Source organism: Engystomops pustulosus, chromosome 4 (genome assembly GCF_040894005.1).
Source record: "Engystomops pustulosus chromosome 4, aEngPut4.maternal, whole genome shotgun sequence".
NCBI lineage: Eukaryota > Metazoa > Chordata > Amphibia > Anura > Leptodactylidae > Engystomops > Engystomops pustulosus.
In genome coordinates this window covers 31,605,156-31,677,244 of record NC_092414.1, presented here as the reverse complement: position 1 = coordinate 31,677,244, position 72,089 = coordinate 31,605,156, and positions in this window count along the sequence as shown.

The window sequence follows — 72,089 nt, the reverse complement described above, 5'->3', positions numbered from 1 at the left end:
ACCGAAATCGGCACTCCTCCAGCTCCTGCACCTCAGCCTCCTCCCCCCCAGTCTGCCCCCTCCCAGGAAAATTTGGCATTTGAACCGGCATACTCTGAGGAACTGTTTTCTGGACCCTTCCCACAGTCACAAACCACTTGTCCGGTTGCTGCTGAGCAATTTTCCGATGCCCAGGTTTTCCACCAGTCGCAGTCTGTGGGTGATGATGACCTTCTTGACGTAGTGGAAGAAGTGTGTAAAGAGGTGTCCGACGATGAGGAGACACGGTTGTCAGACAGTGGGGAAGTTGTTGTCAGGGCAGGAAGTCCGAGGGGGGAGTAGACTGAGGAATCGGAGGATGATGAGGTGACAGACCCAAGCGGGGTTGATAGGCCGGGTGAACACAGTGCTTCTGAGACGGAGGAGAGTCCTCGACCAGAACAGGTTGGAAGAGGCAGTGGTGGGGCCAGACGGAGAGGCAGGGCCAGAGCTGGTGCATCAGCGCCAAATGTGTCACGTAGTGAAGCTCCCGTGGCGAGGGCTCCCGCGGCGAGGGCTAGATTTTCAGAAGTCTGGAGGTTCTTTAAGGAAACACCGGATGACCGACGGACTGTGGTGTGCAACCTTTGCCAAACCAGGATCAGCAGGGGTTCCACCACTACTAGCTTAACTACCACCAGTATGCGCAGGCATATGAATGCTAAACACCCCACTCAGTGGCACCAAGCCCGTTCACCTCCGGCCGTGCACACCACTGCTCCTTCCCCTGTTTCAGCTGATAGTCAGCCCCCTGCCCAGGACCCTGGCACAAAAACCCCATCGTCGCCTCCACGATCCTCCACAGCATCCACCAGCGTTCAGCTCTCCATACCCTGGAGCGGAAATGCAAATATAGTGCAACCCACCCGCACGCCCAAGCCCTTAATGTCCACATCTCCAGATTGCTCAGCCTGGAGATGCTGCCCTATAGGCTAGTAGAGACCGAGGCCTTTCGCAACCTCATGGCGGCGGCCGCCCCTCGGTATTCGGTCCCCAGCCGCCACTACTTTTCCCGATGTGCCGTCCCAGCCCTGCACCAGCACGTGTCAGACAACATCATCCGTGCCCTGACCAACGCCGTTTCTGACAAGGTCCACCTGACCACGGACACGTGGACGAGTGCTGCCGGGCAGGGCCACTATATATCGCTGACGGCACATTGGGTTAACTTGGTGGAGGCTGGGACCGAGTCTGACCCTGCGGCTGGTCATATACTGCCGACGCCAAGGATTGCGGGGCCTACCTCGGTCCAGGTGTTTCAGGCCTACTATGCCTCCTCCTCCTCCCACCCCTCCTCCACCTCCTCCTCCGAACTACCATCCGTGGGCATGGCGCCATCAGTCGGTAGCTCTAGGCACAGCAGCAGTGCCGTTGCTAAGCGACAGCAGGCGGTGCTCAAACTGCTGAGCCTAGGCGATAAAAGGCACACCGCCCAAGAACTATTACAGGGCATCACGTCGCAGACTGATCTGTGGCTGGCACCGCTGAACCTGAAGCCAGGCATGGTTGTGTGTGACAACGGCCGTAACCTGGTGGCGGCTCTGCAACTCGGCAGACTGACACATGTGCCATGCCTGGCCCATGTGTTAAATCTGATAGTTCAGCGTTTCCTCAAGACATACCCCAATCTGTCTGATTTGCTCACGAAGGTGCGCCGCATCTGTGCGCATTTCAGGAAGTCCAGCACAGATGCTGCCACTCTCAGGGCAGCGCAGCGCCGCCTCCAACTGCCCGCTCACCGACTGTTGTGCGACGTGCCCACGAGGTGGAATTCAACACTGACCATGTTATCCAGAGTTTACCAGCAGCGCCGAGCCATTGTAGACTGCCAGATGTCAACTTCCACCAGAACTGGTAGTCAGGTCAGTCAGCTTCCTCAAGTCTACAATGAGGAGTGGACGTGGATGTCTGATATCTGTCAGGTGCTGAGTAACTTTGAGGAGTCAACACAGATGGTCAGTGGCGATGCCGCCATCATCAGCCTCACCATCCCGCTGCTTGGCCTGTTGAAAAACTCTCTGATCAGCATGAAGTCGGAAGCTTTGCGCTCGTCACAAGAGACGGGGGAAGAAGATTCCCTTGTTGATAGCCAAAGCACCCTTAGGTCTGTTTCTCAGCGCATATCGGAGGAGGTGGAGGTGGAGGAGGATGAGGAGGAAGAGGAGGAGAATGTTGGCGAGACACAAGAGGGGACCATTGTTGAGTCCTTCACTGTTCAGCGTGTATGGGCAGAAGAAGAGGAGTTGGAGGAGTTGGAGGAGGAGGAAATGGACAGTCAGGCCAGTGAGGGGAGTGAATTCTTACGCGTTGGTACTCTGGCGCATATGGCAGATTTCATGCTAGGCTGCCTATCCCGTGACCCTCGCGTTCAAAGAATTTATTCCAGCACCGATTACTGGGTGTTCACTCTCCTGGACCCACGGTACAAGCAAAATCTTTCCACTCTCATCCCTGCAGAGGAAAGGAGTGTGAGAATACATGAATACCAGCAGGCCCTGGTGCACAAGCTGAAACAGTATTTTCCTTCTGACAGCGCTAGCGGCAGAGTGCGTAGTTCTGCGGGACAAGTAGCGAGGGAGAGTAGGCGAGCAGGCAGCTTGTCCAGCACTGGCAAGGGTACGCTTTACAAGGCTTTTGCCAGCTTTATGTCACCCCAGCAAGACACTGTCACCTGTCCCCAGTCTCGGCAGAGTAGGGCTGATCTTTACAGAAAGATGGTGAGGGAGTACGTAGCTGACCATACCATCGTCCTAAATGATCACACAGCTCCCTACAACTACTGGGTTTCAAAGCTGGACATGTGGCACGAACTGGCGCTGTACGCCTTGGAGGTTCTTGCCTGCATTGCCGCTAGCGTCTTGTCCGAGCGGGTTTTCAGTGCAGCTGGTGGCATCATCACCGATAAGCGTACACGCCTGTCGACTGACAGCGCTGACAGGCTGACGCTTATTAAGATGAATAAAGCCTGGATTTCTCATAATTTACAATCTCCACCAGGTGAAGGAAGCTCAACCTGAATAATTTATCCACTCCTCCTCCTCCTTCTCCTCCTCTTTGTAGAGTAAAGCAGAGGAAACTGGCTATTTTTTGACAGGGCCCACTGGCTCTAGCTATAGTACTTTATGCATTTAATTTTTCTGGAGGGCCACCGACCCGGTCCTCTGTTTTAAACAATTTTTGGGAGTGCCACATACAGGCACTCAATCTATTCAATTTTTCTGGAGGGCCACCTACCTGCTCCTCTGGTTTGAAAACTTTTTTGGACTGCCACATACAGGCACTCAATCTATTAAATTTTTCTGGAGGGCCACCTACCTGCTCCTCTGGTTTGAAAACTTTTTTGGACTGCCACATACAGGCACTCAATCTATTCCATTTTACTGGAGGGCCACCTACCTGCTCCTCTGGTATGAAAAGTTTTTTGGACTGCCACATACAGGCACTCAATCTATTCAATTTTTCTGGAGGGCCACCTACCTGCTCCTCTGGTTTGAAAACTTTTTTGGACTGCCACATACAGGCACTCAATCTATTCAATTTTTCTGGAGGGCCACCTACCTGCTCCTCTGGTTTGAAAACTTTTTTGGACTGCCACATACAGGCACTCAATCTATTTCATTTTTCTGGAGGGCAACCTACCTGCTCCTCTGGTTTGAAAACTTTTTTGGACTGCCACATACAGGCACTATCCAAATTAAATTGTCTCCATAGCAGCCTCCACACGTTGTCTCCATTGCTACCTCCAAAAGTCGTCCATATAGCTGCCTCCATACATCGTCCCCTTATCAAACGAAGTGTGTCAGGCAGAAATTTGGGTTGTTTTCATGGATTCCACATCAAAGTTGTTAACTTTGTCGCCACCCTGCTGTGTTATCCACAAAATATACTGGCAAACTTTTATCATTTACCAATATTATTTCAGCGCTTCTTGCGCATCTGTTTACATTCCCCTCACCCGCCATATCCTAAACTTATAAGAACGCTACTACACTTAATCTTATACAAAAGGTTCTTAGAAGTGCTGTTTGGGGAGTAGCCTAGAGACAGGGACTTGGATTGGCGAAAGCTCGCCTGGCAGCGGAGCGCCAGCTCCATGCGCATCATGCGCTTCTTGCGCATCTGTTTACATTCCCCTCACCCGCCATATCCCAAACTTATAAGAACGCTTCTACACTTAACTTGGTGCAGGCTGGGACCGAGTCTGACCCGGGGGCTAGTCATATACTGCCGACGCAGAGAATTGCGGGGCCTACCTCGGTCCAGGTCTCAAGGGCCTAGTATACCTCCTCCTCCGACGAATTACCATCCGTGGCCATGGCGCCATCAGTCGGTAGCTCTAGGCACAGCAGCAGTGCCGTCGCTAAGCGACAGCAGGCGGTGCTCAAACTGCTGAGCCCAGGCGATAAAAGGCACACCGCCCAAGAGCTATTACAGGGCATTCCACATCAAACTTGTTAACTTTGTCGCCACCCTGCTGTGTAATCCACAAAATATACTGGCAAACTTTTATCATTTACCAATATTATTTCAGCGCTTCTTGCGCATCTGTTTACATTCCCCTCACCCGCCATATCCCAAACTTATAAGAACGCTACTACACTTGATCTTATACAAAAGGTTCTTAGAAGTGCTGTTTGGGGAGTAGCCTAGAGACAGGGGCTTGGATTGGCGAAAGCTCACCTGGCAGCGGAGCGCCAGCTCCATGCGCATCATGCGCTTCTTGCGCATCTGTTTACATTCCCCTCACCCGCCATATCCCAAACTTATAAGAACGCTACTACACTTGATCTTATACAAAAGGTTCTTAGAAGTGCTGTTTGGGGAGTAGCCTAGAGACAGGGGCTTGGATTGGCGAAAGCTCACCTGGCAGCGGAGCGCCAGCTCCATGCGCATCATGCGCTTCTTGCGCATCTGTTTACATTCCCCTCACCCGCCATATCCCAAACTTATAAGAACGCTACTACACTTGATCTTATACAAAAGGTTCTTAGAAGTGCTGTTTGGGGAGTAGCCTAGAGACAGGGGCTTGGATTGGCGAAAGCTCGCCTGGCAGCGGAGCGCCAGCTCCATGCCAAGACCCAACTAACATAGTTTTAACTGCAGCACCTTTAATCTACTACTAGTTCACTGCCTCCATACATGGTCCCCTTATCAAACGAGCTGTGTCAGGCAGAATTTTGGGTTGTTTTCATGGCTTCCATGTTAACTTTGTCGCCACCCTGCTGTGTAATCCACAAAATATACTGGCAAACTTTTATCATGTACTGATATTATTTGAGCGCTTCTTGCTCACCTCCTTTGGTTCCTCTCTGCCACCCATTGGTTTGAAGCCTGAGTCCATTTAGGGTATGTCGCCATGCCACTCTCTAGCCTGCCGCTGCTGCCGCTGCCTCTGCATGCCGTCCCCTATAGTGTCAGGGTCAATTATTGGATGTTTTAGATGCTATCTAGCTTCATTCTGTCACTCTGTCATGGCCATGCTGTTGCCTATAATTTTGGCATAATGGTGCGATTAAGCAGCCTCAGAGGCATCCATGCATGCTGCCCCTGCTGTTTCCTGTCCATTTCCGTGGTGTTTCCATCCTTTTCTGAGGTTCCCAGGTGTTTGGCCAAGCTTCCCTGTGCAGAGCCTTGGTCCCCTTGAAAAATGCTCGAGTCTCCCATTGACTTCAATGGGGCTCGTTATTCGAGACGAGCACTCGAGCATCGGGAAAAGTTCGTCTCGAATAACGAGTACCCGAGCATTTTAGTGCTCGCTCATCTCTATTTAAAACATATCGTAGACATTTTCTGCACACATTTTATTTATTTTTTCCAATAACTTTATTTGCCCTAATATCCCTTTTATTGGACTATGCAGATTTGATACAACATACTTTTTTTTACATATGACCTTCCTCACATGACCTCTGGCTAAGTGACCTATGGCCATTCATGTGCCCCTCTTCCTTAAAGGAAATCTAGCATTTACATTTGTGCATTGTGAACTAAACATACCTTGAGAATGCTGCAGCTACACTTATACAGAAACATATCTTGTTTAATCCATGATCCCAGTGGTTTTGCTCAAAAAACAATTATAAAATTCAGGGCCTTTGGATAACTGAGTGCAGACTGACTGCAATACATAAACACCTTACACTGAGCTTCCTGAACTGTCCAGACCGGACTAATCAACCTGATCTGAATCACTCAAACGCAACAGCTGGGGGGGCGGTGCAGCGATTGATTACTTCTGCCTGTCAGGGACAACACATTGAATACAGCATTCTCTGAGGCAATGCATATATAATGCGAGAGGAGAAGCGCTGGGGCAGCCACAGGGGTGGCAGAGCCTCATTATCATAATGTTATAATTGTTTGTCCAGCAAAACTACTCAGATTGAACAAGATATGTTTCTGCATCAGTGTAGCTACAGCATTCTCAAGGTATGTTTGGTTCACAATGTATGAAAACAAATTTCCTTTAACCACAGTGATACACCACATATAGCCTGAATATACCAATATAACTCTTTAAGATAGTATCATGTAGTCCTTTATCAATTAGATACACACTCATTTAAATCAAGTAATGCTAAACAATAGTAAAAGTAATAACACTGTCAGTTGTAAATTTAGTAGGAAGCGTTTAGTCTGTTATATGCAAGAGGAAGGAATTTTGACATTTAAGACTGTGACACTATTAAAGTCTATGGCGTCAACTGAGTAGACTATGTAAAAGAATGATCATGACTTTTAACGGGGTGATATTATTAAAGTCTACGGGGGCAACTGATGTGTATAACAAGGTAATTCTGACATTTAAGATGGAGACATTAATGCTACATTCCTAAAATCTACCGAGCTTTTAGAAGGATGACGTTGTTGAAATATAGCAGACGAGGAGGTTAATCTCATTTCTGCTATTTCACTTATTTGAATTGTATGATAAAAAGTTATTGATGAGTTCTGTGGAATTATTATAGAGCCATAGTGGCTCAGAGCCTTGGGGAGTGGTGTAGACCAGGCGGTCATAGAAGCTAATATAATCGGGACAGATTTACTCAACGTCTGCTTTTGGCCCATACGATCGATCCCAAGCTAAAAATTCCATCTGAATGGGCCGAGTTGATCCGGGCGTCTGTAGAAACCTGGAAAACTCTCATTGCCTCATTCCGAGAGCGAATCACCCCCCCCCCCCCCACTAGAGAAATCCGAATTCTGATAAGAGTGTTAGAATTCTTGATCCCTAATATTTCTCTAGAACAATGGAGAATAGCATGAATTTCAGAAGTGAAAGTCTCTCAAAATGTGCTTTCATCCTTCGCCGACCTAATTTCTAAATACAGGATAGCCACATCTGATAACTTCAGGTGGGGCATTGCATGGGGCTGGAAGTTAAAAAGACAGTGGGAATTCTTGTTGAATTGAGAAAACTTCTTTACAGAGTCAGATATTAGGTTAGTAGAGATATTTACAATATTTTCCATGGAGAGACGAAGAATCCCTAAAAGGCCCATTCTTAAAATGGCAAATGGCGCTAGGGAGACAAATCTCTGCCAAAGATTGGAAAACTGCTTGCTACTCATCTAAAAAAGCCACAGCCAATGGCAACATGCTAACAAGGTACACTGTAAAATTCTCACCAGATGGTATCTTACTCTTTCATAATTGTCAAAGATCTACCCAGCCTCTTCTGACAGTTGTTAGACAGAAAGGCTTGATTTATCATATATTTTGCCAGCAGCAAGAGGAGAGCTGCAAGCTACAGGAAGTGCATTATCCAGGGAGGGGAATAGTGTGATAGAGCAATAATGTAGCAGACATGACTGTGTTATTGTGTGTAATATGCATCTCATGGATCTCATCATCTCATCAGTGAATGTTCAGAAGGTAAATGAACATGTATATAAACCCTGTACCCTGATTATCTAAGCACATTGTCAGCACACAGCATTTCACAGCACTAGAGGGATCATGAAGTGTCTGCTTAGAGAGTTCCCGCCCGCACTCTGGAATCTTACAATGACTACCACTGAGAGCAATAAAACTGAGTAAAATTGTAAAGTAATGGGGTAAAAAACATCATTAGGGGGTTAAAATTTGAGAAATTTGTTTCGTAGACAAAACCCTTTAACAATGACACTTGTAGCTATGAACCCTGCATTAGTGATACTAGGAGAAGACATACAGTCTTTTCCCAATAAACAGAGGACATATTCTTATGTCTGTCTTCTGATAGCAATAAAATGGAAATCAATCACTCCCCCTAATATAAGTTCACTGAGAGAACTCCCAGCTGAACGGCTGATTGCTCACCGGAACAAGTCTTTCCTCTTTCCTGCCACATAGGACCCATGGAGCACTTTGAATTCCAATCTTTCTCCACTGCTGAAAGGTCTATAATAATAATCTTTATTTATATAGCGCCATCATATAGCATCAATGACGTCACTGGGAGAAGTGATCAACTGGCAAATGGCCGCATACCTGTGCTGCCAGCATTTCAATGCCACCGGAGGCTTCAATGGCAGCATTTAATGGGTATCACCTGCGATTGGTGCCTTCACCGATCACGGGTGTTACCGGCGGGGGTGAACATTCAGGTTCCAAATTCGTCCAAACTTGGCTGAACCTGAACCTAAACATGGCCGCTCATCCCTACTGTTCTGTCATCACCCATTTTTGATTAGCTACAGGGGGGTAACTGGAAACTCACAGCCCTATGACAGGGCTTGGGTTTCTAACAGAACTTTTCCTTATTGCTGTCAGTACCTTTTTGCAGCTTTCACGATACACCGATGCAGCACTATCTCTCAGGTTAATTCCCAAAAGTTATGTTTTTCTGCTATCACTTCCAAAAAACATATATGTATTTTATATAATATAATACATTGTTTCTAACAATACAGCTTGGATAGAGAGGATGCTAAATAATAGCAGCTAAGATATAGCGATGTAGCTCTATGAATGGTAGGCAACTCTTTAACTAATGTGTCAATAGCGGCTGTACACAATGGAAAGTTATTATACTCCAGTGATATTGAATGACATCTTCACTATATATAGTGAGAATGGGGTAAAAGGAGAGGACTGTAACCCACGCAGCTGCAGATTTCTCTAAAGACTTGACTATATACAGTATCTGCGGACAACCTGTCTGGGGGAAACATGTTGTAGGGGCTAATAACAATTGCCTATTGGCAGTGTAATTTCCCCATGTGGGTGTACTGCAGACACCTACCAATCACAGGTAGATGCATATAATTACTTAGGTAGGTTCTGGAGAAATTCCTTGCACTTTTGATTGCATTCAAATTGACTTACTGTACTTTAGTCCTAGGCTACATTGATCAGCCATAACAGTTATCACAGGTGTCTGTAATGAAGATTTATTGTTACTCCTGGTTCTTATGACAACCCAACATTTTTAAAATCCAATTCTCACAGAGACCAAAAAAATTCTTTCTGGAGCTACAATGATAAAATATACAGTTCCGACTTACATAGAAATTCAACTTAAGAACAAACCTAACTTGTAGGTTCAGACTCAGTGCTGAGACCCCCACTGAACGTAAAAAGGAGGGGTCCGACCAACCTCTCGCCGCTCCTCAGACTAATAGAGCAGACGGCCGCGCATGACGGTTCTGCTCCATTAATCTCTATGGAGCTGACGGAAATTGCTGTGCGCTGTGCTCACAGATCTCCGTCATCCCATGGATAGGGCCTTACATTTCTTTGTGGGAAAAACCCTTTATGTTTATGTTTCTTTCATGACCCAGTGTGGTGGAATCATTAAAAAAATCTACTTTGACGTGAGATGTAAACTGGTTGTATAAAGTTAAGGAGGAGGAGATTGTAACACTGAAGTCAAGCTCTCTCTTCCTCAGAAAGCCCCCTACACTGTAATTAATGGTCCTGCATCAAGAAAGATTTGATGAAAAACAAAATCCATAGGATAGGACCTAAATTACTGATCGGTATAGGTTTCAGTGATAAGACCCCCACAGATCACGAAGGGTCCGATTTACCCCAATCGGGGATACAGAGATCTCAGGGAGCAACAAGGGGTTCGATAAGGGTACATAGGACCCCCCGATCAGCAATTTAGGCCCTATCCACATGATAGGGAAAACCCCTTTAAGCGTCATTTGATATACATGGTCGGTACATGTGACCGGTTTACAGTACATCAAAAAATATATGGGAAAATATTAACCAATATTATCGTCTCCAAAAAATAAGAAAATAAACAGTATTTATTGGTTTGTTTTCCCACATAAAATGAAATCCCATTGGAAGCAATTAAATTTTCAATGTTGTAACAGTGGGACCAAATAGATACGCAAGGTTTTCCATGAAAGGTACATCCACTCACATCCTTCTTCGCTATTGAAGGGCTTCACAGATTTTTCCACTTTGGTTGTCCTGCAATGAGACATTGATAAATAGACTGATAGGGGATAGATCAATTTGGTCGAGAGTTTTAACATTCTAGAGTTTTAACATTGCCAAAAATCAGTTCATAATATATAATTTAAGATATTAAATTAATGAAGAATTTTAGAAAAATAAATATATATATATATATTTAAATATATAATTTTATATATATCTATATATATATATATTTTTTTTAAATATATAATTTTATATATATATATATATATATATATATATATATATATATATTAATTACTTATATATAATATTACTTATTATAATAATATTTATAATTAAATAATTTTCTTTTTTTTTAATTACCGGCATGTGAATGTAAAAAAAGGATTAATAATGATGGAAGGAAGTTTGGATCAATAAGAGTTGAAAATGAAAACATATTAAAAGAGTTATTTTTTTTTTTCTTCTATATTGGCCATTACATTAAAAAATGGTCTTTTAGAATTTGGTCTAAGTTCAGTATTTTTTAGATTGCATGCAGATGACATATACTGATTTCCCCTGAAATATTTGAAAAAAAAACCTGAGGATTGAATGGTGGCAACTGGGCCTCCATTTATCCAAAAATGTATCCCATTGGGGGAGATTTATCAGAATTGTCTTAGAGCAGAACTGTCCTAGGTACAACCAATCAGAGCTCAGCTTTCATTTTATAAACACCTGTGGGGAAATAAAAACTAAACTCTGATTGGTTCCCATCAGCAACTAGAACAGTTCTGCTCTAAGACACTTCACATAAATCTGCCCCAATGAGTTGGATATGTTATGGATCCAAATAAAAAACAGTGAAATTAATATTTTATAACCCTTGGCTTAGGTCAGCGTTGGGTTAGCTATTTAAGATAAATTGAAGCTTCAACACGGAGGAGCTTATTCTTCTTCCGACTCATTAGCATAATTTAAAAAGTTGATTCTAGACTGAAGGAGGCCATGGATAACAAATACATAAAGATTACCACAGTCACGGTGTCTGGATCTATGAGTAAGTGTCCCTGGTGTTCATAATATTCATACATTTTTGGGATTGACTTTTCCCTGCTTCTTATACAGACTGATTTTAGTTTTATAGATATGTCAACAGTTGAATCTTTTTCTAGGACTTTCCTCCTGATCTCATCCTATCATACTGTATTTTTTGGGTGCCTGATCCTTTGTTGCTTGTAATTAATTAAATACATTCTATTTCTAGTTTCACTTTTGATTTAAAGTTTCTTTTCGACCCCAAATAAATTTTCAGGTTTTAAAAAACAAACTCTTTGGCAAACAAAGGGTAAAGCCGTATCTTGGCCTACTTTTGTTATTTTGCTGTTTATTTTCTTTCTCGCACCTTCTGTACGGGATCGCTTTCCAAATTTGCTTACCGTTTTCTATAAATGCAAACGCTTATGTTTCATTATTCATTTCCCCTTCAGGGGAACTATCTTGTAATAATAAAAATGTCAAAAGAAATACACAAATACATACATACCCTAAATGAGGATGTGCCGCCAGTGTTTCTGCCGAGACAGTGATTTATAGCCCCAGAGAAAAAGGGGGCAGGAGCCGGGAGTGTATGGAGCGGGGAGACACATGCAAATTTAACACTTTCTCTACTACGCTGACCTTAATTTGAAAAACTCAGATTTTGAACAATTTTACATCTAGACGGCGGAGTTGCACATGTTGATAATATCCCTGAAATTGAGTTTCGCTTAGGATTCTTTTATATACTGTTTTTCTACATTTGAATAAGAGTTATTGCTATTTTATGCTGCTGCTTAAACAACTATTGATGTCATTTCTAGAGATGTCATAATATCAATGTAAATATCAATAGTTCCCTTTTTGTGTCCAGTTCCTTCTGTTCTGATCCCCCATTGTCACATCTGCCCCATGGACTTCTGCTGGTCAGCTGAGAAGGAACTGAATTTTATTTGGTGCTTTTCAGTCGGCAGTCTAAACTGGACTGCCTGAAGCCTGTAACCTTCGCTCTGGACCAGTAAGGGTTAAGGTTTGCCCACCTTTACTCTCACCTGCAAAACTCTGATTTAGGCTACATTCACACGAACGTATGGGGGACGTATATACGGCCGCCGTATATACGGCCGATATACGTCCCCCATACACTTCTATGGGCGCACGGCACCCTACGGGAGCGGTACGGTGCCGCACACGTGCGGCACCGTACCGTTCCGTACCCGGGAAAAAGATAGGACATGTCCTATCTTTTCCCGTAATACGGCGCCGTGCGCCATAGGTTGCTATGGAGAGGGGCGGGGGTGAGCTGCGCTCACCTCCTCCTCCTCTCCCCGTACACTGCCGTTGCCCGCTACGGTACGGTACGGGCGGGCAACGGCAGTGTGAATATAGCCTTAAAGTGAACCTGTCAGCAGAATTTTTTTCCCTTTATTGCACAAAACACATAAACACGTAATACAAAGAGAACATAAAATACAGACAAAACACGACTTAGGCTACATTCACACAGTGTGTGCCCACCATACCGTAGCATGGCGGGCACCCGGCGCCGCCGGGGAGAGGAGGAGGGGGACCATGTGATGGAGACATATCCTATCTTTCTCCTGGCTATGGAACATTACTGTGCAGCACCATACCGCTCCAATATGGCATCATGCGCCCATTGCCATCTATGGGGGACGTATATACAGCGTATATGCATCGGTCGTATATATGTCTCCCATACGGATATGTGAATATAGCCTTACATATATATATTGCATTTACAGATCGTAACTCAGTACTAACAATGTGCTAAAGAATTTTACAACAACCTGGGAGGGGCAAAAGTTTCACTTTGTATCCAAAGTGAGAAATATTTCAATCGCACCAAAATAAAACCTTTTTGTTGGATAGCAGAAATTGACCTAATAAACCACAACCAATATGTTGCCAAGCAGCTCGACACCTTCCTGATTATGTTTCTTTCATTACCCAGTGCGGTGGTATCATCCAGAAAATCTAAGTGAGATGTAAATTGGTTGCATAAAGTCAAGGAGGCAGAGATTTTAACACTGAAGTCAAGCTCTATTCATCAGAAAGCCCCCGTCACTGTTATTGTCCTGCATCCTGATACATTACTTACCAGCTCTCTGTGATTTCTATGACAGAGGAAGAGGAATTCACAGCTTCCACCTTGACTTCAATGTTAAACTCTCCTCCTCCTTGACTTTATATAAGCAATTTACATCTCACTTCGAAGTTGATTTTCTGGATGAAGGCACCACAGTGGATCATGAAAGAAACAAAAACTAGAAGGTGTTAAGCTGTTTGACAATATTCTGGTAGTGGTTTATTAGGCTAATTGCTGATGATAGGTTTCCTTTAAACCCTGTTTGTGCCATCTTTCCTTGCTGGTCAAACAGTTTGTCTGCCCAGTTCTCTGTCAATTTACCTTGTTTTTATTGCACCTCCTCGTTTCTTGAAATTTTCTTTCCCCGTCTATTTGATTCTGTACTTTTTCTTGATATCCAGTTGTTACTTAGATTGTTGACCTCCCCTTTAGTGTTATTTGTTTGTCTTTCCTGTTACATGTATTCACTTGGGAGAGGAAGGAGACGTCACTCAGTTATTGGCCACTGTTTATGGTGGACCTAATAAGTAGGCAGGTGACAGTTTGGGACTCTCGCTGTCCTTGACTACATCCTGCCATTGCACCCATCGATTTCTTTTAGCTCCATTGCAGCTTTTTATTTACTAGTATACTGACATTAAGGGGCTTCCCATGTACATTTTGTCGAGAGCTTATAACGGAAATGGGGCGTTGTCATAACTTCACAGCCAGCAAAAATAAGGGCAAGGTCACTATAAACTAGAATGGCACCAGTTATGATAGTTGCCTGGACAATGCAACATACAAAGGGTTCAAACCCTACAGTACATCATATTTATGCATTGGCCAACTAACCTCCAACAGTTTGAAATGCATCGCATTTTGACGTGTTTCCGACATAATTTCTTCTTCAAGCAAAGCTTCAATTGTCTCTAAATCCGAGTGCTACTCATTAGAGATGAGATGAACCTATATTTTCGTTGGGGTTTAGGACTCAGGTGCCCCCTAGCCAATCATAGCTATGGCTAGTACCTAGGGCCATCAATTAGCTGGATTTGCTGGGCTGGCCACCAATTCGGCAATATGTCTGGGTGGCAAGGTCAGAACTTGAATGGAAAAATTGGGTCCGGTCATGTCTAGTAATCATCCATTCATCTGAACAGGAACTCATCTGAACAGGAACTCATCTGTAGAGAATCGTTCTCAGCGAGTCATTCTGGTGAGTGAGCATAATTGTTTTAGACTAAAAAACCCTAATTTCTCAATTTAAAGGTCAGACTGCAGGGTAACCATCAGAACAGTACATCTGCTAGGGCCTAATGAAAGACAGTCACAGCAATAAGGAAAGGAGAGGTACCACTTTACGGGTCTTAGGCCCCTTTCCATAGTGCTGTGACCTATTGTTTTGGAACGTGATGAGGAGCATGCTTTAAAGATCAACTCTACTGCTGTCTTTAAAGGATATAAAACCACTTAATAAAACAAAAAAAACATTTAAGGATATTCACCTTCGCTCCTTATCATCTTGATCCTGGCACTGTCCGTCGATAGTCAGAACATGCCAGGATCACCTTAAAAATGTTATAATTAGCAGCATGGAGCGCAGGGACCGGATGTCCGGTGAGCCGGGCTGCTAATGATGTGGGCCCTTGTACCTCCCACTACCATGAAGGAAGAGGGAGGTAACGTCAGACAAGAGGTCAGACCCCATGCTCCCTGCAGGGGTGTGCATAATTAGCAGCCCGTAGTGCCGGACATCTAGTCCCTGTGCTCTGTGCTGCTATAACTTTCTTTTCTAGGTAATCCAGGCGTGTCAAGCTTAGCAGTAGAAGAGGAGCAGAGGTGAGTATCATTAGATGTTTTTTAAGTGCTTGAATTTCTTTTGAAGACATTAATTTTAAAAGCAGAAATGCAGGGTCTTTCCTTAAGATGTTTGCGTCACTTTGACATTTTACTCCGCCTGCTTTGGACATAATCACACCGAGATCCCATTATGTTGACAGGGGTATACAGAATATACACAGTAATATAATAGATTACACTGAGAACAAATAAACCATTTTTCTGTGGTGCCTGCAGTTTTTCACCTGATTCAGGGTATTTTTGAGCTACTTATTCCATTCCCCTGTAGTGGCTCTTGTTTATGAGATTTTAAGCATTTCCATCAAGAAATAAGTACAGTGGAAGAACGGTACCGTGGATGATGGGATACACGTATGATGGCTGATTGCTATGGGCGCATCCAGTGTGAACATCCAAGAACACCTCATGACAGAAAATCACAGGAATGAGGTTTCAGACACCTGATGAGAGTCTACTGCTAAAAAATATGACATTCAGTTTTTAAAATTTCTTTAGCCTGATATTGAGTGACCAGTAGTCCTAGCAGCGTATTCTTCATAAGTATTCTTCCAAAACTAGAGCTGAAAAAACGGGTGTCCCAGACATACAGGCTGTCCCCGGGTTACGTACAAGATAGGGTCCATTAGTTTGTTCCTAAAGGAAACCTACCATTTAGAATGGCAGGTGTAAGCTGTAAGTCAGGGTGAGCTGGTGCCGGTACTTACTTTCGTTAGTGTTATAAACCGCGGTATCACGGTTTTAACACTTTTTAAACTTTAGAGCAGAAGAGGCTTCGGCGCTGCGTGCGCACGATCGTGCGCGCGCCTGCATAGGAAATAGCGGAGATGTTGCGCGCGCACGGTCGCACGCAGCGCCAAAGACCCTTCTGCTCTAAAGTTTAAAAAGTGTTAAAACCGCGATACCACGGTTTATAACACTAACGAAAGTAAGTACCGGTACTCGGTACTTACAGCTTACCCCTGCCATTCTAAATGGTAGGTTTCCTTTAAGTTGAATTTGTATACAAGTCGAAACTGTATATTTTATAATTGTAGATCCAAGCAAAAACATTGTTTTTGCCCTAGTGACAATTGGATTTTAACAATTTTAGCTGCAATAGGACCAAGGATTGTCAATAAAACTTAATAATTGCAGCCTTGGACTAAAGTAAAGCATCCAGTGAGCTTCACCAGAGGTCACAATGGGCAGAGGGGTCCATCTGTAAGTCGGGTGTCCTTAAGTAGGGTACCGTCTGTCCTTACAGGGAACTTGTCATAAAGAAGAAATAATGGAGGAATAAAACTTTCTGAACAAAATTCCAAAAGTTGGCTGGTAACACCGCGGAACACCCATTTTGGTGCCGAATAAGTGTACTGAAAGGGAACCTGTCATCAGGAAGGTAATTTTGACATCATGACAGGTTCCAATAACCTCATGTACAGCAAAGGCATTTTTTAAATCAACATGCCAGAGACTATTGGAACCTGTCATGATGTAATAATTACCTTCTTGATGACAGGTTGCCTTTCAGTACACTATTTCGCAACCAAATTGAGTGTTCCCCAGTGTTACCAACTTTTTGAATTTAGTTCAGATACTTTTATTCCTCCATTATTTCTTCTTCCACATTGTAGTTAAATACGTAAGAACCGGTCCTAAGAAATGTCACACACAGAATCTTTCCAGCCGTATCTCTCTATTCTTTTTTATTCTCAGCGCTTTTCAACTAGAATCCGAGGTGAGAATTTTCTAGCAAAGCAGATGTAAAGGATGAGGGTGATGCTTAATCACCTGCATATATCTAGCTTAGGAAATGTCTCTCCGTCAGATTCCACATGCTAAACGCTCTGGGCAAGGAATCGGGATTTTGCATTGCGGAGGGAAATTACAGTGTAATAAATAAGTTAATCAGCGCAAACAGAAGTCTAATCCACACAAATGTGGGGATTATTTGTAGAGTTTCTGAAACCCCCCCCCCCCCCCCGACTTTGTAAATGTTAATCAGTTAACTCCTGACATGCCGGGAGTGAGAAGTTGCTTCTCCATGGAGACTGGATTAGAAACAGTGATACAGAGTTAACATACATGTACGGTATCTGTACTTAATATACAGAATAAATGGGGGCAGTGTCTCTCCCATTTATAAGGTCACACACCTGGAGGCGTTTTTTCGTGATTGCACGGCTGCTTTAATTGTATTTTGACATTTGAAATTAACATCTTTATAGATTTACTATTGTGTGCTCGAGACACAGCATGCTTTATGGAATAATTCGATTATGTCCTTATATATTGCTCACGTCTTATGTCACGTAGCAATAAGAATAGCTGAAGTTTCTTATGAGAAGAGGTCCTTTGGCTCATAGCAGGAGTGGGTTACGACTGTCACGGGCTATAGACTGGGTGACAACTGTGGACCCCCCTCCACAATCTTTTGTAATGGTTTGACAGAACCAAAATTCTTGTGAATGGAGTACAGGCCACATCTAGTAGTTTTTAGTTTTTCAGGACCTTCAAGAGTACTGGAAGGGCTCTGTATACCCATGTGTCAAGAATCTGAACACATGTATGAGAATTTTAGAGCTTGGGTTCCCTCTTTCACCACTAACGGTAGGTGGTTTGGATAGCCATGGGCAACCATAGAAGTGTTGTGCCCATAGATGCTATTGGCTCTCAGTTTTGTAGTTTAAGCAAATATTAAGGACCTTCAAAGGTCCTGGGAGAGCTCTTGTATACTTATTTGTTAAGAGCTCATACCTGTATATGAGAATGTTTCTATCTCTAAAGGGCATCAAAGTTGGTGGATGGTTTGGATGGCCATGGACAACCATAGAATGTGTTGGGCCATGGGCTGCTGCCCAAGCCCCTATATTATAATCTCAGAATCTGATAATGCATGACCTATCAGCCCAAGGTGCTAATAACTGACTGAGCATTTGCTTTCTTAGGAAGCATAATCAGATATATTTTTGAAAGAAAAATTTGGGCAAGAATGTCTGGTCCACCGTCAGATTTGCAGTCTGCACTCCATTGATTTCAAAGGGGTCTGTTGGACTTCCAATGCATTGACCATCACATATTGTAATTCTAATGGAATCTGAATTGTACGTTCCTGACACTTTTTCTTGGATTTCACATACTAGCAGGGAAAATTGTGAACTCAAATTTCCAACTAAAATATGTTTGACACAATAGGGCACATTTACTAAGGGCTTTGCGCCACTTTGCGACGCACTTTAGTTGAACTATTCACATTCTTCATGGCTAAAACGGCTCTCACAGGTATTTAAAAAGTGTCTGCGCTGAGACTGTGCCGGACGCGACCTTTTTTGTAGCACAGCTGTGCTGGTCTCCATGTGACACAAATTAGGGCGTGTGCCGTTAAACGGTCCAACTGAATCGGACCGAGTGCCTTATTTAACTTTCAAATTGTGTTGCAAGCCCTATCTTAAAGGTGCACCACAAAAAAGATGGTGAACTCTGTCAGAACTGAGCGGGGAAGCGACACATTCATGATTTCAGATGCACGATCTTAGTGAATCGCGGCACACAGCATTATAGACGGACAATGCACTTTGAGTGAACTCCAGGGACCTGGTAAGTAAATGTGCCCCAATATATGTACAAAAACTCTTGTGAATATTCAGCTGGGTGAATATGCAATACCCAGGTGTGGATATTAACATAAAGCAACCAAAAGTTCCAAAGCCTTTGGGGGCTCACTATGATAAGAAATACATTATAGTTAGGAGATCTGGGTTACAGTCAAATTATGTACAGTATATAGGCAATTTGACTTCTGCTCACATGAAGGACCAACAAAAGCTAATGATTAAGCTATTTAAATTTTTAGTAAACATTTGCTTCTCAATTCTAGCTTATAGAGTCCACTCCATGAATCCACACACCGTAATAATATGGACAACCAAGGGTGGATAAAGAATGCCATGGGTCCATGAGCTGTATGAATATTATTCCCCTAAAAGTCTGGAATTCACCTCCTACGTATGGTACTAGAATCCAGCTTCTTTGGGAATGGAGGATGTATCCCTTCTGCCTACAATTTCAGGACCTTTGGAGGACCTTGAAAAGTCCTGAAATGGCTCTTGTGTGTCAGGCTTTTGAGCTAGTGAATGCAGACGATGACACAAGCCGACACCTGGGACCGGAATCTAAGTGGCACCCAGTTTTTGCCGGAGCCCACCGCAAAGCAGATTGGTACCACCAGGTCATGCCACAGGTGCGACTTGTCCGTGGTGGCAGCCAAGAACAAGGTATAAAGTCAGCAGGCAAGTTCATGTTTGGGGACAGGCAGGAGGTCAAGACAGGCTGCAATGTCGAGAGATGAAGCAGGAGGTCCGTAAACGGGTACAGGTCCAGGGTCACAACAAGGAATCCAAGCACTAGGCACAGAACAAAGCTTTCCTCGATGGAATATAGCACGAAGCTCTGGTAGGGAATGCTGGAAGAGGCCGACTTTAACAGAATCCGGGAAGTGGCCAACGCCAATCAGGGATGCGCTGGCCTTTTAAATTCACTAGCTATGGCGCGCCCTAGGAGATGGGGATGGTGTGCTGGGAAGTCAGGACAGGAGCAGGAGCGTGGAGTGAGGATGGGGGAGCGGCGGCTGTGCCCATGACCCGAGAAGTGGGTTGGAGCACCCGTGACATTTTGAACAAATAAATGAGGATTTCATGGGTGAAGGTCCTTCTGAGTATAAAATTTGGTGGGTGGTTTGGGCCCTGGGCCCCCTAGAAGGCCTGGGCCTCAGGCTACCACCCAACCTGCCTGAACAGTCCGGCAGGTTGGCAAAGTGTTATTTTTATAGATTATTGTTGCTTTTTTCCCCGCACATCGCCTTCATCAAAGCAGGTTTATTGTGTTTTAATTCATTGTAATTCCAAAGCAAAGTATACTCATCTTCATGATGTATTGTAATTATTTTCTTGTGTTTCATTAGCTTTTTTTCCCATCTACAGACTAGAAAATAAAATTACTGTGAGTTTCCTGGGAAAACAAAAGCAAACACAAACACATTTATCAGATAACTTTTAACTATGATGGAAAGTGCGGCGTCTCCAACTCCGACATAGACTTGTCAAATCTTTTCTAATGATGATTAAGGCAAAAACTCCCCTTGCTTTCTTGATAAAAGAGGAACAAATGCAAATGATTACATTTTTTTTACCTATTAATTTGACATTTCCCAGTTCAGCCGCAGAGAAGCGCAGTCTTAGTGATCCGTGCTCGGAGAAAGAGAAATAGAAATCCCTAATACGGAGGTATTTGTAATATTTAAAAGGAACTTTAATTATTGCTGGGGAAGAGAACCGGTCCATTAAGGATTGTGTGACAGCTGTTGGTGCATTGTACCTGTAGGAGGCTTAGCGATGCCTAATCTGCATACAAAATGAGATGTGGCGAAGAAAAGTTTTGGAAGTGCGTATGAAAAGGATTGCTGTCAATCACCCCGCTCCTACCCTGAACTCCATTTTAAGCAGGGAAGTAATTGAAAGCTTCTGAAAACCTGCAATGCACAGAAAACAAACCACAGCAAAAAAGAAAGGAGCTTGTCTGCTCCAATCCAGTAAGAATACACAATGCTAATGCGGCGCTGCATATGAACAATATTGGAATACATGAGCAAAGGAGAGGAGAGAGAACCAGGAAATGGATAAATAGATAAAAAGATGCTTGGAGAAAAAATGGGGGGGATTTATCACAGTTTCCTTGGGTCCTACTTTGCCCTCTATGGTGTGGATGGGTAGGTGGAGGGTACCACTTTTGTTTGTCGCTGCTTTAACATGGGACGTGCAACACAATTCTGTCAGACTTTGCATGATAAATGTGGTGCACAGTCCAACTGAGCACCAGAATGCCCTTTTCAGTGCAGAAATCTGTGTGCGTGAAGAAAAGTGCAGCCAGGACACAAAACAGTCAAAGGTGGTACTGTCTGCACCTAAAAGAACGTGCAAAGTCCACCAGAAAACTCTTAGTAAATGTGCCCCAATATATGCAACTTCCACCCATATGTTGTCTCTTGGTATTGCTGGGTACACATTACCATAGGGAGCAATATTCACATCCGTGGTTCAGTGATTTTTATGAGCCGTTATTTTCATGGGTGTTTTCACGTGTCTTTTTTTCCCTGATGCATTGTCGTGAAAAAATTTTTTAAACCTATCCTATTTTTGTCATGGATGTGGATCATGCAAGGCAATAGAAGTGTATGAGTCCAAGAAAAAAAGGAAAAAGTGATTGTCACAGGTGCTCCCGCGACCCAAGTCTCAGGTTGTGGGCTCACCCGTGATCCTCTGTATGCCCCATCACCACTATGCACTCGTTTACCTGTCCCTGTTCCTGACTCCCATCTGGCAGTTGTTGGCCTGTGTCCCTGTCTCCTATTGCTTCAGAAGATTTAAAGGGCCAGCGCACCGATGATTGGTGTTGGCCCTTTTCAGGAAATGGTTAAAAGCTGGTGTCTCCCAGCATTCCCTGCCGGATCTTCATGCTCATGCCGTTGAGAAAGCTTCTGTCCCTGCTTTGCCCTTGTGTTTGGATTTCCCGTTGTGACCCCGTTCTGCATTCATCTCTGTTTGGCCTGCCCTGACTTCCTGCTTTGTTCCTGACATTGATCCTGTGTTTCCTGTCTCAACGTCCTGCCTGCCCCGACCACAACTTGCCTTCCATTTCTGTACTTTGTCTTGGCTGCCACTGCGACCAAAGTTGCGCCTGTGGAACGACCTGGTGCTACCACGCCGCAGCAAGTCCAACCCACATTGCGGCAGCTCTTGTGAAAACCGGTGACCACTTAGATTCCGGTCCCAGGTGTAGGCTTATGCCAACGTCCATGGTGGTCCAGTGGATCCACCATCCATGGAGCCTGACACTGATAAGCATTTTTTTTCACTGATGAGGTTGGGAAACCAGGTGTTATGTTTTCTAGCCAATGTTAAAACTTCAATTTTTTAGCAGATTTGGAAGCGAATGGAAGCAAAACAGAGACAAAATGGAAACACCATGCAATACACACGCCAGTGTGAATCTACCATGACAGCTGAGCCTATGTGAGTGACACCCTGCACCTAGTGATCTCCTTAGCAGGGGCTTCTCCTGTAGGGTATCCTCTAGTGCTGATCTTCTGTTGCCCCCTGTAATTCTGCACAGTATCCTCCTCAGACACCAGTGTGGTCATCCTGCTACATGGGGTACTTTTCTGTACTATCTGCAAAATCCATCTCACTTCTCTTCTCTCCTGCTCTGAGCTGCTGCTTTTGCAGATTGTTTGTAAATAGAAGGTCATGAACTGTAAACAGAGGCTGCAGATAGTGTCTGCTGAGCTCTGCTGCTGGGGATAAGCTGCTTTGCAGAAGAGCGCAGTGCTTTGCTTCTCAGTTTACGCCACCTTCAGGCTGGAATGTTTTTGCGCCTAAATGAACAAGTTGGTAATGATGAATGATTATTAGGCGCAGCTGTATTGGTAGGATAAATGAGGAAATGTGAGATAAATGTGTATCACTGCCGCCCCTCCTCTTCTCTAATTAGCTCTTGAGATTGCCCCTCATCATTTCGGGTAAGTGGACTGTGGATATGTGGATATTTGGAGGATTTAGGGGGGTTTAATGTACTCCATGTGGGCCTATTTCCATGTGGGCCACTTGTTTTTTTCCCTTTTTTGATTATATTTTCTGATACATATGTGTATATATGTTGTGCATTGGAAAATAAATAAAGTATAGTTGGTGAGGTGTACTTGATACATTGTACAACTTTGGGGATTGCTTTTGTTTGGAAGGTTATTTTTGCTGTATGGCTAGTTTGGTGTTTAGTCGCAAAACAGGCGAAACAAAAGCAACAATAAAAAACAATAAAACAACAAAAAAACGAGTGATACATCTATTCCAATACTATGGTGCAGATGTATCTTTAGTCTTGAAATTTTCATCCGGCCTATTTCCTTTTTTGGAGCACTTCTGGTCTTTGATTTATCCTTTAAATTAATTGGGGCTCATTTTACGAAGGGTCGAGCACGCACTTTTGTTGGACTGTGCACCTTTTTTCAGGGCTAAAAAGGCTTGCACAGGTATTTTATAAGTGTGTATGCTGGGATTTTGGCACGCACAATCCTTTTTGTGGCGTAGCTCCACTGGCTTCCATGCAATACAAATTAGGAGGTGTGCCGTCGGACGATCCGACTGATTCGGACTGAGCGTGGGATTTAACTTTTAAATTGTGTTGCAAGCCCTAGCCCTAAGATACACCACTAAAAAGATAGTGAACTCTGTTGGACCTGAGCGGGGAAGCGACGCATTCATGATTTCAGGCACACGATCTTAGTGAATTGCCGCATGCCGCATTATAGACGGCCAATGCACTTTCTGTGAACTCCAGTGACCGGGTAAGTAAATGTGCCCCATTGTGCTTTTTTGCATAAAATTTGTCACAACCTTTACAAAAAAGTTTACGACCCATCACTGGGATCGGACTGCACTTACAAATTTTTTTGCAACTTTTTATGCGCAAATCAGTGATATATCATGTGCCAACATCTACCAGAAGGCGCAGTTCACAGATGAATTAGGTGCAAAGCGGAAAATCGGTAAACGCCAAAACATGCAAAAAAAAACCCACAAAAAGAAAAGAAAAAGAGGAACAAAAGTAATGATATACCTACCCCTTTGCAGGTAGGTAGATAGATAGATGTGAGAAATAGACGAATGACAGTTAGGCTATATTCACACTGCCGCATATACGGCCGATATATGTCCCCCATAGATGGCAATGGGCGCACGTCTCCCTACGGGAGCGGTACGGTCCTATTACATTTCCTATCTTCTCCCGTATTACGGTGCCGTGCGCCATACATCCCTGTGGAGTGGGGCAGGGGTGAGCAGCGCTCACCTCCTCCTCCTCTTCCAGCGCGCTGCCGTGTGCCCGCCATGCTACGTGTGCCCGAGGGCTACGGCAGTGTGAATATAGGCTGTTCTTTGTTTTTTCCCCTGGGAAGGGGTTAGACATTAACTGGCACACCTCCAGCCTTATTAGGCGCAAGCGGTCATTATGCTTTTCGATGTGGCTAATATGTACATCTTGCTGATACACAGGTTGCCGTGGTGCGTTTCCCCCATAGGTCATTGCCTGGACCGTTTGGTCCGTACTGCAGTGTGACTACTAGCATATATATTGTCATATTTACTTGCTCATGGTTCCAGCGATGCTATCCTCTATATATATATATATATATATATATATATTGGTCTATTGACATGAGCTGCTGTCGGCCTTTTGATTGACAGTCTTTCTGCCCATAAACTTACAATGTGCCGATTCGCACACTTGCGGTCGCCATTCCCGGTGTGCGTTTCACCATGCGTGCCAGTTCAGTGCGATGGTGCATACGGCTATCACTAGCTTTTCTTTTACTATAAGGTGGTGAGACAATGGGGACTTGCTATGGATGTTTTAAGATATATGGATTTTTTCACTTCTATTATGTCAGTGTTCACACACATCAATGGATGATCACGATATATGCTAAAAATATATATGTATGCGTATACCATGTTAAGACACATACACATGCACTCTAATCTAATGATGTATCTATTAGATATTTGTATTTTAGTACATTTTATGAGCATTATGATTGTTTGAACTTTTCACATTGCTTGAACTTTGCACTTTGTCTGTATTGGTCAATAATGATCACATGACCTCCTCCATTTTGTTTATATAACTGTACACAATCATGGCTTTTTAGCTTGAGAAGGCTCACGTTTTGGAGCCGAAAAATTGCTCTTTCACATGAAATAAATCTACTTTCATGCCTTTTTTTTCATTTATCTATAGATAGATATTGGATACATAGATAGATAGATAAATACAAAAAGTAAAGTTAAAGTCCGCACAGCTTTGTGGGACCCCTAAGGAGGGGGGATGCAAAGCCCGCCAAATTCCTAGCTTGGCCCTTACGCAGATACTAATTGGAAAAAGCAAGCAGCACTCAAAAGGTAGAATTAAAAAGTTGGTGATCTTCATTGAGGCAAGTGCCACTTGCCTCAATAAAGATCACCAACTTTTGAATACTACCTTTGGAGTGCTGCTTGCTTTTTCCAATTTAGATAGATAAATAGATAGGTAGAAAGATATGTGAGAAATAGATGAATGACAGATAGATGATAGATACTGTAAATAATAAACGTAAAAAATATTAAAATTCCTTAAACATAATAAAAACACAGTGGTTTTGTCCCTGTGACTTTACAATCTATATAAGCTCGGACTTGGTAGTTTGCACATAAATATATCATTTCTTAAGAGAATGAATCACTATACGATGGGAACTAAACTCATTTACGTCTGCAAAAGTACATTGAGACAAATCTTCAGCGCAGCAGCAATTTGATTAGAAACAGATTTCCTCTGCGTGGTTTCTCCATGTCAATTAGCAGTCGTGTCACATCTACTCGTTCTCTGGAGCTAACCTATAGAGCGTCTCCCACTCCTCTCATAGGGACAGTGCCCTGTATACCCCCAGAACATATAGCCCAGGTATCGCTCCTATACATTTATTCGCCATCGTACCGTGGACATGCAGCGTATGAGATGTCTGATCACACGAGTGGAATAGACGGAGCAGATGTGAAGTTCTTATTGACACGGGAGGGATGGAGGATGAGCGGATTGCATTATTTATGCATATTAATAACTTATTAAATATATTGTGATAGATTCCTGTGCTTTGTGCTTAGTGACGGGTAGATGAGATCAAATAGTATTTTGATGTAATGTGTTTCATTATTTCCATCTTATTATTGAGTGATTTGTCAATAGTTGGGGGCTCATCGTGGAGTTGCTCTCTCTTTGCTCTATATGAAATTAGACAACTGATTCGGGAGGTCTCAGGGGGCCCGTAGGATGCGTAGGATGCGTTCTTGGCTAATGCACTAACCGTATTGATGTTGGTCCACAATAAAACTGAAACTCAAAAACTGTGGCCAACTGGGTAATGTAAAGTGACACTGAAAAAGTTATGAATATGAGGTGGAACGGAATATATAGGAAAAATAATGTAGGATAAGATGACAAGATATATAGGAGGTGCCCCAGGTTGTTCCCTCTTTCATCAGCCTCTGCCTATACTTTTCTTGCACACACCACCTACTGGAGACCTGTCAGGCTGTAGGCCCTTCCTCCAGTCCCAATACCACGCACCGTGACCATTGTGTGCCCAAGGTTGCATAAGCCAGCCACTCCAGTATACTGGGCCCCAGCTGTCTACAACCACAAAGGAAAGGCTAGGCCCTGGAGGGGGATGTTGCACTTGCCAACCTTTTGCCAGGCCATATGGGTACCAAACTACAACTGGCATCACTAGACTTAACTACACAGGCAAAATTGTGGATAAGAGACATGCCAGGGTTATGCAAAAATCCAAGGAACCACAATTCAGACCAGTCCATCCCTGAAGGATCTACCCAGGTTGCTAGGAATTCCCTTAACAGTAATACCCTCCACCCTCATACCCTTCATTTTACAATCTTATCACCCAATAAATGTGACCCATTGGCACAGATGGAAGGGAATTTCTGTTAAAAAATTTCATAAGAAAGATATTTCAGAAATAGAAAGTGGTATGGGACAAATTCTGCCACAAAATTGTATAAACGCTGAGGAAATTCATCTCACTCAAGTGGCTCTATGTAAAAGATATCCTCTGATATTGGATCCCTCCCGGTTAGAGAAATGGGTGTGGATGAAAGACATTCCTAAAAACACTCTCTCCTTACTATATGACTTTATTTTTAAAAAGAATAATAAGAGCGCACCTCCATATACCTCGAGTATTGTATTCTAATGCATTTTTAACATATTGTTTTTCTATGCTACCCCTAGGTCTCATTACCTCTATTCCATCGGGCCGCATGGGAACCCCCGTCCTTACAACAATATCTATTATTTTACTATACAAATTTGGATCCCTGCTGCACCGCCGTTGTGACCTGCATGGAATACTACTTACCTGTTCCGATGGGCTAGCTAGATGATGGCATTTTCTTGTCCGGGCTTGGTGGTCTGTATGCTGTCTTGCGATGGCTCCGGCTGTCACAGGGGAGCTCCCGACACATGATAGGTCATGTGACTTCCAACTACGTCATCAAGACCGCCCATCCGCTGCATAGCAACGACCGCAACACCCTTGACGAGCCCCCACCACATGACCGATCACGTGATTGTGATTACGGTCACTGAAACTACAAGCAATTGCTTATGTGAACACCTGACACGAGTCAAGAACATGTATATATTTTCTTTTTCACAAACGCGATCTGTATGCTTTATCTATCAGGATTGTTTTTAATTGTTAATGTTTAATGCCTTATTTAGTTCAATACCTTTCCCTCCGCTAAGAAGGAGTTAACGGAACTAAGTTTTCATTGGGAGTTGAGACCTAGGGAGGGGTTTATCCATGTATAAAGTGTATGTCTTTCCATTGTTTGTTAGCCATGATTAAGGACAGGTAGACTGTCTGAAACGCGTAGGCGACCACCGTCTTTCTGAGTGGATTTGTTACTGCTATTTATGCTCAAATAAAGAAAGTTTTTGGACCGAGAATCCTGGCTGGACCGTCAATTGCTTGCTACAGTTTCTCTTATACCCCAGCAGAGGGTTGGCCCGTGCCGGGTCCGGTCGCTCAAAAGGAAGGTGAGCTGGCATTTTTTCCGCTATATGATCGCACCTCCATATAGCCTGGGAATATAAACATGCACATTTCAGGATCACAATGCAAACACATTGGGGCATATTTACTTACCCGGTCCTGTCATGATCCCTGAGGTGAGTTGTCTGAAAAGAAAGAAGTCCGGTGCGATTCACTAACATTGTGCGCCCGATAACCTGCATTTCTCACTGCCCCACTGACGTCCGCCGGAGTTCCCCTTCTTCTTCCCGGTGCATGTAAGTGCTTGATCTTGTGACACAATTAGAATTTTAAATCCATCGCTTAGTCCAAATCAGTCGGGTTGTCCGACAGCCATGGCCCCCGATTTGTGTCGCATGAAAGTCAGCGCGATTGTGCCAAATCGCGATTGGGCGCAAATCGGAAATAGTCAAGAAACCCGACGGAAATGCAATGTGCGGACCCTTACTAAATGTGCCCCTTTATTCCGAATTGCCATGGTTTTTCTAGGTCCACTAGAATCCAGGAAAATACTATTTCTATGTGGCACGCCACCTGACCTAATAATAGGAGAGGATAACTGCTGGAGATGTGACAACCCTTGGGGGACCCTAGGTCATATTTACTGGTCTTGCCCAAAATGAAAGACTTTGGTCAGAGGCAGAGAAACATATTAGAACCATCTCTAAGTGTCTACTCATCCTCACTCCCGAGTCAGTGCTACTGTGGTTACCACACAAATCCTGCCATCCATCTCAACACAACCAACCACGCATTTAGTAGAAGCAGCAAATCTGCTAATTCCCTTGCATTGGTTACAAAAAGAACCCCCTACTTTGAGGGACTGAGTAGTCAACAGGTGCGGCACCAGCTCTGGGAATGCGCAAGTTTTGAGACAAGACCACGGGAGGACAGGGAGGAGGCCAAGAACAAGGAGGCTGGTAACAGCTCGACGCTGGTAAGGAGGTGGGAGTTACCTGACAAGCCAACCGGGAGGGTGGATTAATGCTTGACTACTGTTCCCCGAAACCCTATCCCCTGGTTATATAAACGACTGCAAAATATAAGTGAAATGGTAGACCCTCTACTGGCTCAAACCCTAAATTTGCAATCTAGCTCACAGTGTTATCTAAGAACAATTATTGTACTTAATGCCATTATGCTTTATAAAATATCATTGTTAGTTAGATGCAGGAATGTTCTCTCGCTGTGCCATACACCCATCCTGCCTCCCTTAATCTAGCTACTACCCCCCTGCTCCACCCTTATTCCCTTCTCCCATATTCCTTATCTACCCCCTCATACCCATGTACACTACCTGCGCCAAAGTGTTATAGAGCAGGTGGAGCTGAACAGGTTGTACATTGTTTCCTATCTGCAGGCAGAATGTTATAGAGCAAGAAAAACATTTGCATTAATGTATAGTTTTGATGGCACAGCTTCAGCATAGCAAGTATTAGATTGATTTCTATCTCTGCAGTTTCCATGCTTAGCAGCCGTCATCTACTCTACTGGTCATGGGGGTTGGTCCTTCCAGTGACTGAAAGCCAATGATTCCTTTGACTGGTAACGTTAAATAGACAAGCTTTCAGGCCTGTACCATGGGGAGATCCTCTCCTAGTACTTATTGCTGATAACCGTGGTTTTATTCTCTTCTTCATGCACTTAAATCCTGCTACTCATCAGGGAAAAGGTCATGTATTCTTGCAGTGTGTGTGTAGATGGTGTCTGTTCTTGAGTGCTGTACTCAAGTATATAGTCATACATTACTCCACAATGAGAATAGACATTTGTTTCCTCCTTTGTAAAATGTAGCATTCAGTATGCCGGATCCTGAGCACCACGAATCACATCCAGATGATGGCTCACAACTGCCTCCAATAAAAGGAGATGGGGGTCAAGGTGAAAAGTCTATGTAGTGCTTTGTGTGTCGGAAATACATCATTTTACATGAAGACTCCTTTCATAGGCTCAGATAGGGTGTACAGACATCACAGAGGGAGGTCAGGCTCCTACTCATAACCCTCTTTCCTTTAATGGGAATGTGTCACCAGAATATCACCCATTTCTTAATTAAAATAAACATTTTTGGAGGAATTTTTCAATCAAAGGTAAAAGAAACAGGATTTCAGTACAAAATAATACTTGTTGAAAACAGCAACACCACTGACAAAAGATATTGTCACAGCTTTTCTCCTCCTCCCTGTACATTGTCCTCTATATAGATAACACTGACCCATCAGTACATCACTACTGACAATAGATGATGTCACAGCTTATCCCCTCCCCCCTCCCTGTACAATGATCTCTATATAGATAACACTGACCCATCATTACATCACTACTGACAATAGATGTCACAGCTTATCTCATCCTCCTCCCTGTACAATGACCTCTATATAGATAACACTGACCCATCATTACATCACTACTGACAATAGATGATGTCACAGCTTATCTCCTCCCCCTCCCTGTACAGTGACCTCTATATAGATAACACTGACCCATCATTACATCACTACTGACAATAGATGTCACAGCTTATCTCCTCCTCCTCCCTGTACAGTGACCTCTATATAAATAACACTGACCCATCATTGCATTACTACTGACAAAAGATGATGTCACAGCTTATCTCCTCCCCCTCTCTGTACAGTGACCTCTATATAAATAACACTGACCCATCATTACATCACTACTGACAATAGATGATGTCACAGCTTATCTCCTCCCCCTCCCTGTACAATTACCTCTATATAGATAACACTGACCCATTATTACATCACTACTGACAATAGATGATGTCACAGCTTATCTCCTCCCCCTCCCTGTACAATGACCTCAATATAGATAACACTGACCCATCATTACATCACTACTGACAAAAGATGATGTCACAGCTTATCTCCTCCCCCTTCCTGTACAATGTCCTCTATAAAGATAACACTGTCCCATCATTACATCACTACTGACAATAGATGATGTCACAGCTTATCTCCTCCCCCCTCCCTGTACAGTGACCTCTATATAGATAACACTGACCCATCACTACATCACTAATGACTATAGATGATGTCACAGCTTATCTCCTCCCCCTCCCTGTACAATGTCCTCTATAAAGATAACACTGACCCATCATTACATCACTACTGACAATAGATGATGTCACAGCTTATCTCCTCCCCCTCCCTGTACAATTACCTCTATATAGATAACACTGACCCATTATTACATCACTACTGACAATAGATGATGTCACAGCTTATCTCCTCCCCCTCCCTGTACAATAACCTCTATATAGATAACACTGACCCATCATTACATCACTACTGACAATAGATGATGTCACAGCTTATCTCCTCCCCCTCTCTGTACAGTGACCTCTATATAAATAACACTGACCCATCATTACATCACTACTGACAATAGATGATGTCACAGCTTATCTCCTCCCCCTCCCTGTACAATTACCTCTATATAGATAACACTGACCCATTATTACATCACTACTGACAATAGATGATGTCACAGCTTATCTCCTCCCCCTCCCTGTACAATGACCTCTATATAGATAACACTGACCCATCATTACATCACTACTGACAAAAGATGATGTCACAGCTTATCTCCTCCCCCTTCCTGTACAATGTCCTCTATAAAGATAACACTGTCCCATCATTACATCACTACTGACAATAGATGATGTCACAGCTTATCTCCTCCCCCCTCCCTGTACAGTGACCTCTATATAGATAACACTGACCCATCACTACATCACTAATGACTATAGATGATGTCACAGCTTATCTCCTCCCCCTCCCTGTACAATGTCCTCTATAAAGATAACACTGACCCATCATTACATCACTACTGACAATAGATGATGTCACAGCTTATCTCCTCCCCCTCCCTGTACAATTACCTCTATATAGATAACACTGACCCATTATTACATCACTACTGACAATAGATGATGTCACAGCTTATCTCCTCCCCCTCCCTGTACAATAACCTCTATATAGATAACACTGACCCATCATTACATCACTACTGACAATAGATGATGTCACAGCTTATCTCCTCCCCCTCCCTGTACAATGACCTCTATATAGATAACACTGACCCATCATTACATCACTACTGACAATAGATGATGTCACAGCTTATCTCCTCCCCCTCCTGTACAATTTCCTCTATATAGATAACACTGACCCATCATTACATCACTACTGACAATAGATGATGTCACAGCTTATCTCCTCCCCCTCCCTGTACAATGTCCTCTATATAGATAACACTGACCCATCATTACATCACTACTGACAATAGATGATGTCACAGCTTATCTCCGCCCCCTCCCTGTACATTGTCCTCTATATAGATAACACTGACCCATCATTACATCACTACTGACAATAGATGATGTCACAGTTTATCTCCTCCCTCTTCCTGTACAATGTCCTCTATATAGATAACACTGACCCATCATTACATCACTACTGACAATAGATGATGTCACAGCTTATTTCCTCCTCCCAGTACAGTGACCTCTATATAGATAACACTGACCCATCATTACATCACTACTGACAATAGATGATGTCACAGCTTATCTCCTCCCTCTCCCTGTACAATGACCTCTATATAGATAACACTGACCCATCATTACATCACTACTGACAATAGATGATGTCACAGCTTATCTCCTCCCTCTCCCTGTACAATGACCTCTATATAGATAACACTAACCCATCATTATATCACTACTGACAATAGATGATGTAACAGCTTATCTCCTCCCCCTTCCTGTACAGTGTCCTCTATATAGATAACACTGACCCATCATTACATCACTACTGACAATAGATGATGTCACAGCTTATCTCTTCCCCCTCCTGTACAATGACCTCTATATAGATAACACTGACCCATCATTACATCACTACTGACAATAGATGATGTCACAGCTTATCTCCTCCCCCTCTCTGTACAGTGACCTCTATATAAATAACACTGACCCATCATTACATCACTACTGACAATAGATGATGTCACAGCTTATCTCCTCCCCCTCTCTGTACAGTGACCTCTATATAAATAACACTGACCCATCATTACATCACTACTGACAATAGATGATGTCACAGCTTATCTCCTCCCCCTCCCTGTACAATGACCTCTATATAGATAACACTGACCCATCATTACATCACTACTGACAATAGATGATGTCACAGCTTATCTCCTCCCCCTCCCTGTACAATGACCACTATATAGATAACACTGACCCATCATTACATCACTACTGACAATAGATGATGTCACAGCTTATCTCCTCCCCCTCCTGTACAATGTCCTCTATATAGATAACACTGACCCATCATTACATCACTACTGACAATAGATGATGTCTCAGCTAATCTCCTCCCCCTCCCTGTACAATGACCTCTATATACATGACTCATTATTACATCACTACTGACAATAGATGATGTCACAGCTTATCTCCTCCCCCTTCCTGTACAATGTCCTCTATAAAGATAACACTGTCCCATCATTACATCACTACTGACAATAGATGATGTCACAGCTTATCTCCTCCCCCTCCCTGTACAGTGACCTCTATATAGATAACACTGACCCATCATTACATCACTACTGACTATAGATGATGTCACAGCTTATCTCCTCCCCCTCCCTGTACAATGTCCTCTACAAAGATAACACTGACCCATCATTACATCACTACTGACAATACATGATGTCACAGCTTATCTCCTCCTCCTCCCTGTACAATGTCCTCTGTATAGATAACACTAACCCATCATTACATCACTACTGACAATAGATGATGTAACAGCTTATCTCCTCCCCCTCCCTGTACATTGTCCTCTATATAGATAACACTGACCCATCATTACATCACTACTGACAATAGATGTCACAGTTTATCTCCTCCCCCTTCCTGTACAATGTCCTCTATATAGATAACACTGACCCATCATTACATCACTACTGACAATAGATGATGTCACAGCTTATTTCCTCCTCCCAGTACAGTGACCTCTATATAGATAACACTAACCCATCATTATATCACTACTGACAATAGATGATGTAACAGCTTATCTCCTCCCCCTCCCTGTACAATTACCTCTATATAGATAACACTGACCCATTATTACATCACTACTGACAATAGAAGATGTCACAGCTTATCTTCTCCCCCTCCCTGTACAATGTCCTCTATATAGATAACACTGACCCATCATTACATCACTACTGACAATAGATGATGTCACAGCTTATTTCCTCCTCCCAGTACAGTGACCTCTATATAGATAACACTAACCCATCATTATATCACTACTGACAATAGATGATGTAACAGCTTATCTCCTCCCCCTTCCTGTACAATGTCCTCTATATAGATAACACTGACCCATCATTACATCACTACTGACAATAGATGATGTCACAGCTTATCTCTTCCCCCTCCTGTACAATGACCTCTATATAGATAACACTGACCCATCATTACATCACTACTGACAATAGATGATGTCACAGCTTATCTCCTCCCCCTCTCTGTACAGTGACCTCTATATAAATAACACTGACCCATCATTACATCACTACTGACAATAGATGATGTCACAGCTTATCTCCTCCCCCTCCCTGTACAATGACCTCTATATAGATAACACTGACCCATTATTACATCACTACTGACAATAGATGATGTCACAGCTTATTTCCTCCTCCCAGTACAGTGACCTCTATATAGATAACACTAACCCATCATTATATCACTACTGACAATAGATGATGTAACAGCTTATCTCCTCCCCCTTCCTGTACAATGTCCTCTATATAGATAACACTGACCCATTATTACATCACTACTGACAATAGATGATGTCACAGCTTATCTCTTCCCCCTCCTGTACAATGACCTCTATATAGATAACACTGACCCATCATTACATCACTACTGACAATAGATGATGTCACAGCTTATCTCCTCCCCCTCCCTGTACAATGTCCTCTATATAGATAACACTGACCCATCAGTACATCACTACTGACAATAGATGATGTCTCAGCTAATCTCCTCCCCCTCCCTGTACAATGACCTCTATATACATGACTCATTATTACATCACTACTGACAAAAGATGATGTCACAGCTTATCTCCTCCCCCTCCTGTACAATGACCGTTATATAGATAATCCTGACCCATCATTACATCACTACTGACAATAGATGATGTCACAGCTTATCTCCTCCCCCTCCCTTTACAATGTCCTCTATATAGATAACACTGACCCATCATTACATCACTACTGACAATAGATGATGTCTCAGCTAATCTCCTCCCCCTCCCTGTACAATGACCTCTATATACATGACTCATTATTACATCAATACTGACTATAGATGATGTCACAGCTTATCTCCTCCCCCTCCCTGTACAATGTCCTCTATAGAGATAACACTGACCCATCATTACATCACTACTGACAATAGATGATGTCACAGCTTATCTCCTCCTCCTCCCTGTACAATGTCCTCTGTATAGATAACACTGACCCATCATTACATCACTACTGACAATAGATGATGTCACAGTTTATCTCCTCCCCCTTCCTGTACAATGTCCTCTATATAGATAACACTGACCCATCATTACATCACTACTGACTATAGACGATGTCACAGCTTATCTCCTCCCCCTCCCTGTACAATGTCCTCTATAAAGATAACACTGACCCATCATTACATCACTACTGACAATAGATGATGTCACAGCTTATCTCCTCTTCCTCCCTGTACAATGTCCTCTGTATAGATAACACTGACCCATCATTACATCACTACTGACAATAGATGATGTCACAGTTTATCTCCTCCCCCTTCCTGTACAATGTCCTCTATATAGATAACACTGACCCATCATTACATCACTACTGACAATAGATGATGTCACAGCTTATCTCCTCCTCCCAGTACAGTGACCTCTATATAGATAACACTAACCCATCATTATATCACTACTGACAATAGATGATGTAACAGCTTATCTCCTCCCCCTTCCTGTACAATGTCCTCTATATAGATAACACTGACCCATCATTACATCACTACTGACAATAGATGATGTCACAGCTTATCTCCTCCTCCCAGTACAGTGACCTCTATATAGATAACACTAACCCATCATTATATCACTACTGACAATAGATGATGTAACAGCTTATCTCCTCCCCCTTCCTGTACAATGTCCTCTATATAGATAACACTGACCCATCATTACATCACTACTGACAATAGATGATGTCACAGCTTATCTCCTCCTCCCTGTACAATGACCTCTATACAGATAACACTGACCCATCATTACATCACTACTGACAATAGATGATGTCACACCTTATCTCCTCCCCCTCTCTGTACAATGTCCTCTATAAAGATAACACTGACCCATCATTACATCACTACTGACAATAGATGATGTCACACCTTATCTCCTCCCCCTCTCTGTACAATGTCCTCTATAAAGATAACATTACATTTAGTAGTATGATCGTAAACAAGGGAGTTAGCGCAGCAAAAGAGTATACCAGTATATACAGACCGGGGTAGGGCATTTCCTGACACATATTTCCCTGAGGTCCTGCCTTGAAAGTGGTTATATCTAAAAGTAAACACGAAAAGTTATTCTCCTACCAGTATCAGGAGGTGAGCGTGGCATAGAATAGGAACCATAAATGGCATCATATGTGCACATTGCGGCGTGTACCAGCCAGCCTACTCCTTAACCAACATCCAGAGTGCCTGCATCACTTGGACATCTTGGATTTGTCTCCGCATGGTGCATACTGGTACAGAGCACCATGGAGTAAGGCTGAGATTGGTCAAGTACAAGCTGAGGTCAAGGCAGGCAGAGTTCTAGCAGAATCGGGGTACAGGCTGCAACACCTTTTTAAGTGATGGTCGAGCTGACTCTTTGCAGAGACATGAACCATCCGGGCTCTAAAATCCCTAAGCAGCAGATTAGTGTTTTTGGAAAGGAAACTGGCAGACTAGTAACCTGTGGAGGTAGGTCCCTTTGAGAATCCGGTGCTGCCACTGATTGATAGAGAACAATTTTACTAGGGGTGTACAGTTTCCTATTACAACATCGGTGCCTTCGGACTAGGGTCAGGAAGTAAGACTCATTAAAGGAGATCTACCACCAGGATGAAGGATTGTAATCCAAGAACAATGACATACTGGTGTGTGCCCCCTCTGGCAGGATCTGCTCTTCTTGTAGCTTCTTATACCCTGGATTAAAAAAAAAAATGGAAATGAGCCCGAGGGGCTCCAGGCTCCATAGATGTTAATAGAGCCTGGAGTGCCTTAGGCTCATTTCCATAATTTTTAAAGCCTTTTCTTCTTAAGGCCACCTTACAGGTGTATGGAGACTTATCGCATTGGTGCTCAACTAGGGGATTCTGGGAAATATGTTAATATGTTTTACAGGATGGGACCTGGAAATCATTGCCTCTTTTGCTATCTTGTAAGGCAGTCCCCTTAACACCAAGCATGACTTTCAGAATTAAAGCCAAACCAATGGGGCACCGAAAGTGCATTGTCCGACTGCATGTGTCAGAGTTCACCATCTTTTTACTGGTGCATGTAAGTGCTTGGGCTTGCCACATTTTAACATTAAAATGTTAAATCCCGCGCTCAGTCCGAATCCGTCGTATCCTCCAACGGCATGCCCCCTAATTTGTGTCGCATGGAATCCTGCACAGCTGCGCCAAAAACTGATCGCATGCACCAAAATCCCAGCGCAAACACAAATACCTGTGCAGGCTGTGCAATCCCAGAAAAAGGTGCAAAGTCCGACAAAAGTGCAATCCGCGACCCTTAGTAAATGAGCCCCATTATATCTATTCTAGAAGGAACAGAATCCCAACTGTGGACAGAACTGTTTAGATGTGGCTGTGTCTCTTCTGTACAGTGTAGTAAAGCCAGCAGCCACGCCCACTAAAAAAAATAACACTACTGTAGGCAAAAACCTTTACAATGATGACTTTTTTTTAGTAACCCTTTGGTTTGTGATTTACAATAAACCTTTTCTGTTTTGAGCAGAATTGTGATTGCAGCTCTGGGTGACAATATAGACTGTAACTCAGTATAATAATTATTATTTTATTATACATTTGAAATCTAAAATGGTTTTCACTGGTAAAAATACCCATTACCTGTTACCCACAAGTAAACATTCTGTATTTTCCCCTTTCTGTTCAGCTTTCAGTATAAGTTTTCTTCCAAATTTAAGAGACGGCATTGTTACAGGATATAGAATGTAACAAAGCCTTGTTGGTAGATAGCGCTGGGGTTAAAATGACACCGATTCCGCCTTCCATCCAAAGCTGGCTGAGCAATACAACAAAGGAGCGGATGTGTTTGCTAACTCAAAGAGTAATGCAGTGGGTAGAGTAATCCTCGGATGTAATGGGCCTTTTAGAGCTGTGATGGTATTATAATTCCTAATGCATCTGTTAAGGATCTGTCTTGTGCTTCTGTTTCTCGCACGTCGGGTAGAAACGCTGACAAAATAAAAAATGAACGCGGGAATACATTTTGATTATGAGACCCTGAGTGCGGCTCCCTTTATCATTATTAGGATTTTCATTCCATGGGACATGCCGTGGACTAAGGAGTAAAAAAAAAAGATTCTGGTCATGATCCAACTATGGAATGGGTACATGAGATCTGACAGCCTCTATACTTTATTATTTATTGTGTTGCTGTTTCATTATTTTCTATGTGTCTGTAGCATTTGAATATATTTATAGCATCAAGTTCAAAGAATAAGCAGTTGTGTTGGCAAGATGTCGGGAACGATACATCTACAGGTTAACAGAGCGGGCGTGGTTAAAGTAGTCATCAGTGACCTCGGTGGAGCACTGGGTTATTCATGGTGGCCTCAATGCTGAGCTATATGTGGCTATCCCTTATAGGACATCTACCACCAGTTTACTAGAGGTAGAGTGTCCTAATTAGACTGCTTGTTATGTCTAGGGGATGGGGGAAGCGTTTTTAACATGTTTTCTGGCATCTTTATTAATGAAAATTAAACTTTGTCAAACAGACAGAGGCTCTCAGGCTGACGGGACCTGAGCGCCTCGCGGCTTCCTTTTAACTTATGCACAATCCCCACACACACACCAAGCTGCCTCCTGCTCCCAACCTGGGAATTATGATCTGGCCTGTGATGTCAGAGTGTGGATAGAGTGGGGCATGTGCTCTCTCCTAGTTCCCCGGCCGGGAGCAGGAGAAGGCTTGCAGTGGGGGGCATGCATAAATTAAAAGCTGGGGAAGCTGAGAGTGGGGGTGCCTGTTCTAAGTCTGCCAGCATATAATCTTATCTTGGCCTCCACCAAATTTGTCAGAAGGTCCCAACAGCCTGGCGCAGACCTGGGTTATGGCCTGTGCCTGATGGGTGCAGGCTATTGCTAGTGCAGATAATGCATTTCTGACCCACATGGACCTGCCATTGACTGCCACCAATTACGCCCCTGCAATCGCGCAATTTCTGGCTGTGTGTGTTCTCATAAATAGTATATACCATACTATACATTACAAAAAAAATGTTTCTTACTTTTTTAAACTTTAACCCCTCCAACCTCCAATAAAGTAAAAAAAAAAAATCCTTTAATTTTTTTACAAAAAAAGCCACAAAAATGTTTAAGGTAGCACGTAAAAAAAAAAGAAACTATTGAAAAACTCTTTTTCAAAATGTAGTAACATTATTTGCAAAATTACAACATATGAAAAAAACTTTTTTTTAAAAAAAAGACATACCATATATACTCGAGTATAAGCCTAGTTTTTCAGCACAAAATTTGTTCTCAAAAACCCTAACTCGGCTTATACTCGAGTCAAGAAAAAAAATTAGTCAAAGCTCACCTTTCCGACATCACCCGTAGGTCCTGTGCTTGTTTCTATGCTCTGGTGCGGGTCCTTCGGGTCCTCTTCGGGTCCCCTCGTGATGCCGCGTCGGCAAGCAGCTGACGTAATTCTGTGTGGCGGCCGAGCGTAAAGACCCGAACAGGAGCGGAAGAATCCGAAGAGGACCGAAGGACCCGAGGCAGCATCGGAGACACACCGGGAAGGCTATATACTACAGGGGCTGGGCAGGCTATTCACTACAGGAATCTTGCTGGCTATATACTGGGAGGCTGTGACCATGCATTTCCCACCCTCGGCTTATACTAGAGTCAATAGGTTTTCCCAGTTTTTTGTGTTGAAATTAGGGGTCTCGGCTTATACTCGGGTCGGCTTATACTCGAGTATATACAAATTGTATAAATAAATTGTATATATTATCATGACTGAACGTGTCCTTTAAAAAATCAAATAGAAGGGGGGCGTGGCCTAGCAATGGAAGAGTGAGGACACACCATTGCTGAGCTCCTCCGTGCCCCAGCACTATTATACTACCCCGGGCTCACCAGAAATGGGGAAAGGTCTGAAGAAGACCTCGCCAGCCTCACCTGCCTCTGCGACACCCGCCAAGACCACTATCGGCCACTTCTTTGGGGGTAAACCGCCGCTGATGTCCCAGCCAGCAGTCACCACGCGGTCCCAAGATGGCCGCCCCCGCACCCGACCGTCGGCACCTGAGCCCGCGGCCACCTCCTCACCTCGCCGCTCGGCAGTGACGTCGAAAGCCGCGGCGGTCACCCCGCCATCTCAGCCACGGCACCCGGCACAACAGGCGCGCGGCTCCCCGCGACCACAGCAGGATAACGCAGCGGAGGCCGAGCGTGCTGCGCCACTGCCTACATCGGCGCTACCACGCTCCTCAGAGCCACAACCTGCCCAGCTGATCTTGTCACCTTCAGCTACCCAGGACATCAGGGGCGCAGTGAGTACTATGGGGGACCCCTGTTCCTCCCAGGGAGGCCAGACACCCACCCCTCCTGACCCCATAACCTCAACCCCAGCAGGGACCCCTGGGATACTGATGACTGGCCCTGACCCACAGTCCCATGCATATGTGCCCAGCCAGATGAGTCAATGGAGCCATCAACCCCATGTCTCCACAGCAGGAGCCTCCCCACTATCCCTCCAGGAAGACAGAATCCCCACAGTCCAGGACATCTAGGCCCTACTTTCCTCTTTGCCTACTAAAGAGGATATGTCACAATTTGCTACTCAGATCCTAACCGAATGCCGACAGGAATTTGCCAGCCTGCGCTCCGATGTTACTTCATTGTCGGCGCGGGTAGATGACCTGGATCAGGCATAATCCTCTACTACTCTGAGCTTAGAAACCCTATAGGATACGATACAACAGCACCACATACAACTACATGCATTGCAACAGCATATGGACGATATAGAGAACAGAAGCAGACGCAACAACCTGCGTATCAAAGGCCTGCCTGAGTCTATCCAGCCCGGATCTTTGTTTTCCACCATTACTGAAATCCTCAACGGAATCCTGGGCAGACCCCCCACTACATTCATAGAAATTGATAGAGCTCACCGAGCCCTCCGCCCTCCAGATCCGAATGCACGGAATCCGCGAGATGTGGTGTGCCGTATCCACTTCTACTCCCTCAAAGAACAGATCTTGTTAAAACTGAGAAATCAAAAACAAGTTCTTTTCCAGGGAACCCCGATCAAGATCCTCCCAGACCTTTCCGGTTTACTCTGGCACAACGAGCCGCCGTGCGACCACTGTTGGATCTACTGAGAGAACATAACCTGCCCTATAGATGGGGTTTCCCGTTTGCCCTGCATGTCCGCTCTGGGGGAAAAGATGTAACCCTCCGGTCCCCGGACGATCTAAAACCATTTCTTCACTCACTGCGTCTACCAGCGGTATCCTTAGGCCAATGGCCCACATATCTCCCCCCATCAACACCGCCCTCACTAGCCTCCTCTGCCAATCTCACTCCACTGGGCCCCCGTGAGAAGGGCCCCCGGAAACGCCAAATGTCCAACAGCAGTGGAGGACCGCGGAGCTCCCCCCACCCACAGTGTTCTCCCTGAGAGACCCCTGACTCTGCAACATTGATGCCCCCTCTCTGGATCAGCCCTATCCTGGTCTGTTGATAATACCCCTGCTTAGTCAGACCAATGGGTTAGCCCTCCCCTTATGGTGATTCCCCCCAAACCTTAGTCATGTGCTGGGGTGTCGGTAGTGGCTCTGCGACTATGCCGCTACACACACCCAATAGGTTTAGGGACATCGGCCGAAACTGGTAGTTAGACCGACTCCCTTGTTAGCTTCGGCTTTTAGTTTCCGCTGCGGCTCCGATTATAGGGGCTGCTGGTTTACCTTTCTTCCTTGTACTTACTAACTTTTTCGTTTTGTTATCCTTCCCCTCTTTAATCCCTACACTTCCCAACTCCCCTTCTTCCCTTACCTCCACCCCCTACCCCTTGACAACTCCCCGGTGGCAGCTGCACGACAAGACCCTTGCATCGATACACCCACCTTCTCAAGATGGCAGAACTGAAGATCGCTTCTTTCAACGCCCAGGGACTGAACTCCCCATCGAAGTACTCCATCACTTCCATAAACACAGAACCCAGATCCTATGCTTACAAGAGACCCATTTCAAAACCAATCATGCCCCTAGGATTAAACACAAACACTACACCACATGGTTCTAAGCCAACAACCCACGGTCACGCTCTAGCGGGGTAGCGATCGCCCTACACAAATCCCTCACGCACACGATAGTAGACTGCACCACCGACCCCAACGGCAGGTATATCCTCCTTAACATAGACATTGGTGGCCACCCATTCTCAGTCCTTAACGCTTACGTCCCTAACCAAAATCAAGTCCCCTTTCTCACACAACTCCTGGACAATGTCACTCCTCTCGTCAAAGGTACACTAATCCTGGGGGGCGACCTTAACCTGACCCTTGACCCCACTTTGGACAATTCAACAGGCAGATCAAGTATACCTTATTCAACCCTAAAGAAGCTTAAACGCTCCCTACTACACCTCCAACTCTGTGACGCATGGAGATTACAGCATCCTTCAGACAAAGACTACAGCTTCTTCTCTGCCCCTCACGTAGTATACAGTAGATTGGACTATATCCTTGTTCAACACAAAGCCCTCCAGTGGCTAATGTCCTCCTTTGTGGGGAACATTGTCTTATCTGACCATGCCCCTGTCTTCTGCTCACTCAAGCTCCCGTTCCTTAATAGGAAAGAATGGGTGTGGAGACTCAATGAGTCCTTGCTCTCAGATCCTCTTTGCACCGATGAGGTCACCCGTACCATTGCCCATTTCACCTCTGATCACGAACAGGACCCTACTCCTGCATTGCTAAGGTGGGAGACCCTTAAGGGATCCATACGGCAAGTTTTTATCAAACACGGCGCTCGTATTAAACGAGAAAAAGCACACATGCTCCGAAGGGCTTTGGAGCGGGTTACCTCTTTGGAACTGCAACATAAACAGGCCCTATCCTCCCCGATTCTGCGCGACTTGCAGGCAGCTAGGTTGGAGGTCAAGCGCCTATTAGAGAAAGCCTATGGAGGGATGCTTCAGGTGTGTCGTAGTAAATTCTACGAGTACGGCAATAAATGTGGGCGCATGCTCGCTAGAGCCCTGAGGCACCGCATAGCGCAATCCTTTATCCCCAACATTAAGTCCTCCGAGAATAAGATGGTGCACACTACCCCAGAGATTTCAGACACTTTTCTCTCCTTCTACAAATCCTTGTACAACCTCCCAGTCACACCTCAGGACCCGGCCCCTTGTATTACCGCCACACACCCTCAGTCACCATTTAACCCCCTCTCAGCTAGCTCCATATCTGAACTGGAGGAACCATTTACCCCATCGGAACTTGCACAGGTGATCAAAAACCTCCCGGGAGGCAAAAGCCCAGGCCCGGACGGATTTACGGGCAAATTCTTTAAACATTTCTCAAAAGAATTGAACCCTATCCTGTCCCAGGTTTTCAACACAGTCGACTCAGACTCCCCATTCCCGGCACAGTCCACATCTGCTCATATTGCTATCATTCCCAAACCAGGCAAAGACCCTCAACTGTGCTCCAACTACCGCCCCATCTCCCTTCTTAACGTAGACCTAAAAATCTTCGCAAAACTTCTGGCCAATAGACTCAACCCATTACTGCCAACCCTCATTAACAGGGATCAGGTGGGATTTGTGCCAGGCAGAGAGGGTCGAGACAATACCTTAAAAACGTTGGACATCATGCACTATGCCCAGTCACACCAGATACCTGCAATGATCCTATCCCTAGACGCCGAAAAGGCCTTTGACAGAATCTCCTGGCCCTCTCTCAGACAGACCCTTTCTAATATAGGCATAGGCCCGAACCTTAGGTCCAAAATTCTTTCCCTCTATCAGAACCCCTCAGCTAGATTAAAAATCAATGGCAGTCTCTCTGACCCATTTCTCATCCACAACGGCACTCGCCAAGGATGCCCCCTCTCCCCACTCCTATACGTCCTGGTAATGGAGCATCTCCTGGCGGCGATTCGAAACAACCCTGACATTAGGGGAGTTCGGATCGCTGGGACGGAACATAAGGCCTCTTGCACACTAGCGTTGCGTTTCACGTGCGGGTGCAATGCGTGAAAAACTGACGTTTTTGCTGCGTTTTTGTTCCATTTTTCCTAAAGAGTAATTTGCGTTTTTGTTGCGTTTTCGGCGCATTTTTGACGCACGATTCAATGGGAGACTCGAGCATATTTCAAAGGGACCATGGTTTGGGATTAAAATGTGTTATTTAATTGAAAAATAATGTCTTTTTATAATTTGCAAACATCTGCGATCTATTCTTCAATGTTCCGCGCGTATATTATCTCCCGACAATTTAGCAGATGTGAAGAACAGTGAAGAATAGAATAAAATCATTGTACACAGTGAACACAGTGACCACAGGATCATTTAAGATAAAAACACAGTGCAGAACACATTGCAGAATAGATTACAGATGTTCGGCACATCTGCTTACTTGTCGGGAGATACGCGCGGAACGGCGCGAACAAAATAGCATGTGAAGAACAATATATATGTGTGTGAAGAACACATTGCAGATGTTTAAATACATCTGCAATGTGTTCTTCACACATATATATTGTTCTTCACATGCTATTTTGTTCGCGCAGTTCCACGCGTATCTCCCGACAAGTAAGCAGATGTGCCGAACATCTGTAATCTATTCTGCACTGTGTTCTGCACTGTGTTTTTATCTTAAATGATCCTGTGGTCACTGTGTACAATGATTTTATTCTATTCTTCACTGTTCTTCATTGTGTTTTATTAATTAAATGATCGTTCGCGAGCAGGGGAAATAATGTTATTCTGGTCACCTAGCAACCCTTACGTTAAAAACGCATTGCACTCGCATTGCACTTGCAATGATTGCGAGTGCAATGCGTTCTTGATGCATCTCCATAGACTTGAATGGTGCGTGAAAATTGCGCGTGACTCGCAAAAATAGAGCATGCTGCGATTTTGACGCGCGTGCAAACGAACGCAAGCACGCGCGTTGAAAACCACGCAAATGGAGAAAGACCCATTGAATACAATGGGACAGAGTGCAATGCGAGTTCTGCGCGTCAAATGCACGCGCAGAACTCGCGCGTGAAAAACGCCAGTGTAGAAGGGGCCTAAGTGTTCGGCCTTTGCGGACGATTTATTGGTTTACTTAACAGATCCTCATTCCTCCCTCCCTGCTCTGATGGCTGAGCTGGACAAGTTCGGCAAGTGGTCAAATTTCAAAGTTAATATGACCAAATCTGAAGCTCTTAACATCTCACTCCCCCCGGCCGACCTACCCCCCTTGATGTTAGGATTCCCCTTCGTCTGGCCACCGGGTGGCATTAAATACTTAGGGATCAGAATCCGCACAGACCTGTCCAAGTTGTTTACAGACAACTTTACCCCTCTGCTAACTAAATTTGAGAAAGACCTAACCTCCTGGAAAAAGAAAGAATTTTCCTGGTTTGGTCGACTTAACATTCTCAAGATGACCCTACTGCCACGCCTGCTCTACCTTGTACAAACTATACCGATATTCATACCACTCATCTTCTGGAAAAAGGTCAGAAAATGCTTTGGGTCCTTCCTCTGGTCCAACAGTCGCCCAAGACTCAGGAGAGAAACCTTGACATGCCCCAAGGACACGGGGGGTATAGGGTTACCCGATTGTCGCCTTTACTACTTGTCAGCAGCATACTCTCGGGTTTTGGACTTTTTCCACGCCAAATCCTCTAAAACTTGGGTAGGAATAGCCCAGGAAATCTCGCCCAAGGACCTCACAACCCTCCTGTGGACGTCCACCTCCACCTCTCGAGACTCCATCCACCTCTCCTTTACCACGGCACACACTATCCGAACCTTGCGAAGAGTGGGGACGAACCTCTCCCTGATAGACCTGAAGGGACCCCTGCTCCCAATCATAGACAACCCTGCATTCCCACCGGGGCAATCCAAGAACCCTTTCTTAGGCATTCCCCGCAACAAACCGATCAGGTTCCCTCAAGTGCTAGCTGGATCCACCCTCCAGCCCTTACGGTTCTTACTACCTAACGAACATCTCACCCCCACACACCACCTCCAATACAACCAACTTAAACACTTCTACGACTCCATTAAGAGCCACAATAATTTGTCACGCACCCTTTCTGACTTTGAGCAGGCGTGCCTCAACACTAACCCAACACCCCATGCCATCTCCTTTATTTACAAACTACTAATTGCCACACGCTCATCCTCGCTTCCCCCATTCTGCGCTGCGTGGGAGACTGAATTGGGAAAACGCTTCTCCCAATCCCAATGGTTGAAGTGCTTCTGCCTCACTCAGAGGTATGCTATCGCCACCAGACACCAGGAGACCAGTTACAAGATCCTCTCCAGGTGGTACAGAGTGCCCGTTCAGCTGCATCTATGGTACCCAGAGGTCCCTGATGTCTGCTGGCGATGCGGATCAGGGAGCGGCACCATGACCCACATTTGGTGGTCCTGTCCAAAACTCAAGAACTTCTGGTCCACGGTTATTGCCTGCATCCACAGCATTACCGGCACTGTAATACCAAGCACCCCTGAAGCGACTCTTTTATTCATGTTTGATATGCCGACACACAAATATAAGAAGTCCCTCACCCGCCACCTACTTCAAGCGGCCAAGACAGTCATTCCAAGAAGATGGCGATCCGATTCCCCCCCCACCATATCTGAATGGTTATCAGAAGTATCCGCAACACACAGAATGGAGGAACTCATAGCACAATCCCCCACAGACTGTACCCGGCTTTCCACTACCTGGTCACACTGGCAATCATTCCTTTCCTCCCCTGAATACCGGGCACTCCAAGACTGAGTGACTAATGGAATCGACACACCCAACCCCGTGCCTCCGGCTGCCTCCCCCTTCCCCTTCCTACATTATCCTATCCTCCACTCTCCTCCCTACCCCTTCACCACTCCCCTCCCCCCTCCCTTTTTTTTTTTTTTTTTTTTTTTTTTCTTTTTCTTTTTCTTTCTCTCCCTCTTCTTTAACCCTCGATTACCCTAAGTTTTATAAGTTTTATAAACGACTTCACAAATCGTTGTAATGCTCTACCATAGTTTGGTACCATGCCTACTTCAATATTTATGTTTGGCTCCGGTTCCACAATGCCCTACAAGGCGCTATACTGTCACAATGTCTTTGTAATGCCGCTGATGTTGTATTTATATCTGATGTTTTAATAAAGTTTTTCTTGAATGAAAAAAAAAAAATCAAATAGAATAATAATAGAAAAAACAGCACATGTGATGAATTTTTTTTTCTTGTATTGTCACAATATAATACTTTGAACAACTCCCCACCTATGGCGTGTATGAATATGAATATGCATGCATTGGATGGACCATTACGGCAAAAAGAAAATGAAAAAAAAAAAATTGTAGCTAAGGAAAAAAACAATTGTGCTTCACTATGAATTAAGAATGACCGCACAGGAATCCTATATATAGGAGATAATAATTCCGGGATATCATGAATCTGTGATATCCTCCCTTTGAAGATAACATTATTATTTTATATTTAAAATCAAGGATTTCTTCCTTGTTAATGGTCAGCCTGGTTCTGGGCTCGCTGCTCATTAGGCTCCGCATACACCTCGCATTTTCCCTTACAGACAATTAAAGGTGGCAGGAAATTTGACTTGCAGGTGGTTTTAATGAAGCGCAGGCAGAGCTTATCTAAAGCTGGAAGGACAGTGGCTATTTCCTGCTGAAACATATTAATTGTTGGATTTCACATGTTCTGTTCCCTTTTTCATCATTATTATTATTATTTTTAAATTTACCCTAAATCACAGCTTTATTCTTAAAAATGTCATCTACAATTCCAAACATCATAAGGACACGCATAAACATGCAAGGCAGGGAGTAGAATTATATAGAATTACAGCTGGAAACCGGATACAACAGGACGCCATGACGAGGAGTGGCAAAGAGGCGGGGCTTTTATCCTCCTGTACTCACAAAGATTCTATTGTTGTAGAATATTATGATTTCTGGGGTGGAATGCAGTGATACTTAAAAGAAGATGAGATGTTATTTTTGGTAAGTGGGTACTTGCTTCACCATGTGAGTAACTCAACAGCTAGAACTCTAAAATCGGTTCAGATCATCCTGCTCTATAACATGCTACCTACAGTTAGGACTCTTTCTACAATATTTTCAGCTCCTCCTGCTCTATCACGTTCTGCTGCAGATAGGACTCTCTGGATGTTCTTCTCAGTTCCTTCTGTTTTATGACATGATGCCTGCAGATAGGACACTATGCACAATCTACCCTGCTTCCCCTGCTGTATAACAAGCTGCCTACAGTTAGGACACTATGTACAATCTGCTCAGATCATCCTGCTCTATAACATGCTGCCTGCAGATAGGACACTATGTACAATCTGCTCAGATCATCCTGCTCTATAACATGCTGCCTACAGATAGGACACTATGTACAATCTGCTCAGATCATCCTGCTCTATAACAAATTGCCTATAGTCAGGACTCTTAGTACAATCTGCTCAGTTCCTCCTGCTCTATAACATTCTGCTGAAGATGGGACTCTATGGATGCTCTCCTCAAATCCTTCTGATTTATAACATGCTGCTTGCATAAACGACACTCCTGTATATACCATCTACTCAGCTCCTCCTGCTCTGTGGCAGGTTGCCTGCAGATAGGACACTATGAGCAATCTGCTTAGCTCCTGTTTCTCTATAACATAATCCCTGGTTATGGGACACTAGGTACAATCCATGCATCCCCTTCTGCTCTATAGAATGCTGCATGGAGATCGGACAACTTGTTTAATGGGACAGGATCCCTTTAAATAAACCATTTATTAGTTTTTGGATATCGCAGTGTGAATGTTGAGAAACATTTTTCACTTTTGTTTCGCCAAGTATTCTGAGAGATGTATAATGGTTTGTTCCAGAATTCTCCTGGTGTTATTATCCTATATTTCATAGATGGAAGCTGAAAGCCTGGTTTTAATTTCTTATGTTACTGTTACGTGAAATTGGTTTAGTCATTTTGGCGTCTTCTCCTCTACAAATGTATGCTAAAGCTTTTTAAACGAGGAAGTTGCGTCGGTGGTTTATACACTGTCAGGGCCATTACATTAAAGGATTAGTCTTAAAAACGCAAATACATTCAATAGCTTCTTGTCTTTAGCTTGTGTGTGTTCTGTTCCATAAAAATTAGCACATCCAGGAGCAAACCAGAACCTGCTGCATTAGGATTAGCAATGATGAAAAGTCACCAAATGGTCCGGCATGTAAATAAAGAAGATGTTCAGCTCCGGTGCTATTGAGTATATGAGCTTAGATGGTACAGAAATGGCAGTTTCACTTAAGTTCTTGAGTAAAGGATGGAATGGGACCCACCCAAATATTGAGACCTGCTAATATGAAGATTGAAATGACACTTTTCACAATAGAAGAATCGGGGGTGGGGGAGGGGCACATGCTGAAGTGATCTAATTTTGCTATATTGTAAGCAGGACTGGTGCCAGCACTTGGCATACCTGGGCAAGTCCCGGGGCCCAGAGCTGCTAGGGGGCCCCACATAAGGCTGTACATAAGGAATCTATGTGGGTGAGGGGGGCTGAATTTATTTAATCCATAGCGAGTGAGGGGGGGCTTTATATAAAATAACCAGGAGGGGGGCTGTATTTATTTAATCCATAGGAAGTGAGGGGGCTGTATATAAAATAACCAGGAGGGGGCTGTATATAAAATAACCAACTAGGAAACTTTATATAAAATAGTCATGAGGGGGGCTGCATATAATATAACCATAAGGGGGCTGTATATAAAATAACCATGATGGGCTGTATATAAAATAACTTAATAATCTAGGGAATATTTTAGGGAATAGGAGACTTTTCAATGCCGCCATATGCGTTCACTACAAAGGGGCCCAATGAGGCTCTGTCGCCCAAGGGCCTACTGAAACCTGGAGCCGACCCTGATTGCAAGACAATATATATAAAAGCTGATGATCTAGAGAGAACATCGATGGGGTCGATTGGATAACATCGGAGAGATTGGCCAAAAGCAAAACGGGACATTGGAATCCCAACCTATTGAATCCCATATGATGTTGAAGAAGACAACTACAGTTTTTTATGGTAAAAATAGGTATCTTGGCTTATATTCGGGTCAGCTTATTCTTGGGTATATATGGTATTTATTTGTCTATCTCCATAGCACTTAACAATCTAAGGGTGCCTTCACACAACCGTATTTAGTACATATATTCAGCCGTAAAGTTGCTACCGGTTATACATCCCCCAGAGTGATCACCGAAGCATGCCATGGCCACAAAAAAGATAGAGCTTGCTCTATCTTTGGCCGTAGGAACAGCTGTGTGCCATTATTTTCTATGGAGAGGGAAGGGATGAGCAGCACTCACTTTTCCTCCTCTCCAGCGCACCTGATGTATGGCTGACTGGAAAGCGCCAAGTAGGCATATACGTCCATTTGAGTGCACCCTAACTTACAGAAACTTGTGTGGATTAAATTTCTACTTTTCTTTGAAGCTTACAAGAAGTAGCTGTAATAAGTGTACAGAGAAATTGTTTTTTTTAACAGCAGTCCCGGGTACTGTATTGCTTGACTGGTACAATAAAACCCAATACTGTAGGCAGTACATGACACGAAGATATAAGGCTTTCTTTAACATATAATTGCCTGTGCAGGCACAAGCTGAGGAGATGAGCGAGCAGCCTGGGCATGGATGGGATGCGCTGCTTTCTGCTGTGCCGCTGCAGACATCGGAGCCGGTAGCAGTTGCTTCTCCCGCTGCTCTTATTGCTATACAAATGATTAGAAGATATTGCATTAAATATATCATACTGTTAAAAAGAGATGAGAACCTAAATGAATCGAAGAAACAAATGTACTGAAAAGTAAGAGATGGAGGGAGATTGGTAATGTTGAAAAAAGCATAAATTATAACACCAAAAATGGCACAAAATGTATCAAAATAGTGCAGTTGGAGAGGTAAGTTGTAAGTGTGGTGCAGTAAGTTCAGTACACTGCTTTTCCTTTACCAACTCCTACCTAGTGTAGATGTTTTCAGTTTTTTGTGCCATAAGGGGGCACATTGTAAGTTCTGCAATGTGCGTACAAGCCCTTAAATAGGCATGTGGCCATGGATTGCTAATATTTCCCCCATTACACTACCTCCAAGCAGAGGGGGCATTTCAGCCTCATGCCTGCGCACTACCTATAGACCTGCTGTAGAATTTCCCTGGAGCCTTCAGTGAAAAACATATGCAATTTTTTTTAACCAATTTAAAAAATAATCCGGTGCACCTTACATATGAACCTAGATGTTTTAGCAGCCATTTATTCATAGTGCACCTTGTCATCCGGTGGGCCTTATAGTCCAAAAAATACGGTACACCCAAAATGGAGCAGGACTCAGATCTGTAGTGTAGAGGTCAATGAAGCTTCCACTAAAGTAAATAGGCAGAGTTGTTTGTTGTTGGCTCTGTCCTTTTTGTCCCATCGCGACAAATCCAATAATAATGACATATACCTTATTAGAATTTAACTGGAAAATCCTTTAAGCAAATACATTGGGGCAGATTTACTTACCCGGTCCATTCGCGATCCAGCGGCGCGTTCTCTGCGGGGGATTCGGGTCCGGCCGGGATTCATTAAGGCAGTTCCTCCGACGTCCACCAGGTGGTGCTGCTGCGCTGAAGTCCGCCGAGGCCCGCTGGAATGCCCTGAAATTCATCGGCCTATTCCTAATGAAGGTAAGTGCAAGCTCCGCAACACATTTTTTGTTTTAAATGCGGTGGTTTTTCCGAATCCGTCGGGTTTTCGTTCGGCCACGCCCCCGGATTTCCGTCGCACACATGCCAGCGCCGATGCGCCACAATCCGATCGCGTACGCCAAAAACCCGGGGCAATTCAGGGGAAATCGGCGCAAATCAGAAATATTCGGGTAACACGTCGGGAAAACACAAATCGGGCCCTTAGTAAATGACCCCCATTATTTTTGACAAAAACACCTAACTGGGATTGGCCACTCTTTTATATAACTTGAACAAATGTCTTTAGTGCTTTGTACTATCCCTGGATTTTCATAAAGTGATCATAAAGTAAATTTCTGCTACTTACTTTTGTACTGTGTGCAGAATCTCATGACTCTTTGTTTATATCTCTGAGCTCTGCTGGATAGGAGGAGCTGCAGCAGCACAAGTAAGACTCTCCTGCTCCCTCACCTTCCTCTTCCAGTCTCTGTTAGTGAAGACGGACTGCGAAAAGAGAGACACAGTCGTTGACACCATGAGGATGGACTAGAGCAGTGAGAGAGAGGAAGTTGTGTATCTATACAGAGGGCAGCATGGTGAGAACAGGGAAAGGCTGAATATTTCATAGGAGGCAAAGATATGGTTACATATACATACATATAATGGAAGAGATTTATTGAATCATAGCCAACACCTTTAATTTTGATAAATGCAAGTCCCACTTGCCATCATGAGAATGAGGGTCCTCTGACCCCTTTCCCATGGCCAGGCTGAGTGGAGAAGCCACTCTCCATTCAGATCTGGGGGAGGCCTTACAATAACTGAGTCAGGCTCAGCTATTTTTTTTTTACTCCCATAGAGTTCAATACATACTTGGCAAATTCTGCAGGAGACCACCCTTTCTAGGGATGGGGGCAGTTACCATAAGCGGGACTACAATATTTATGACATATCCTGTGGAAAAGTGATATTTAAGATGAGAATACCCCTTTAACATGTGATACATATTTAAACATTACCATGGTATGGTAGAGAAGGACAGTTCTGGAAATGTTCCGGAAATCCCATAGAAGTGAAAAGAAAGCTGCGCTTGCATAGTCACCTTTCACCTGTAGTCACCAGGTAAGACAGAGGTCAAGAAACGTAAGTGAATATTCTGTAAGAGATACCTCTTAGTATGTATTTACTGAGTAAGTGTGGAAATACTGCATCCAGCGTCCCTCATGTGTTAGACCTCTCCTTTGTGAGCTATTATTAAAGTAGGAACAAGGTCTTACCCGATTTACGATGCTTAGGGTGCTAGCGCCTCCATTATTTATGTTACGTCTCAGTCGCGGTGACCTAAATCTAAATAAATTGTATTAATAACCAAAAGGCAATTGTTCTTTGACTTCTCCATTCAAAGCTTTCTTTGGCAAGTACCACTAAGCCTGACATACAATCACCTTGTGTTTATTAAAAACAATATTGGCTAGCGTTATTGTATTGTTATATCCTTCTTCTTCATCCTGTATTCTGCTATGTAATGTTTGTACTTTATGTAGTGTTAAATTGACTTATATTTTACAAGGCTATTCCCTTTAAGGGAAAAGCTCAAAATCTGCTCCATGAACGCACTAGTGCATTGGCTGTATATTGTCTTATTGATATACAGTAGGATGTGTCTTTTTAGATGTTGATCTTGAAGTAGAGAACTTTTAAAGGGATTTCTCAACTAAAGATTTATGACTTGTCAATCACAAATGTCAAAATAGCAGAGATCTGTCAGCTAGAACAGCAAGTCACAGCACATGGGAAAGGTCCGCTTTGTGGGCTGAGAGGTGGCAAAGCATAAGAACACCATATTTCCTATCACAATTCATTAATGTTATCACATGTTCTCTGGAGGACCTGGTTGTAAGATAGTAGCTAAAGATTCTCTCCACTCCTACTAGCCAAAGCCTGGAGGACTGTAGATTTTTATTCCTTATACAGGTATTTTGTTGGTAGGGATTTACTTGGTGATCAGTAAGAAACCAAACATGGACCCACAGTCTGCAGACAAAAGACTGCAGGTCCATAAGCGGACAGGACGATCAATTTCATGAGTGTAAACATGCTTACAAGTGCACACAGGTAGAGAAATGTCTGTGTCTGCTGCACTGGGAAAAGAAGATTGCCGGAGTGCAGGAAGGTAAGTACTCAATTTTTACTGTTATTAATGAGGGGAGGCTGCTGACTGCTTTAATAATGAGGCTAGATTTTTGGACACTTTATTAATAAGGGGAGTCCGCTGGAAACTTTATTGATAAGGAGAGGCTACTGGGCACTTATTGATAAGGGGAGGCTGCTGGACACTTTATTAATAAGGGGAGGCTGCTGGACACTTTGGCCTGTGAAGTCAGAAGCCCGAATGCAGAATTACTTCAATACACTGCTGGTCTTGGGACATCCTTATGCCATTCTGTTGTATTATAGGCCTAAAGCATTGTATGGTTTATAGGAAAGAAAATAAGTCCACAACTCCTTGCTCAGATGTTGGTGAAATTGACCCAGGGATTTGGGCCAGGTCAACATGCTAAAATCCATGGACTAAGGGATGGAGTAGAATATTCTCAAAATTACAGTTTGCCCCTTTTCTATATACTAGTATTTTTTGCCAAAGCCAGAAAATAATTAAAGGGTACTACACACAATTTGGGAGATAACCTAAGAAAAATGTTCCAGAATTTTGGTCAAATTTTTTCTAAAACTGTGTATCAATGCTTTGGACAAAAAATCAAGAATTGTTTGGCATCTTCAGGAATTAATAACTTAATTGTTCATTTAAATCCACATAAAATCCAACCTGTTACATTGCAAATGACCTATTTGTTGCAGCATATAACCTAAATCATGATCTGAAACCGATTTACCAAAATATTCTTGATTTTTTTTCCTTTTTGTGCCAACTGTCTTTGTTGAGATATGTCGGGCATCCATAAAGTGGGGAGCTGATTTTCCTTTTTTTTATTATTCACCTCATTTTTAACATTGACATTAGTATTAGACAATTGAAAAACTTTTATATCTTGTATGAAATATGGATTCTGATATTTTGGGAAAGTAGTATCGCCTTAGTTGTGTAAAGTTAGTGTCAAGCATGAAATTCTTGGCAAACTCTGGTGTTGTATCTTGTCAATCTTTTTTCTCGCTATCTTATAGTTATAGTTTATTGTATTGTTTAAGCCCCCTGTATATTTAACCCTTTTAATAAAATTCTAACTTATTTTTGTCTTCGTGTCCACAGTTGGTAAGTTCAACAAAATAACTTCAAGGTGTTTATGTTCCAAACACTGTTCTCGCAGAACTAAAGAACAGAACCATAGAAAATATAACAATAAGAATAACTAAAGAGAAAACTTTTTGTTCTGTGGAGACTAGAAATGATATATCAGCACGGAGAAGACTCTTTAATTCATCAGTGCTCTCAGGCTTCACAGTCGTACACAAGACTTAAAGTAACGTCTGGCAGATTTGCTACATTTTTCCAATGTATTAGAACAAAACTGGCATCAAATATATGTGTTAAATTGATCTTTTATTTGAGATTCCCAGCACATTCCTTCAAACTTCTTCAAGTATACTCTTCGTGGAGATCTGAAAAAGATTGGAGCCTGGATCAATATATCCAACCCACTTTCAAAATCCTTCTTTCATATACATTGCTTAAAACAAAAACCAGGCTCTTAGAATTTATCTTTCCATTTGTGTTCTACGTGGAAGACCTCGGAAATACGGTAACAAATTATAGAAGCACCTAAACCCTTCCACTCAACCGGATGAGCTTCAGGTGATGAATTTATCTCACGTTTTATTTCTTTTCAATTCCAGTTCAAAGCTTCTATTAGCTCCTTGATCTATAAACATATTTGCTTTTCCATCTCCCACCCAACATTTTCTCATCAAAATCTTTTAACCAAGATCAAACCTCGGGATCCTGTTTATCATTTTTCGACTTCTTTCTTCTCTCTTCCGTCACATTTCGTAAAGTTAAGGAAACCCACCTCGAGCCAATTTTTCAGAACATGCAAATTCATCTGCATAAATATGTCAACAATGTATTAAAAGTATCAGATTAATGACGTGAGAATCTTGGCACTTGGCCATCCGATGATTGAGCGGTGAATGCAGGATTATGTTGCAAATGTGCTTTTTTTATTGGACATCTCATTCACTTCTAGTCACAATTGATATCGTTGGCAGAATATGTGCCAGCTGTTAATTGCCCAGGGAAATGCAGGATGTACAAAGTGAGCCGCCTGCTTTCAAGACCCATATTCTAAATAGCATCATTCTTAAATCTTTGGAGAAACTCCCATCTATCACTTTAGTGACTGCAAATGCACAACATGTTTTGTACCCAATTCACAGCAAACTAAAACTAAGTGTATTGTCCATCAATTCCGGAGAGGAGAACAGTTTTATTTATACCTATAGCAATTGGAAATAACTAAAAATAAGAAATTTAATGTAAAAAAAAAAACTGTCTGTGCCAGTTTAGTCTAGAGTACATTAGACCACCAGGGTTGTTTTCTGACCTTTATTACCCCGTACTGCTAGGAAACATCTGGACTGTTCTAAGTTGGATTGCTTTCCCCTTTCCACAGTATAGGGAATAACAATCTGAATAGTGGAATTTAGACTCCTTGGACCCCCATCATTATGACATGTACCACTGTGATTGCTGGGGCTTTTCGGTAGGGGTAGTAGCAGTCAGACCCAAGCTTATCATCTCCTGTACTGTGGATAGGGAATAACTTCCACATTTGGGACAACCCCTTTAAGAGCTTTATGACTACCAGTTAAGCTTTTATGTGTGTCTTCAGTCAATGTTAATGGTCTTCCTTTATCCTTTCCTTGCTCGGTGTTGCTGTTTCTCTAACTTCTCTAACCTAACTTTTTGCAACTGGACTTTAGCTTTGTGTTTTTTTAACCCTGATTTGGATTTTCTGCTTAAGAGTTTTGTCCTTTACGATGCCTACTGCTACATCAGACTTACAAGTCCCCTGTTTTATTTGTTGCTCATTGACGACCACTTTTGTCACATTATTAGTTCTAGTATTGCCTGCAAGTGCACTTTCCGTCCAACATGTTATTCTGCCTAAATCAATTTGGTTCCTAAGAGACTTGGTTCCATGGACTTCTAGTTCAACCCATGCCTCCATGGACTTCTAGTCTCTACTTCCTCCATGGACTTTTAGTTCTCCCCATGCCTCTGTGGAGGCATGCTGTGCTTTCATGTGATCAGATACATCCATGGGGAATATTTTGCAAATGTTGGGGGGTAAAGGACCTTAGATGACATCACCCTGGTCACCTAACATAAGGTGCTGAATGATATAACAGAGCTTGTTCCAGCAAGGTACTGTAAAACATTTTACATAGTATTTACTACAGAGCTGTTTATGTCTGTAGTTGAATGTTGGCTGACCGTCCCTAAGTACTTGTAACCATGAAACCTGTCAATCAGGACTAGAGAGGCAGGGCAGTGCAGTAAACACTGCATATGTAGGACTCCATTATTATTATTATTGGACTCACCTCAGGTTTACAATATGCTTTTTAACATTTTAACCATGGAACCATTTAGGAATAATGGCTTTTGATCATAGTTTTTTTTTTTAATGAAGTACTTATTTTGGGTGGGTTAATTTAAATAGGGTTCCCTTAAGTTGAGACTCTGCTGACTGGTGACCCACATAAGGGAGAAGATTTACTTTATAATTTATTCAGACAGGTTCACATCATAGGTGCCCTGTCAGGTTTAATAAGTGGGATTTCTTACTTTATAAATGGGCTTGAGACCATCAGTTGTTTTGTGTAGAAGTCAGGTGGATACACAGCTAATAGTCCTACTGAAGAGACTGTAAGAATTTGTATTATGGGTGGAAAAATGCAGCTAAGTAAAGAAAAATGAGTGGCCATCATTACTTTAAGAAATGAAGGTCAGTCAGTGTGAAAAATTGGGAAAACTTTGAAAGTGTCCTCAAGTTCAGTTGCAAAAACCATAAAGCACTACAAAGAAACTGGCTCAAATGAGGACTGCTCCATGAAAGGAAGACCAAGAGCCACCTCTACTGCGGAGGATAAGTTCATCCGAGTCACCAGCCTCAGAAATAGCAGGTTAACAGCAGCTCAGATTAGGGACCAGGTCACTGCCACACAGAGGTCATGCAGCAGACAACAACTGGTAAGAGGAGACTGTGCGCAGCCTACATGGTAAAATAGCTGCTAAGGAACCACTGCTGAGGACAGGCAACAAGCAGAAGAGAATTGTTTGGGCTAAAGAACACAAGGAATGGAGATTAGACCTGAGGAAATCTGTTTTTTGGTCTGATGAGTCCAAATTTGAGATCTTTGGTTCCAACCACTGTCTTTGTGCGACGCAGAAAAGGTGAACGAATGGACTCTACATGCCTGGTTTCCATCGTGAAGCATGGAGGAGGTGTGGTGGTGTGTAAATGCTTTGCTGGTGACACTGGTGGGTATTTATTCAAAATTGAAGGTATACTGAACCAGCATGGTTACCATAGCATCTTGCAGCAGCGTACTATTCAATCCGGTTTGCGTTTAGTTGGACCATCATTTATTTTTCAACAGGACAATGACCCCAAACACACCTCCAGGCTGTGTAAGGGCTATTTGGCCTAGAAGGAGAGTGTTGGGGTGCTACGCCAGATGACCTGGCCTCCACAGTCACTAGACCTGAACCCAATCAAGATGGTTTGGGGTTAGCTGGACCGCAGAGTGAAGGCAAAAGGGCCAACAAGTGCTAAGCATCTCTGTGAACTCCTTCAAGACTGTCGGACGACCATTTCAGATGACTACCTCTTGAAGCTCATCAAGAGAATGCCAAGAGCATGCAAAGCAGTAATCAAAGCAAAAGGTGACTACTACAAATTTTCAGTTTTTTCACAGTTTTTTGTAAAGTATATAATTCCACATGTGTTAATTCATAGTTGTATGCCTGTCCCCGTCCCTCTGCCAGCGTCCTTCTGATTGGTGCTGGCTAATTCGGCTCAGCCTTTATAATCCGGGACCTCCCTTCCTTCCTGGCCAGATCTTCAGCATTCTATTGGAACTTCCAAGGTTTCCACAGCGGTTTCTGCTCCCCACAGCGGTTCCTGTTGAAGTGATTGCCCATCAGCGTTTCCAGACGCTCCTGTCTTCCAGCGTTTCCAGACGCCTCTGTGTTCATCCAGCGTTTCCAGATGCCTCCGTGTTCCTCCAGCGTTCCTAGACGCCTCCTTGTTCCTGCAGAGTTCCCAGACACTTCCGTGTATCCTGTCTCCAGTGTTCCCATATGCTCCCTGCTGTGCCTTCCAGGGAACCAGTCCAACGGTGTCTCCAGTCCACGCCAGCATTACCAGTGTTCCTGCTGTCATCCCAGGCTCGGACTGTTTCCTGCATATCCTGTACCTAGGCTGCCACCGCGGGCCTCATACCATCTCCTGCGGTGGTCCAAAGGCTTACAGACTCTCCGGACTCTTCCCATAGAGAACTTTAGATCTCATATTAAATCTTTATTGTTTCAATTGAATGAAACCAAGCTGCAATACCGGGCACAGCCACTACCACACGTGAGCGTAGTGATGCAAACAATGATGAGAGCTTAGTGCCCAGCTGAATATCTGAACACCTTTGAACAGTTTACAAATCCCTCAATCTGATATAGATGGTCAACAATATTCTGATCAAAGAAAACCTCTTGAATGGGACTCAGCTGCAGAATCAGAGAAGCCTCATTCCTGGGCAGTGGTGTAACTTGAAGCTGTTGGATCCCAGTGCAAAACGTGTGCAGGCCCCCAATTATAATGTATAGTTTAGAGTACTAGTCTTCTCATATAGGAAAGTTGCTGCATATGGTCCCCACAGGTCTCTTAGGCCTGGTTGCAATTGAACCCTGTGCACCCCCTCAAATTACACCCCTTTTTCTGGGGGACCTAGAAATACATACTTGATGGTCACAGTTTTCATTTTAATTCACTTTAGAATGATTGTGTAGCAATTTGAGAAGTTTGATGTAGGCAAAAAGAAACATCTCAGGGGGTTAAGACTCAACCTAGAACAGTGATGGCAAACCTTTTAGAGACCGAGTGCCCAAACTACAACAAAGACCCGCTTATTTATCGCAAAGTGCCAACACAGAAATTTAATTTGTTATTTATGCTCCCTTCTCTGTCACAGTTTCATTGATACCAGCACCCTGAGGACACCAATAAAGCAGAAAATAGTCCCAGGTTGAGCTGTCACTTTAAAATAGCTCTGTGTACAGCAAGTCCTGGGCTGTCTGGGACTGTAGGAATATACAGTCATCTCTGGAGTCATCTCTGGTGATGGCCTGAGTGCCCACTGAAAGGGCTCTGAGTGCCACCTCTGGCACCAGTGCCATAGGTTAGCCATCACTGACCTAGAAGATGTGCTAAGAAAGTTGTCTTTTCAAAACGGCAATGTAATATGAATGTTCATCTCATCCTTCATAATATTACTCTGATGATTAATTCCCGTAATCGTTGCCACAACTTGTCTACAATCTGTAATGCCTATCATCAATAGAGTTGGTATAGGCGATTTACTATGTTGTGTAAAAAAAATTCAATGATATTCGATGGAAACTAATATGCAAAGTTTGAAAGAAAAATCAAAAACTCATCGGAGAAACATCTACTTGATGTGAAAAAAAATTCTATTTATCCCCTATTGACAAACAAATGGAAGAACAGCGAGGAAACATATCCAAATTGCTAATGATTTACCTCTCAATGTTGCACAAAGCCATCTCATTAGAAGTTATATATTCGGTAAACACACGGGTGTCTACTCAGCTGTTACCGGCAAATGGTGTTAGGAGCTTTTATATCCTTACTGTGGCGGCATTATTACTATGTCAGATGAATGGCTAAAAATACGGCAGCAATTTGAATATTATTTGCTAACAACGTTTCTGTTCTGAGGCCCCCCACCATGTTAGAGTGGTCTACATGAACATCTACTAGACACCTTGTTGGGGCACCCGCAGTGTTCGGAATTGTCTTCCTTTTTCCCTGCCATAGCATTTTTTTTCCACCGTAGCTCCTGCTAGTCTGTGGAAAGGTTTTCCGACAAATGCTTCTACACTTTTCATAATGGATTGTATAAATTAATGTTCCCAAATTATTTTCATTTTACATCAAATGGTTGTGGCGTCTCTGGGTGCGAATTGAATTGATGTAAATAAGACAAGTAGTCGAAGGAAAAACAAATTTTCTTTTATGCCGACTCCACAGTTCCGTCTGCACTCACTAAACTGCAAGCTTTGCCAAGTAGTACACTGTCTATAAATTTACAGCGGAAAGTGGAACATTAATTTTGGCAAGCTTTCATCTGCTTGGTTAGTTGAAAGTCAGGGATCTACAAAAAAAAATACCTTACCTTAGTGCAAATGCCAAGTGCCATTGTGTTTGCTTAAAAGACAAAAGATTAAAAAGAATGTTAGCATTAAATCTGGCAGAGGAAGAGTCAGCTGGAAGACTTTGTTCACAAATGGTATGAAATACAAAGCCCCGGTCGTACATTGTGCGCTTACACAAAGTTCATTCGTAAACCCCTGTCCTGTCTACTCTGCCTCACTCTTCTGTTTTCCTAACCCTGTGACTTTTTAATGCTCACTTTATTACATCTGTTTTTTTTTTTTTTTGGTTCTCTTTATTCTACTTATTTTTAGGTACAACCTCCTTTAAGGTTTATTACATTTCAGTTTTGTAAATGCTACACAAGGACCATGCACAACCAACACATAATCATAGCCTACACACCCAGCTTATATATACAGAACCAAGAAAATAAATGTTGTATGTCCCAAATAGGCAAAAGTAGTAAATATCTTTATTAAATCACAAGAAAAATTATATGGACATGAGACATAGACCTAAAAACATTTAAAATCATACAATCTTACAAATACAGAAAGCATGGTTGTATAGACCAGATGAGGTCGCTCAACCACACATCTCCTTCATATCATATAGTAAATGGCACTCTACCTTTAAATATAGGGTCTAACCAATTAAGTAACCAGAATCTATAGACCCAACTGGTAGACTTCACCTGACTGAAAAATACAAAAGACCAAATTTATATCACTGCCAAAAGTGATAAACAACAGAGTATAAATACAGTATAATAGGGATGCACAATGGTGGAAAAGTAAGCAATATATCAAGATAATATACCCACAAACATTAATGCAGTATAACAAGGCAGGTACCAGTGACATTGGGGCTTATTTACTAAGGTTGCAGATCACACTTTCGTCAAACTGTTCGGCTTTTTTCGGGATTTGTCCAGCTGTGACAGGTGTCTGCCCTGCCATTGTGTAGCATGCGATGGGATTTTGGCGCAGCGGCGCCGGCTTTCATGCAACAGAAATCTGGGGCGAGCTGTCGGACGATCCGACTGATTCAGACTGAGCGCAGGATTTAAGATTCAATTTATGTCACATGACAATGCACTTACATGCACCAGGAAGAAGGTCCGGCGGACCTAAGCAGGAAAGCGACACATGCAAGATATCGGGTGCACGATCTTGGGAATTGTGGCAGATGCGCCTTGGAGTCGGACAATGCACTTTCGGGGAACCCGCTGGAACAGGTAAGGAAATGTGCCCCATCGTGTGGACAATGGTCAGAAGGAGGTGGAAGGCTTCCCACGTGTATCGACTTTCTTACCCCAAAGAAACCACCATTTACCAGTTAACGAACTACGAATATAGAACTACCAACATGTTGAAAGAGATGACCCTAAACAGATACCCACACATTACCTCTAAACTTTCTAAGCATGAGCCAATTAATGAGTAGATACTGACAGGTGTACTTATTCACCAAACCCCTGATGACATGACACAGATGCAAGATTTTCATGGGGCATAAGAAGAGGTCACTGCAAGAGCATTTAAAGAAGGGTGGATGGCATCAGAGACCAAAAGGAGGGGTAAGATTTGGCACATCAGAGATCTTGGGTATTTATCACCAACTCGTTAATTAGCAATTGCCTACAAAATTCTTTTTTGTTGTGACGCCTAACCTGTATGCAGTCATGAGGGTATGTTCGAGGTCTCTGTTTGGGGCATCTTTTTCTCCATGTTAATAGTTTTGTATCGTTAGGAGAGTTGGTAAGCTACCGTCATATTGGGTGCTATTGCGGCAGAGTAATGAGAAGATTTCTGTTGCTTAGGCTAGAGGTATGACTTGAACTTCAACTAAGGTATTACTCACAATCTATAATATTGAAGCAGAGGATGGTTGTAAACATGACAGAAGCAAACATCTAGTTTCTATAAAGCCCTTAGATAGATGGATCTAGCTTAAGACGGTTCCTTTTCCTATTGGTTAAGCGATGGCAATTATAACAAATACAGTAGTGTAGGCCAAATAGTCAGGCAAAGAAAATGTCAGGTGAAACAGTTGGCTCTTTATGAGGAGCAATTTCTGGCCCATCTGGATCTTTGCTATGGGCCTGCCTGTGACCAATCAGATAAGGATAGGTCATTTCAGAAAACCCATTATCTCCTAATAACCCAAAATACTTCAAAATCTTGTAAGAATTTCCATAATTTTTTATCAAGTGATCTGTCACATTATCTCTTGTTTATCTACAATACATTTCTTCGTAATACTAGTAATATGAACAAAAACCTAACATAAACTGATTAGACATCTCTTAATTCTTCTCGGGTAAGATCAGGACAGAAATCTATACGGTATAAAGTCTACAGAAACCCAAGATCACTTCTTCCTGCCTATTATGTATCTCAACTAGAGATGAGCGAACACTAAAATGCTCGGGTACTCGTTATTCGAGACGAACTTTTCCCGATGCTCGAGTGCTCGTCTCGAATAACGAACCCCATTGAAGTCAATGGGAGACTCGAGCATTTTTCAAGGGGACCAAGGCTCTGCACAGGGAAGCTTGGCCAAACACCTGGGAACCTCAGAAAAGGATGGAAACACCACGGAAATGGACAGGAAACAGCAGGGGCAGCATGCATGGATGCCTCTGAGGCTGCTTAAACGCACCATTATGCCAAAATTATGGGCAACAGCATGGCCATGACAGAGTGACAGAATGAAGCTAGATAGCATCTAAAACATGCAATAATTGACCCTGACACTATAGGGGACGGCATGCAGAGGCAGCGGCAGCAGGCTAGAGAGTGTCATGGCGACATACCCTAAATGGACTCAGGCTTCAAACCAATGGGTGGCAGAGAGGAACCAAAGGAGGTGAGCAAGAAGTGCTCAAATAATATCGGTACATGATAAAAGTTTGCCAGTATATTTTGTGGATTACACAGCAGGGTGGCGACAAAGTTAACATGGAAGCCATGAAAACAACCCAAAATTCTGCCTGACACAGCTCGTTTGATAAGGGGACCATGTATGGAGGCAGTGAACTAGTAGTAGATTAAAGGTGCTGCAGTTAAAACTATGTTAGTTGGATCTTGGCATGGAGCTGGCGCTCCGCTGCCAGGCGAGCTTTCGCCAATCCAAGCCCCTGTCTCTAGGCTACTCCCCAAACAGCACTTTTGTATAAGATCAAGTGTAGTAGCGTTCTTATAAGTTTAGGATATGCCGGGTGAGGGGAATGTAAACAGATACGCAAGAAGCGCATGATGCGCATGGAGCTGGCGTTCCGCTGCCAGGCGAGCTTTCGCCAATCCAAGCCCCTGTCTCTAGGCTACTCCCCAAACAGCACTTTTGTATAAGATCAAGTGTAGTAGCGTTCTTATAAGTTTAGGATATGCCGGGTGAGGGGAATGTAAACAGATGCGCAAGAAGCGCATGATGCGCATGGAGCTGGCGCTCCGCTGCCAGGCGAGCTTTCGCAAATCCAAGCCCCTGTCTCTAGGCTACTCCCCAAACAGCACTTTTGTATAAGATCAAGTGTAGTAGCGTTCTTATAAGTTTAGGATATGCCGGGTGAGGGGAATGTAAACAGATGCGCAAGAAGCGCATGATGCGCATGGAGCTGGCGCTCCGCTGCCAGGCGAGCTTTCGCAAATCCAAGCCCCTGTCTCTAGGCTACTCCCCAAACAGCACTTTTGTATAAGATCAAGTGTAGTAGCGTTCTTATAAGTTTAGGATATGGCGGGTGAGGGGAATGTAAACAGATGCGCAAGAAGCGCTGAAATAATATCCCTAAATGGTAAAAGTTTGCAAGTATATTTTGTGGATTACACAGCAGGGTGGCGACAAAGTTAACAACTTTGATGTGGAATCCATGAAAACAACCCAAATTTCTGCCTGACACACCTCGTTTGATAAAGGGACGATGTATGGAGGCAGCTATATGGACGACTTTTGGAGGTAGCAATGGAGACAACGTGTGGAGGCTGCTATGGAGACAATTTAATTTGGATAGTGCCTGTATGTGGCAGTCCCAAACATTTTTCAAACCAGAGGAGCAGGTAGGTGGCCCTCCAGTAAAATGGGATAGATTGAGTGCCTGTATGTGGCAGTCCCAAAAATTGTTCAAACCAGAGGAGCAGGTAGGTGGCCCTCCAGTAAAATGGAATAGATTGAGTGCCTGTATGTGGCAGTCCCAAAAATTGTTCAAACCAGAGGAGCAGGTAGGTGGCCCTGCAGTAAAATGGAATAGATTGAGTGCCTGTATGTGGCAGTCCCAAAAATGTTTCAAACCAGAGGAGCAGGTAGGTGGCCCTCCAGTAAAATGGGATAGATTGAGTGCCTGTATGTGGCAGTCCCAAAAATGTTTCAAACCAGAGGAGCAGGTAGGTGGCCCTCCAGTAAAATGGAATAGATTGAGTGCCTGTATGTGGCAGTCCCAAAAATTCTTCAAACCAGAGGAGCAGGTAGGTGGCCCTCCAGTAAAATGGAATAGATTGAGTGCCTGTATGTGGCAGTCCCAAAAATTCTTCAAACCAGAGGAGCAGGTAGGTGGCCCTGCAGTAAAATGGAATAGATTGAGTGCCTGTATGTGGCAGTCCCAAAAATTCTTCAAACCAGAGGAGCAGGTAGGTGGCCCTCCAGTAAAATGGAATAGATTGAGTGCCTGTATGTGGCAGTCCCAAAAATTCTTCAAACCAGAGGAGCAGGTAGGTGGCCCTGCAGTAAAATGGAATAGATTGAGTGCCTGTATGTGGCAGTCCCAAAAATGTTTCAAACCAGAGGAGCAGGTAGGTGGCCCTCCAGTAAAATGGAATAGATTGAGTGCCTGTATGTGGCAGTCCCAAAAATTCTTCAAACCAGAGGAGCAGGTAGGTGGCCCTCCAGTAAAATGGAATAGATTGAGTGCCTGTATGTGGCAGTCCCAAAAATTGTTCAAACCAGAGGACCGGGTAGGTGGCCCTCCAGAAAAATGGAATAGATTGAGTGCCTGTATGTGGCACTCACAAAAATTGTTTCAAACAGAGGACCGGGTAGGTGGCCCTCCAGAAAAATTAAATGCATGAAGTATAGCAAGAGCCAGTGGGCCCTGTCAAAAAATAGCCATTTTCCTCTGCTTTACTGTACAAAGAGGAGGAGAAGGAGGAAAATGAGGAGGAGGAGGAGGAGTGGATCAATTATTCAGGTTGAGCTTCCTTCACCTGGTGGAGATTGGAAATTCTGAGAAATCCAGCCTTTATTCATTTTAATAAGCGTCAGCCTGTCAGCGCTGTCAGTCGACAGGCGTGTACGCTTATCGGTGATGATGCCACCAGCTGCACTGAAAACCCGCTCGGACAAGACGCTAGCGGCAGGGCAGGCAAGAACCTCCAAGGCGTACAGCGCCAGTTCGTGCCACATGTCCAGCTTTGAAACCCAGTAGTTGTAGGGAGCTGTGTGATCATTTAGGACGATGGTATGGTCAGCTACGTACTCCCTCACCATCTTTCTGTAAAGATCAGCCCTACTCTGCCGAGACTGGGGACAGGTGACAGTGTCTTGCTGGGGTGACATAAAGCTGGCAAAAGCCTTGTAAAGCGTACCCTTGCCAGTGCTGGACAAGCTGCCTGCTCGCCTACTCTCCCTCGCTACTTGTCCCGCAGAACTACGCACTCTGCCGCTAGCGCTGTCAGAAGGGAAATACTGTTTCAGCTTGTGCACCAGGGCCTGCTGGTATTCATGCATTCTCACACTCCTTTCCTCTGCAGGGATGAGAGTGGCAAGATTTTGCTTGTACCGTGGGTCCAGGAGAGTGAACACCCAGTAATCGGTGCTGGAATAAATTCTTTGAACGCGAGGGTCACGGGATAGGCAGCCTAGCATGAAATCTGCCATATGCGCCAGAGTACCAACGCGTAAGAATTCACTCCCCTCACTGGCCTGACTGTCCATTTCCTCCTCCTCCAACTCCTCCAACTCCTCTTCTTCTGCCCATACACGCTGAACAGTGAAGGACTCAACAATGGTCCCCTCTTGTGTCTCGCCAACATTCTCCTCCTCTTCCTCCTCATCCTCCTCCACCTCCACCTCCTCCGATATGCGCTGAGAAACAGACCTCAGGGTGCTTTGGCTATCAACAAGGGAATATTCTTCCCCCGTCTCTTGTGACGAGCGCAAAGCTTCCGACTTCATGCTGACCAGAGAGTTTTTCAACAGGCCAAGCAGCGGGATGGTGAGGCTGATGATGGCGGCATCGCCACTGACCATCTGTGTTGACTCCTCAAAGTTACTCAGCACCTGACAGATATCAGACATCCACGTCCACTCCTCATTGTAGACTTGAGGAAGCTGACTGACCTGACTACCAGTTCTGGTGGAAGTTGACATCTGGCAGTCTACAATCGCTCTGCGCTGCTGGTAAACTCTGGATAACATGGTCAGTGTTGAATTCCACCTCGTGGGCACGTCGCACAACAGTCGGTGAGCGGGCAGTTGGAGGCGGCGCTGCGCTGCCCTGAGAGTGGCAGCATCTGGGCTGGACTTCCTGAAATGCGCACAGATGCGGCGCACCTTCGTGAGCAAATCAGACAGATTGGGGTATGTCTTGAGGAAACGCTGCACTATCAGATTTAACACATGGGCCAGGCATGGCACATGTGTCAGTCTGCCGAGTTGCAGAGCCGCCACCAGGTTACGGCCGTTGTCACACACAACCATTCCCGGCTTGAGGTTCAGCGGTGCCAGCCACAGATCAGTCTGCGCCGTGATGCCCTGTAATAGCTCTTGGGCGGTGTGCCTTTTGTCGCCTAGGCTCAGCAGTTTGAGCACCGCCTGCTGTCGCTTAGCGACGGCACTGCTGCTGTGCCTAGAGCTACCGACTGATGGCGCCGTGCCCACGGATGGTAGTTCGGAGGAGGAGGTGGAGGAGGGGTGGGAGGAGGAGGAGGCATAGTAGGCCTGAAACACCTGGACCGAGGTAGGCCCCGCAATCCTCGGCGTCGGCAGTATATGAGCAGCCCCAGGGTCAGTCTCGGTCCCAGCCTCCACCAAGTTAACCCAATGTGCCGTCAGCGATATATAGTGGCCCTGCCCGGCAGCACTCGTCCACGTGTCCGTGGTCAGGTGGACCTTGTCAGAAACGGCGTTGGTCAGGGCACGGATGATGTTGTCTGACACGTGCTGGTGCAGGGCTGGGACGGCACATCGGGAAAAGTAGTGGCGGCTGGGGACCGAATACCGAGGGGCGGCCGCCGCCATGAGGTTGCGAAAGGCCTCGGTCTCTACTAGCCTATAGGGCAGCATCTCCAGGCTAAGCAATCTGGAGATGTGCACATTAAGGGCTTGGGCGTGCGGGTGGGTTGCACTATATTTGCGTTTCCGCTCCAGCGTCTGGGGTATGGAGAGCTGAACGCTGGTGGATGCTGTGGAGGATCGTGGAGGCGACGATGGGGTTTTTGGGCCAGGGTCCTGGGCAGGGGGCTGACTAGCAGCTGACACAGGGGAAGGAGCAGTGGTGTGCACGGCCGGAGGTGAACGGGCTTGTTGCCACTGAGTGGGGTGCTTAGCATTCATATGCCTGCGCATACTGGTGGTAGTTAAGCTAGTAGTGGTGGAACCCCTGCTGAGCCTGGTTTGGCAAATGTTGCACACCACAGTCCGTCGGTCATCCGGTGTTTCCTTAAAGAACCTCCACACTTCTGAAGATCTAGCCCTCGCCGCAAGAGCCCTCACCACGGGAGCTTCACTAGTTGACAGTGGCGCTGATGCACCAGCTCTGGCCCTGCCTCTCCGTCTGGCCCCACCACTGCCTCTTCCAACCTGTTCAGGTCGAGGACTCTCCTCCGTCTCAGAAGCACTGTGTTCACCCGGCCTCTCAACCCAGCTTGGGTCTGTCACCTCATCATCCTCCGATCCCTCAGTCTGCTCCCCCCTCGGACTTCCTGCCCTGACAACAACTTCCCCACTGTCTGACAACCGTGTCTCCTCATCGTCGGACACCTCTTTACACACTTCCACTACGTCAAGAAGGTCATCATCACCCACAGACTGTGACTGGTGGAAAACCTGGGCATCGGAAAATTGCTCAGCAGCAACCGGACAAGTGGTTTGTGACTGTGGGAAGGGTCCAGAAAACAGTTCCTCAGAGTATGCCGGTTCAAATGGCAAATTTTCCTGGGAGGGGGCAGACTGGGGGGGAGGAGGCTGAGGTGCAGGAGCTGGAGGAGTGGGGATTTCGGTGACATGGGTGGACTGCGTGGAAGACTGACTGGTGGTGGACAAATTGCTCGAAGCATTGTCAGCAATCCACGACATCACCTGTTCGCACTGTTCTGGCCTCAACAGTGCTCTACCACGAGTCCCAGTAACTTCAGACATGAACCTAGGGAGTGTAGCTCTGCGGCGTTCCCCTGCTCCCTCATCAGCAGGTGGTGTCTCACCCCGCCCAGGACCACGGCCTCTGACCCCTGCAGTAGTTGGACGCCCACGTCCCCGCCCTCGTCCTCTACCCCTAGCCCTGGGGTTAAACATTTTTAAAATGAGAGTTATAACTTTTTTTTTTTTTTTACTTTTTTTTTTTTTTTTTGTGTGTTTTTTTGTTTTTTGTTTTTTTTTGTGTTTTTTGTTTTTTTTTGAGTTTTTAGAACCAAACAATCCTATCCTATTGCTATGGCTATTTTCTAGCCAAGTATCAAAGGAAGCACACTACTATGCCAGATGAGATGACACTGAGTTATTGCCTAATAGAAATCCAACCCCTACTGAATTTTGCCACTTCAGCCTTTGCTATGGATATGTGCGCCACTAAGCGCAGAACACAGCGGTCGCAAGTCTCACTACAAATTGCTCAGAATTGGCAAGTACATGCACTGCAGAAACTACAGCCACCAGCAGATCAACCAGAAATCAAATATATAGAACGCTACTGTAGGCTTCAAGAAGCTATTTGTATTCTCCTATGGCTATTTTCTAGCCAAGTATCAAAGGAAGCACACTACTATGCCAGATGAGATGACACTGAGTTATTGCCTAATAGAAATCCAACCCCTACTGAATTTTGCCACTTCAGCCTTTGCTATGGATATGTGCGCCACTAAGCGCAGAACACAGCGGTCGCAAGTCTCACTACAAATTGCTCAGAATTGGCAAGTACATGCACTGCAGAAACTACAGCCACCAGCAGATCAACCAGAAATCAAATATATAGAACGCTACTGTAGGCTTCAAGAAGCTATTTGTATTCTCCTATGGCTATTTTCTAGCCAAGTATCAAAGGAAGCACACTACTATGCCAGATGAGATGACACTGAGTTATTGCCTAATAGAAATCCAACCCCTACTGAATTTTGCCACTTCAGCCTTTGCTATGGATATGTGCGCCACTAAGCGCAGAACACAGCGGTCGCAAGTCTCACTACAAATTGCTCAGAATTGGCAAGTACATGCACTGCAGAAACTACAGCCACCAGCAGATCAACCAGAAATCAAATATATAGAACGCTACTGTAGGCTTCAAGAAGCTATTTGTATTCTCCTATGGCTATTTTCTAGCCAAGTATCAAAGGAAGCACACTACTATGCCAGATGAGATGACACTGAGTTATTGCCTAATAGAAATCCAACCCCTACTGAATTTTGCCACTTCAGCCTTTGCTATGGATATGTGCGCCACTAAGCGCAGAACACAGCGGTCGCAAGTCTCACTACAAATTGCTCAGAATTGGCAAGTACATGCACTGCAGAAACTACAGCCACCAGCAGATCAACCAGAAATCAAATATATAGAACGCTACTGTAGGCTTCAAGAAGCTATTTGTATTCTCCTATGGCTATTTTCTAGCCAAGTATCAAAGGAAGCACACTACTATGCCAGATGAGATGACACTGAGTTATTGCCTAATAGAAATCCAACCCCTACTGAATTTTGCCACTTCAGCCTTTGCTATGGATATGTGCGCCACTAAGCGCAGAACACAGCGGTCGCAAGTCTCACTACAAATTGCTCAGAATTGGCAAGTACATGCACTGCAGAAACTACAGCCACCAGCAGATCAACCAGAAATCAAATATATAGAACGCTACTGTAGGCTTCAAGAAGCTATTTGTATTCTCCTATGGCTATTTTCTAGCCAAGTATCAAAGGAAGCACACTACTATGCCAGATGAGATGACACTGAGTTATTGCCTAATAGAAATCCAACCCCTACTGAATTTTGCCACTTCAGCCTTTGCTATGGATATGTGTGCCACTAAGAGCTAAACACAACGGTAGCAAGTCCCCCTGCTAATTCCTCACAAAATGGTAAAAGATGCAAATTAAAATAAAAAAAGTAGAA